Source organism: Hakea prostrata, chromosome 2, assembly GCF_041222555.1.
Source record: "Hakea prostrata isolate BN-2017 chromosome 2, UWA_Hpros_2, whole genome shotgun sequence".
Taxonomy (NCBI): domain Eukaryota; kingdom Viridiplantae; phylum Streptophyta; class Magnoliopsida; order Proteales; family Proteaceae; genus Hakea; species Hakea prostrata.
The window spans coordinates 28,178,633-28,250,721 of record NC_142601.1 but is presented as its reverse complement, the minus strand read 5'-3'; the positions used below and the strand labels follow the sequence as shown (position 1 = coordinate 28,250,721).

Below are 72,089 nucleotides of genomic sequence, written 5' to 3'. Positions count from 1 at the left end.
CGTTAAATTAATTTAATTAACTAATTAAAATTTTGAATCTTCTCACTCTCTGAGATTGACCTGTTGGCTAACACGACTCCATGCGCTTGCGGTTACTTTAAATTCACAAACACTTTTGTTGATATCTGGCTCAAGTAATATACGACCATCTTGTGCCAACTAACTCCCCCCTTTGAATCCATTAACACTGATATTTTAAACTTCAAAGAGACTCCTTTTCTAGGTGGCATCATGACAGGACGTGAGGTTAGGTAGGCCTTGATTGCATCAAAAGCCACTTGATGCTCAAAATCAAATTCATTGTCTGGCACCAACAAACTCCCAATTGAATCCACTAATGCTGATATGTACAACTACAAAGGGACTCCTTTTCTACGTGGCATCAAAATAGGAGGTGAGGTTAGGTAGGCCTTGATTGCATCAAATTGCCAGAAATGCTATTCTTGAGTTTCTACCATTTAGCTGTCCCCATACAAGTACACTAACATTCATCAACTAGCCTTCACAACCTTAGCGATCCAAATGAGAAGTTTGCCCTGTTCTAACATTTTCTAATAACAACTTGACCTCATGGATCAGCTTGACTTGAAGTACATCCTCATTTTATTGTCTTGTGGTGCGACGAGAAATGTGGGACCTAGGCATTTTCATGTGAAGGCTTTTGGTGAAGAACTTCTATTTTGTGATCTTTAGGTGTTCTTGAGAGATTACCATTGTACTTTTTCTTACCATCATATAATGAAACATCTTTAGCTGCACCCATGGATGTAACAAATCAAATTGGTGCCCGAAGTATGAAACTGATACGGAAAGATAAGCACCAAACGGGTATAACCCGAATAATACGCATCGTCATATTAATCGGGTTACACCCGATCCTATCAGGATGAAACGTGATCGAGCCCTGGCTGAATGGGGCTCCACATTACGGTTAATCGGGAAGGATGCCGATCTTCTACAACCAAAAGCGTAACATACGCCACATATATAGCAATCATCCTTGTTATAGAAGGTCAACTCAGCAGCTGATTGAATGGGACCAACGACAAGGGAGCATGATCCGAGGAGAAACAATAGCCCTTGTCTGGCTAACTTACCAAATACATAAAAGGTAACACCCACACTATAAATGCACAGATCTACCCCTCCGGTAAGCAACCAATACACTTTGAGCATAATCTTGTGTAGCTTTTGCACGAGACCTCATTCGGTTCATCATCTAACTTTGCCATCGGAGGCGGCTGCCCAGCACACAAGCCGGCCCGCATCTAACCTTTCTTGCAGGACTCATCCTCCCGGATTCGAGAGGAGGCTCAGTCAGATCCAGAAGCATAATTGATCCGCATCAGTTTGGCGCCGTCTGTGGGAACGACAAAATCTTCAAGTTATGGTACGACGAACTAATGGACGTTCCCGACAAGAAAGCACGGGGGATGATCGAGTAATTCCCGAAGAAACAATTAATCCGTCGGTTCACGAAGAACAAGAGGTACTTCCGGACAACATGGTTCTGGACGATCCAAATGAAGAAGGGACATCCCGAGGACCCCGGGATCAAGCCATTATGGCAGATATGGACGAACTACGTAAAGGCATGCTCGAAATGCAAGGGGTATTACGTGGTTTAGTACATCAAATTGGGGTCGAACAAGGACCAAGGCGTAATACCCAGTCGGGAAGGCTAGTGAAAGCCTTCAGGACGGTGCGAGGAGCCCGACATCCAAGGCGCATCCCGAGAACAAGAATTACTCGGGAACAAAGGGAAATTCAACCTGATCGTAGCAAGCGCCAAACCACGCCTAATGGGACAAGGATCAGTGCTTTAGAACGCATTTCATTGCCGCCTAAAACAGGATCATTGCCCCCCAGGTATAGTCGGGAACAGGTCGATGAGATCGTAGAGAAGGAGGAAGAAGGGGAAAGCCAACCCCAACCTTCAAGGTCGAGGATTTCGACCTCTCGGGCACCATCCCAAAGGAAGGAGACAACAAACCCTCGCTCAAAAAAGGAACGTGTCGAATCCGATGAGGAGGGTACAAGGCAGAACCGGTTGCGAAGGCGAGTGGCCGAGGTCGAGCGAAAATTGGAAGATCGGGATCATGACGAGGATCTTGACGTAGTGGATCGGGAGCCGTTCTCAGACGAAATCATGAACATGCCTCTACCAAGGAATTTTATCATGCCGACCTTCACCCCTTTTGAAGGGAAGACAAATCCAAAGGAGCATATCAGTTACTTTAAATCGGTAATGACGGTGCTAGGTCGGGAGGATGAATTGCTCTGCAGAACTTTTCCAGCATCACTTAAGGGCCCGGCTATTAAATGGTTTAGTAGTCTACGACCGGCATCAATAAATAATTTCCGGGAGTTGGCCCAAAAATTCATAGCTCGGTTCCGAAGCGCAATCGGGAGTAAAAAGACGTCCGACAGTCTCTTTGGCATACGACAAGGCCGAAATGAGTCCATACGGGATTATCTGAAAAGGTTTGATGAAGTTGCTATCGAGATCGAGGAGCTTGATGATCAAGTAGCATACAGTGCGCTTTGGAGTGGCATTACTCACCAAAGGCTTCTGGAGGTCTTGCTTACGGACAAGCCAAGAACGTACGGCATGCTTTACGCAGTGTCAAAAGCAAGCCGGTGTCTATGAAGTGATAGACGCTCGGGTTAAAGCGGATCGGGACGGGGAGATCGGACCGGGACGAAGATCAGATCGTGAGGAAAAGCCATCCCCAAGTGACAAGCACCAAAGGCCAAAAAGTAACTGGAAGCGTGAACAAGTAAACTATACTCCTTTAAACTCGAAGCCGTCAGAGATTCGATGAATATCCGGGATAAAAAGGAGTTGAAATGGCCCGGAAGATACGTGCACCTCCGGAGGATCGGGATATGACAAAATATTGCCGATTTCACCAAGATTACGGACACCATACGGATGCTTGTCGGAATCTGAAGTTTGAAATAGAGAAATTGATTCAACAAGGAAAGTTGGGTCAATATGTAAGGCAGTCGGGGAAGAGCCAAGCATATTCACCGGCGCCAAAGAAAAGAGGTCGATCCCCAAGTCCAAAAGAGCTTGACAAAAAAGCGGACAAAGGAAAAGAGAAGGTCGATCGGGAGGAAACACCTGTGTACGTCATTATGGGGGGACCAACTGTGGAGTCGATCAGAAAGGCAAAACAAAAGGCTCGGTTCGTGGGGGCTGTTCATTTGCCTAAGAAAAGGCAAAATCCAGTATGTCCCGAGCCTATAACCTTTACGGACGCTGACCTGGATGGTGTCACGTCACCACATGATGACGCGATTATCATCAAAGTCAAAATAGCAAACCGGGAGGTTCACCGAGTTCTGGTGGACACGGGATCCTCTGTCGACCTCATCTCGTATGATGCCTTCAGAAGATTAAAGTTGGCTGATGATTTGTTAACACCATCATCAACGCCACTGTATGGTTTCGCAGGATCATCCACAGTGGCAGAAGGAACGATCCATCTGGATCTTAAAGTGGGAGTGTCACCCCGAGATACTTTGGTTCGGGTAAACTTCATGGTGGTCCGGGAACTGTCGGCGTATAACGTCATTCTAGGACGACCAACATTGAACGCACTTGAAGCAGTGGTGTCCCCCAGGCATATGAAGTTAAAGTTCCCGACCGAATCCGGAGTCGGGGAATGTTGCTCAGATCAATCGGCTTCCCGACAATGTTATACAAACTATCTGAAGGAAAAGCGTAAGCCAGAAAGTTCGGGAACGGCCATGAACGTCGAGGTTCGGGATGATCGTGATGAAGAAAGCATGCAGCGGGCGGAACCCGTGGAAAAGATGGAAAGGATCCAACTTAGTCAATCCTTTCCTGACCGAGGAACGTTTATTGGCTCAGAGCAGCCAGACGATTTCAAGAAGGAACTTACCCGGTTCTTGTGTGATAATGCGGATATCTTCGCATGGTCAGCAAATGATATGCCCGGGATAGACAGACGAGTAGCAGAGCACAAACTCTGGATACAGAAGGATGCTACCCCGGTCATCCAAAGACGAAGAAATTTTGCGATTGAAAAGCATGAGGCAATCAGGGTCGAAGTAGAAAAATTGGAGAGGTCGGGTTTCATAGAACCAATCGAATGCCCAACCTGGCTTGCCAATGTAGTTATGGTGAAGAAAGCGAATGGGAAATGGAGAATGTGTACCGACTATACTGACCTGAACAAAGCCTGCCCTAAGGATTGCTACCCTCTCCCGAGGATTGATCTTCTGATCGATGCCACTGCTGGTCATGAGGTCCTTAGTTTCATGGACGCATACTCGGGATATAACCAGATCTTAATGAGTCGGGAGGACGAGAAACACACTTCCTTTATGACTGATCGGGAGAGTTATTACTACCGAGTAATGCCGTTCGGGTTAAAAAATGCAGGGGCAACTTATTAGAGAGCTGTCAATAGGATTTTTCAAAGGCAAATCGGGCGGAACATGGAGGTATATGTAGACGACATGCTTGTAAAAAGCTTGGTTCGGGCAGGACATTTGGCTGACTTAGAAGAGACATTCGATGTTCTTAGGACATACCGAATGCGCCTGAACCCTGAAAAATGCGCCTTCGGGGTTTCCTCGGGAAAGTTTCTTGGGTTCATGGTTTCCCAGAGAGGAATCGAGGCTAATCCAGAAAAGATTCAAGCACTGATCAAAATGACACCACCAGTTACCATAAAAGAAATCCAGTGTTTAACCGGGAGGGTGGCCGCTTTGAATCGGTTTATATCCCGGGCTGGGGAAAAGTGTAACACGTTCTTCAAAGCCTTGAAGACCACGTCAAGTTCGGGAACAGTCGCTTGGACACCAGAGTGTCAACAGGCCTTCGATCATCTTGTAACATATCTCGGGACAACACCTGTTTTGGCCCGACCTCTGTCTGGGGAAGCTCTTACGATTTATCTGGCAATCTCGCCAACGGCGATCAGTGCAGTTTTGGTTCGGGGTGATACCGTTTAGAACCCAATCTACTATGTGAGCCATGTGCTTATAGATGCTGAAAAACGGTACCCGGACATTGATAAGCAGGCGTTGGCACTTCTCGTGGCATCACGAAAACTAAGGCCCTACTTCCAGTCGCACCCGATAATAGTCCCGACCAACTTCCCATTAAAGAAAATACTCCAAAGGCCTGATGTAGCAGGGAGGATGGTCGGGTGGTCTGTGGAACTTAGCGAGTACCAGATTGAGTTCAGGCCGAGGACAGCCATAAAAGCCCAGGTGTTGGCCGACTTTGTTGTCGAAAGCACTATACCACAGAAAAATGACCAAATGCCGACGGATGGAGAATCCGAGTTGTGGATTCTACATGTTGATGGTTCGAGCAGTGTTTCAGGATCGGGAGCAGGCTTGACCCTCTGTAGTCCTGAGAACTTTACTATCAGCTATGCAATAAGATTCAAATTCCCAGCCTCAAACTGTAAAACCCAGCCCTAACCTTGACCCGGAAACCTTGTTATTTGTAGGTCCGATGACCCGAAGTAAAGTAAGAAGTCAGCTTTGGGCCATCCCAGTAGAGGACTTGGTGTCTGGCTTTGAATCCATGAAAGTTGATGATGAGGTTCTATTTATGGAAACTGAATCCTGATGAAGATCTGATAAGTTGATGGACTTGGAGTGCTCTCTATCTTGGTTTGAAGGCATTTCTACCTATTAGGTAAGTCACTTGACTTGTGTGCAAAACCCCTTTAGGATTGGATTTGATCCGGACCTTCAATTCCCTGTTTTGGTCTTCTTGTCGGCATTGGTCGGTGATTGGTCGATTGGACCAGTCGACCAATCCACTCGACCAATGAGTGCTGTCTTTGGCAATTAGGTTGTTCTTGCTCTATTTAAGTCCAATCTCGAGTCCACTTCGTATTTGCTGCCTCCAAACTCTGGAGCGGACCAAAGACCTCGCAAGTCATCTCTCTTGCATCCTTGGTGTTTTCTTGACGGATCTTCGTCGAAACTCTTCTTTTGCATAAAAGGTATGTCTACTCTCTCTTCTTCTCCTCCATCTTTGTTTTTCTTTCCTTTTTGAGTTGAGACAGTAGAAGAGATGCTGCATTCTCTGTTGCAAACATCTCCGAACATGTTCTCATGATCATCCTAAGGATTTGAGGCTAGAACAATGATCTTAACCATGATCATTGCAAGCTTTTGAAGGAATCATGATCAAACCATGATCTAATCTTTGTTAAACTTCTAATCTGAATTCTGATCTCTTTGGATCTTCTATGTGATCATGTTAGTAGTTAATTACTGTGTTTTCCTTCCATGATCCATAATCTATAGATCTCTAGTGTTCTCTTCTACCTTACTATGTGTTCTTCATGATGCATGGTAGTTACATATATGGTAGGTTTTATTTCCTTATTTAGATTTATGCTTCTAAGCCTTATTCCATGAAGATCTAAGTATGTTTTCATGATACCCTTACCTGAAGCAAAGATCTATCCTCCTATTGTTCTTGTCTTTGTTTTCTATTTCAAATTCATCAAGATCCATGGTTGATTTAATTATGGTAACTTTTTGTTTCCTAATTTGGATCTTGATATCTTGATTGGATTAGTGTTTTGAGGTCCCCTATATGTTAGAATACTACTGATGTAGTCTACCCCTTGATTAGTACCCTTTTGAACCACCAAATTCGGATTTCATATCTTAAAACTCTGTTTTTTTTAGGCTCTTTCTGCGCATCGGTCGATGATTGGTCGACTGGACCAGTCGACCAATCCACTCGACCAATGAGTACAGCAACTCCGAATTGGTCTATGTTGGATGTTTTGGTATCTTTTCCGGTAGGGATCTTTCCTAATATGTTGTATATACTTGTTTAGGACCTTCTTCTCAAGTTTGCCGAGATCTTACTTGATTTCTTAGGATTCCTTTGTGAGTTATAAAAGGTAAGGATGGTTATTTCCTTAATTACATAGATAGCATGAATCTAGTTTCTATATTTGAATATCATAGATATGATTCCTAAATTAGATTCTTACAATGATATACTACTGTTGCATAACTTTGATTACGGTAGCATTACTTATTCATATTAAATTGATTCATGTATGATTTACTTACCAATGTTATAAAAGTGATTGTAATTATTGATTTCTTTCCATATATGAAGTTACCATATATGTGATGATATGAATTGATGCATGTGTATGCTTAAGTATGGTTTGGAAAGGAGAGGTGTCCTTTTGACACTACGTTCTTGGACTACTACGGGAATATTATGGAATGTTTCCGGAGATGCCCTCTGGACACCTTCCTAAAGCTGTTGGATGACATATCTAGGATTGTCTAGTAGTGTTTGGCTAGGATGTCCTGTTATGTCGACCCCTAATCGGAGGGGGTATTGAGACCGAACGACCCGTGGTAGCAATGGGGATTCATGGGCGCTCAAGACCGGTAACCAACCCGTGAGAGGACAGGAATCACATTGTGGGGGCCATTTATTGGTAGGGTTGCATATGGTTAGACTTGGGCTCACGGGCGCTTAAGACCGGTAACCAACCCGTGAGAGGACGTGAGAGCTTCCCGTTTACCATATGTGGATGATCAATAGGGTTGATGAGTCCGTAGTCGGGGACTATGAGGACTCTAGTGTGAAGGATACCGGAAAGGATCGTCGGGGACGAGGAATGGACGTATCCGGATCGACTTGATGTAACTAAGTAGAAGACTTGCATTTGGCTAGGTTTTACCCGACATGCGCCGGTACTTATACCAAATGGTTGTGAGAGAGTGTGTTGACTTAACCCCCTGCCATGGTTAGTCTCGAGGGATGAAGGACCCATTACCAATCGGCTGCTCAAGACCGGTGAAATGATCCGTGAGAGAATCCAAGATATCTTAAATGGTTGAGGATGTGAGTGGACTTTCCTAAAGAAGTACGGTGCTATGACTTAAAGCATGTGCGCTAATAGAGACCAGCATACATAGAGTTAGATTCATTCATTCATTGCTTGTCTCATATCATATTGCATTCATGATTGTTCGGAATCCTGCCATTTATGTTATTATGGATTTTTAAGCGCCTTCTTGAGTTTCTTTGAAACTCATTCCTTTATTGTACAATGTTGTTAGACTATCCTGCAGTGCTTGAGTACTATGACGGTCCCTATGAAGAAGCGCAAGGCGAAGAGGCATATCTCCGGGAAGGTGATTGCGGTTACCACAATTACTCGAAGATCCCGCAGTGGTTATGCTCCGTACGATGCTTAGTCCGACCATTGAGTGGAAGCATCCTTGTGCCATTTATGAGATTTACACTTACAAGGATGTTGTCTATAAAGTGGAGAACAATTTAGTTACCCAATGTACTAGCTACTGGGATTAGATTTTATTTAGTTTATTCTCTTTAGAGCTTTTTTTTTTTTTTTTTTTTTTATTTTTTTTTTTCCCCTCTTTTCTTTTCTTTTTTTTCTTTTTTTTTTTTTTTTTTTTCCATTTTTTTTTTTTTTATTTTTTTTTTTTTTGTTTTTTTTTTTTTCTTCCGCACTCTTGTTATGATTGTTCATGATTATGTTATTGTTTATGTGGGAGGTTGATCACTCGATACCTGATCTTCGGGCTGTGGATGACACTCTCGGGTATGCCAGATAGGGTACCGGCTGGGAGGGCGTGACACAAACAATGAAGCAGAGTATGAGGCTGTCCTAGCAGGCTTGCGAGTGGCCCGAGCCCTCAGGGTTCGGGAACTGGAAGTAAGAAGTGATTCTCAATTGGTTGTCAACCAAATCAGGGGGGAGTATGAAGCAAAGGATGAAAGAATGGCTAAATACTTGGTCAAGGTTGGACAGTTTCAAACCTTCTTTGAACGGGTAACATACCGACAGATACCAAGAAAGGAGAATGAAAATGCAGACGAACTCTCCCGACTGTCAATGGCAAGTTACAAAAACTTGGACTCGGCGGTTTACATTGAAGAATTAAATAGCCCGAGTATCCAAGAATTGGAAACCTTTGAGATCAGCAAGGAACCAGACTGGACCACACCTCTGATTACGTATATTCGGGATGACATTCTCCCGACTGATCCAAAAGAAGCAAAAAGAGTTCGGAATCAAGCCGCTCGGTTCACCATGGTTGGGGAACACCTGTATAGGAGGTCCTTCACGAATCCCCTCTTAAGATGTGTTGGGCCATCCCGAGCGAGTTACGCCCTAGCTGAAATCCACGAAGGCATATGTGGTGCACATATGGGCGGGAAGGCGTTGGCACAAAAAGTATTAAGATCGGGAATATTCTGGCCTACAATACAAAAAGACGCGATTGAATATGTCCGTAAGTGCGAACGATGCCAGAAACACGCTAATGTCCCAAAGTTACCAGCGGTCCCCATGATATCCGTCTCCAACCCGACGCCATTTGTGATGTGGGGAATGGACCTAGTCGGGAAACTACCGAAAGCTCCTAAGAATCGGGAGTACATGGTGGTTGCAATAGATTACTTCACAAAGTGGGTCGAGGCTGAGCCATTATCTTCCATCACGGAGAAACAGATGGAAAAGTTTTTTCAAGAGAAGATAATATATAGGTTCGGGATACCCCGGATATTAGTGACGGACAATGGCAAACAATTTGAAGGCGCCGGGTTCAAATCCTTTTGTATGAGGTACCATATAGAGCATCGATTCGCTTCGGTTGCCTACCCCCAGAGCAATGGGCAAGTTGAGGTCACCAACAGGACACTTCTTGATGGGATCAAAAAAAGGTTGGAAGATAATCGGGCAATGTGGGTCGAGGAACTCCCGAGCGTCCTCTGGTCATACAGAACTACGGTGCGAACCCCAACTGGTGAAACCCCTTTTTGTTTAGCTTATGGGACTGAAGCCCTAGCTCCCGTGGAAGTATTGGCTGGATCATTGCGTTATGATACGTTTAATGAACAACAAAATGATCAAGGGCTCAGGGAGAATTTAGATCTTTTGCAGGAATCCCGGACAAAAGCACAACAGAAGAATCTATTGTATCAAAGGAGAGCGGCACAACACTACAACTCTCGGGTTAATAACCAAAGATATAGATCGGGAGATCTGGTTTTAAGACGAACAGGGGCTTCAGACCCAAGAAATCAAGGAAAGCTAGCTCCAACATGGGAAGGGCCTTACCTGGTGGAAAAAGAAACAAGACCGGGATCATATCGACTGAAGAGAATGGAAGACGGAAGCCCAATTGATCGTTCATGGCATTCCACAAATTTGAAGAAGTTCTACCAATAACCACTATAGACATTGGGTCAATTCCGTTTGTGACTTCACATTTTATCAGATCAAATCTTTCTAAGGAAGATACAATAAATTCGGGTTCATTCCCGCCTGATCAACTTTGGTTCAAGGAACATGCATCTTTTCTTAAAGATACCATTCATTCGGGTTCATTCCCGTTTGATTAATTACTCCCTTTTTGGGGAAAATTGCATCTTTTCTGAAAGATACCATTCACTCGGGTTTATTCCCGTTTGATTAATTACTCCTTTTTTAAGGGAAATTGCATATTTTCTGAAAGATACCATTCACTCGGGTTTATTCCCGTTTGATTAATTACTCCTTTTTTAAGGGAAATTGCATCTTTTCTGAAAGATACCATTCATTCGGGTTCATTCCCGTTTGATTAATTACTCCTTTTTTAAGGGAAATTGCATCTTTTCTGAAAGATACCATTCATTCGGGTTCATTCCCGTTTGATTAATTACTCCCTTTTTGGGGAAAATTGCATCTTTTCTGAAAGATACCATTCACTCGGGTTCATTCCCGTTTGATTAATTACTCCTTTTTTAAGGGAAATTGCATCTTTTCTGAAAGATACCATTCATTCGGGTTCATTCCCGTTTGATTAATTACTCCCTTTTTGGGAAAAATTGCATCTTTTCTGAAAGATACCATTCACTCGGGTTCATTCCCGTTTGATTAATTACTCCTTTTTTTTTTTTTTTTTTTTTTATTGCATCTTTCCTTAAAAATACCATTCACTTGGGCTTATCTCGATAATCCCCAGGGGGAAATTGTTTGGTAGCTTATGCAAAAATGGAGAAAAACTTGATTCATTCATAAAAGGATTACAATATTTAGCATTAAGACTTAATCAATTTTAACTGAAGGACTCCCGGGAAGGTCTTCTCCAACAGCTGGTTCAGTCGCGCCCTCTAGGGACTCCAGCATGCCTACAGTATTGGCAGGTGAACCTTGGATCTCCTCCTCGCCCCGATCATGCTCCTCCGGCAGCTCACTATCTCCTTCCCGAGCTATTGTCTCTTCATCTTCACCTTCCTCTCTTACCTCGTCTTCAGGGGAGGGTTGGGGAAGAGGATCAATATAGTCCATAGCATCGGGAAAAGGGAAATCCTCAAGCTCGGGAAGGCCTTCGGGACGAGGGCGTTTGAGCTCATCGTAAATCAGAGGGTCCAGCAGCTTCTCCAGCTCTCGGGGACGAGGAAGATCAGTTTGCTCCAGAGCCTTCTTAAAGGCAACTCGCATACCTCTCCTAAAGGAGGGAGTAGCAACCGCCAGAACGAGACTCTTGAACTCTGGAGTCGTGAAATATTCCTCCAGCACACCTCGCCTTGAAGCTCCTGTACCCGAGGACTCCAGCTCTTTCAGTTTGTCTCTCAGCTGGGCATTCTCATTCTTCTCCGCCAATAAGAGGGCTTCAGATGCCTCAGATCTTCGGACACCTTCCCGACTTTCTCTTCCAAGTCACTGACCTTCCCTTTGTACTTGCTTTTGCTTTTGGAAAGGACATCCCTTTCCTTCTTTAGCTTCGCCGCTTTCTCTTCGGCGTCCTTCAATTTCTTCTCCGCATCTTCCTTGGCAGTAATAGCAGTGCGGGCCCGAACGTTCGACTCCCCGTGGAGCTGTTCGGCCAGCGCTAACTGCTTGGCTTGGTCCCGAGCCCTACGAAGAGACTCAGAAAAAATGTGCACAGCACCAGCAACATATCTGAAAAAAGATTACCCGGGTAAGAAGATTGATAATAGTGATTCGGGAGAAAAAGGAAGAAGGACAGGTACCTGAATCCTTCATTAAAAAACTCCCTATTCGGGAGGTTGCACAGATATGTTGCATCCGCATCATTAGTGGCCTCATTTAGCCACTGTTCGGCATACTCTGAGTCACTGAAAACGGAGTTAAAACCAAGGTCACCACCCGAAGAAGAGGGGGCAACCTCCCGAGCTGGTTCGTCGATACGAACCCTTTTCGAGAGACGAGGAACGCCGTCTCCTTTACGCTTCTCAGCTCCCGAGGAAGGAGCCTTCTTCTTTAGACCCTTGTCCGGAGATGGCCTAGGAGGAGGGGCTATCGCTTTGACAGCCGCAGGAACTTTAGCGGGGGCTTTTTTGAGTACTCCCGAAGGAGTCTTGCTTGTAGGCACAAGTTTCCGTCTCCTTGCCTCGTCCATGTTCCCGAGCGCCATTGCCAGAAGATCATCTTCAGAGATATTTTGGCTCACTTGAAAAAACGAAGAATACGTATCAGTCGGCACAACATAGATGACACAAAAACAATAAAAAGAGACTTACTCGGGGAGAAACCCCATAGCTGAAGAACTGACTCGTACTCCATGGAGTACCCATGGACTGCGAGCTCGTCATCGTCAACCGAGTTTATTATATCAATATAGTTTTCCTCCTCGGGATGAAGGGCAACAGGGATATTCAGACGATCGATCTTCCCCTTGGGGACTTCTTGGAACTGAGTACGGAAAGGCTCGGGAGAAGGTGGTTTAAAGAAAAGGTAAAACTCCCGCCATTTCTTGGTGGTAGACGGGAGGAATCCTTTAAGATAAAGTTCCCTTGAGACGGGGAAATTCTCTTGGATAGGAAAAACCAACCGCGTTGGGCGTGAGGATGCGAGGGAGTAGTAATGGTGGAATAAGCCGAAAGTCGGGAAGACTCCTATTGACTTACAAAAACCGACAAACCCGATCATGATCCTCCAACTGTTGGGGCTCAGGTTAGAAGGGCTGAGTTTATAATGGTCAAGCACGTCTATGAAAAGATCATGCAACGGGAGACGTAACCCCCGATAAAGGCATCGTAATACAAGGGATAGAACCCCTCGGGAGGTCTGTTCACTCTTTGGCTACTCTGTGGCCCCTATCGCGTCGGGAAAGGTTAAAAGTAACCTGGTATCCCTCAGGAATACTAAAACTACCCAAGAATCTATCCAGATCCTCGGGAAACAGGGAGCAGAGATAGAATTCAGGTCCCGAGGAGTTCTGGACAAAATTAATATGCCAAGGAGTTAAGGGTTCGGCTCGAAGGATTTCTAAGGGCTGCGGAGTCGAGTTTCTTAACATCAGGTTTACGGGGAATGGCCCCCCGAAAACCGCTAGGACGTTGAAAGGGCGGTCGAGGGGGAGCTTTCGATCTGGATACCCGGGAGGTGGATGGGACATCTGTCCGAAGGAAGGCTTGGGAAGTTACGGCAGGGGGATCCCGGGAAGTGCCCGTAGACTCAGGTCTTAGGGCACTCTGGGCAGAAGGAGTGGCAGAATCAGAAACAGGGGCAGGGTTCGAATTGAAACTTTGATCGGGACCCTCCCGGGAATCTACGCTTGGAATGGTTTCAACCTCGGCCTCTTCCTCGGCCTCTCCTCGCCCACCCCGGTCTCTACTTCCCCTTCCACTTCATCGGGTACAAGGGACGAAGTCAAGGCTTGCATTGCCCTCTCTCTTTTGTCCTTACGGAACATCTCTTGGATCTCATCATAGAGTCGGGGATCGTCGTCCTGGGTTGAGCAGCTATTAGATTTGGTTTTCTCCTCATCAGAAGATTGCTCGTGGAGTTCTTTCAGGCGATCCCCGGTCAGATTGTACTTTTTCGTTTGATCGCTATCACCCTCACTGGTATAACCCTCGGCCCGACGACGTCTATCACGGTAGATGGGAACGGGAACCTTGTTCTGATACCTAAACCCTCTCAAGCTTACTTTTGGCTTCTTCGGGGCCTTATATCTCCTCGGGGCCATAAGGAAAAGGAAACTTACTGATTGAAAGCGGGGAAGGCTTGAGAAGCTTCAGAAGTCAGTCGGGAGCGTCGCTAAGTCGAGAGCGAAGAAAACAGTGGGAAGAAAATGAAGGGAAAGGCCCCTATTTATATTACCGGAAGAGGCGTTACACTTCTTGATCAGACGGTTACGACTCTTGACGATCAACGGTTACAAAGCGAAGACGGTTCGCCTCCCCCGAGGCTCTCATTATGAGCCTACGCCTAGCCACCTGACGTGTCAATCCCAGGTTGGGCGAAGTCCTGAGGACAGCCGTTACAAAAAACGGCTGGTCACTTTAGTGCGCAGGCATTTAATGCGCCCATTAAAGGGTATTCCTGGAATGTCCTGAGGAAAAGGAGCTCGTGGAACCTCCCGAGGCACAACTCATTCCAACCACTTAACTATCCCGAACCCCGCAAGCAACGATCGGGATAGGGGGCTTATGATACGGAAAGATAAGCACCAAACGGGTATAACCCGAATAATAACACCTCGTCATATTAATCGGGTTACACCCGATCCTATCGAGATGAAACGTGATCGAGCCCATGGCTGAATGGGGCTCCACATTACGGTTAATCGGGAAGGATGCCGATCTTCTACAACCAAAAGCGTAACATACGCCACATATATAGCAATCATCCTTGTTATAGAAGGTCAACTCAGCAGCTGATTGAATGGGACCAACGACAAGGGAGCATGATCCGAGGAGAAACAATAGCCCTTGTCTGGCTAACTTACCAAATACATAAAAGGTAACACCCACACTATAAATGCACAGATCTACCCCTCCGGTAAGCAACCAATACACTTTGAGCATAATCTTGTGTAGCTTTTGCACGAGACCTCATTCGGTTCATCATCTAACTTTGCCATCGGAGGCGGCTGCCCGGCACACAAGCCGGCCCGCATCTAACCTTTCTTGCAGGACTCATCGTCCCGGATTCGAGAGGAGGCTCAGTCAGATCCAGAAGCATAATTGATCCGCAAAAAAAAAAAAAAAAATAATATTTTAATGTTGTGTTTTTTTTTTTATTTTTTTTTGGTGGAGAAGAGCGTATGGGGGTGTATAAAAACAAAAAAGTGCAACAATTCTCGGACATGCTGGAATATAGTGTGATCAGAGTAAAGGAAATGCTTCCCCGAGGAAATGCTTCCCCGTCACAAGTGGTGAAGAACATAAAAAATAATGCGCTTGATCACCAGAGTTTCACCAGTAAGGACTGTAAAGATCAGTCAGTAACCCTTCAATCTTTCATGACTCAAAGTTATATTCCTCGATAGGCATGTCATCGATGTGCATACGAAGTGCAGCCAGGGGAGATAAATGCAGAACAGGACAATATGAAAGTAAAACTAGAAGCAGGCAACGCACCCCAGGGCAAAACAAGTAATAATCAACTCAGACATACCAAAGGTAGTATAATGGAAGGTAGTCTAATGGATTGACGGTAATACCCACACGTCCAAGCCATGACAACTCTTTCACTTCTATTTCATACCTTTTCTTCCCGGCACATGTAATCTTCTGTACTCGATTTCAGAAGTCATGGAAGAATGTCAGGTTCAGTTCTCACAAAATTAAAAGGTCCAACCTCAAGTATATGCTCTGTGAGAAGCATGGAACGAAAGTTCGCTCGGTTCGCCGGGTTCGCTACCCGGCGAACCGGGCGAACTGGCGAGATTTCGCCGATATTTACCTGAATTATATAATAATATGTTATAAAACAACATGATTGATGAGTGATGGCTCGCATGCGTTTAAAGTTTTGAAGTTCAAAAAATTAATAAACTAATATAAATATCCTTGTTATTCTGTAAAAGCGTCAGTAGGTTCAGCCTCATGTTTATCTTTAATATATATATTTTAATTTTTTTAATAACTCCATTGTTCTCCATCAACCACGTGTGCATGCGGATCAAATTCACAACTTATAATCTCAGAAAAATCAGAATTCAATCTTCATCACTTCGTCTTCCTCACTTCTCTATCCGGCGACTCAGCAATCACTTCGTCTTCCTCAGTCCTCGTCTTCCTCACTTCTCTGTCCGGCGACTCAGCAGTTACAATCAAGGTGCAGCAGACTCTTTCTAATGGCTGGCTTTGCTGAAATCTATTTTCTTTTTTAACCAAAATCACATAGCAATACCAGAAGACAAAGGCGATGCTTGAATTGATTGAGGAAGACGCGGACTCCTTTGCACAACGAGTGGAAATATACTACAAGGAGCGACCGGAGTTGATATCCATGGTTGAAGATTTCTACCTTGCCCACTGTTCTTTGGCTGAGCAGTTTGATCTTCTAAAATCAGGCAATGGAAACTGACTGTTGGGTTCTCCTCTTCACTGATTACAGTTTGAAGAAATATCGCCGACGTTCGGCGAGATATCGCCAGTTCGGCAAGAAAAGGCGAGATATCGCCGATTTTCGCTCCCTTGTTTCGTTTCGCCCCCTGGCAAAGCCGAAATTTCTTTCCATGGTGAGAAGTATAAAAAAAATGAATAGAATCCACTTCAAACAAACAAAAGCAAGAGGAAGAGAAGCCAACACAAATTTCTTGGACATTCAATATTGATAAATGGAATTGGTTCTACAAATTTACTTGGGCATTTCAAGATCAATTAAAAAATCAGATAAAAGAAAGAATGAAAAAAAAAAAAAAATGGAAGAGGATGTAAAGTACAACATCAAAGAGAGGAAGCTCCGTCAAAATATCTAGAAACTGGAGGCCAGATAAATGATGATAACTTACAATCCAGATGAACCTCAGATCAGAGCCTCTCAGTCAACCTGATAATGAAAGAATTAACAGAAACCGCATCCAAAACTATCCAAGAAGATTCAAACAACTCATGAAAGAACTTGGCTCCAGCCTGCTCAGCTGCAGCTCTAAAAGCAACACCAAATGCATTCCCTTGGACTGCCCCAAGACGTGGCTTTCCATACACTGCAACAATTAAAACTTTGTCGGGTTCTTGAGATAAGCAAGCACATATCAAAGGCTTCATCTTTGCACCCTTTTCCCGCAAAGCATCCATCGCAAAGTAGCAGAATTTGGTCAGTGCCTGAGGATAGCTGATGAACACATTTATGTGTGAAATCTTAGGGCATAAAGCATGCATTTTATACACTTAGAATGGAGTTACCTTGGGTTTTATGTTGTTTTTGCAGATTTTAGGACTTTTCAAGATTTAAGCAAATATTTGGTGTTTTGGGCTTGAATCATGCTATTTTACACGTCAAGAAGTCCATTCAGATTCTCAAATGCGAAAATGGGCCTGATCTGGAGCATGATGGGCTAGAGATGTGTGATTACGGGCCAACTCCGAAATATTGAAGAGATAAAGAAGGCAAATTTGATCTACGGCTGAGATTTTAAATCAAATCTACAGAGATATTATTGAGAGAGTCCAGATGGAAAAGAGTCCTTGCATACCTCAATATCTTATTTTCTATTTGGGATTTGATTAAAGAAAGAAAAAGAGAGGAAAAAGAATTATATTCAGATAAGGATGAAGCAAAAATCCCGTTTTTGAATGCCTCTGTCCAGTTTCGATCAAACCCTTCATCGAACGGTCATCCGATGTCCGATCGTGCTGATTTTTGGAGGAGAGCTTCACGACTACTTAAATCTCAAATCCAACGGTGAGATTATGCATCTGATCTCTCTAAGTAGGCGCGATTAGTACGTCAAAACCCTAATTGGATGAGTCAGATAGAAACCCTGAGTTTTATTCAAATTCAGCCGTGCTTCATATCTCATGTAAACTCTATAAAAGGAGAGCCTACTCCATCAAAAGGGAACGTGTTCTAGAGCTTAGTAGAAGCATTCTTTCTTCTCTCTTCAGTTTATTTAAGTTTTCTTTAGTTTTCTTTGCTTGCATTAGTGAGATTTAAATTTCTAGATTAAATGTTTAGGTTTAATTTTTTTATGTAATGCAATTCAAGTTCAAGCTTCAAGTTCAAGTTCAAGTTTCAATTTTTTTTAGATTCGTTTTTCTCTGAGTCTAGCAATTGCAGATTTAGATCATTCTAGATCTAGATCTGGTTGTTAGGGTTGGTTGAGATTCGAATCGTTTGTTCAATTCGCAAGTAAGTAACCTTCTTTATTAATCTTCTCTCCTCCCTCCATTCCCGCTTCTATCTACCCCTCCATATTCTTAATTTAGGATTTACTTTCAGCATTATTTATTGTTCTGCCTATTCGTTCATAATCTCGGACCACATAACCGGAGCAAGCCTACGATCGTGCCTCTCCGCCCGGTGACGGGTGGTGTTGCATCTGCATTTTAGTTATTTCCTTTTCCTTTTATTGCTTTGTTTATTGCTTTGTTATTTACTTTCTGTTATTTACTTTTTGTTATTTACTTTCTGCCTATTCATTCATAATCTCGGACCACATAACCGGAGCAAGCCTATAGTCGTGCCTCTTGGTGACGGGTGGTGTTGCATCTGCATTTTCCTGTCTTTTATTTATGCATTGATTGTGTTTAATTTATTGTTCGTTTCAATTCGATTGCATTAGACGTATAGATTAGGATCGTTTAGTTTAGTTAATTAGTTAACAAAAATTGAATCATTCCACTCTCGCATTACTATTAAGAAGTTGAATTATAAGTGGCATATCTCCTTGAGATCGACCCGTTAGCTACACGATACCGTGCGCTTGCGGTTACTTTTAAAATTTCACAGACAAGTTTTTGGTGCCGTTGCCGGGGAGGTATTAGTCCACTTTGTTTTTCTAATTCTTAGGTAAATCGAAGTGATTTAAAAATAAAAAAATAAAATTCAAAGATATTACTCTTAACTTGAGTAGAAACAAAAACGTATAGTAGTCCCGACTCTACTGCAGAATCCCCAGGATTCGATTGTAGGTGGCTCCGAAGACTATACGGATTCCCTTGCTGTCAAACCTATAAGCGCTCAGCTATACGGCAACCTTACAGCTTTGGAATCATTGTTTCAATCTTTGTGGTCGGAAATTCATTACTTTCCCTTTGTTTTTGTTATTTTCTTTTCTTTTATTCTTTAGTACTTTATTTATTTTTTTATTTAAAAAAATAAATCTCATTCTTTCATAAGAGCCATTAATTGCATTAAGTGGTTAGTGCATGTGTGTCTGGACTCATGATTCTACAAATAGAATTGTCCGAGTGTCTACTTTGACCATGGAAGGTCTACCTCCATCACCTCCACCTAAGAGTCTTAGGGATAGATTTTATCCTACTCGATCTGCACAACCTTCCTGTATACGTTTACCTGAAGTGAGGGGTAATAATTTTGAGCTCAAATCTCATTATCTATCTATGTTACCCCAATTTCATGGGCTACCTGATCAAGATGCATATTTGTTCCTTAGGGAGTTTGAGGAGGTTTGTGTCCTTATGAAGGTACAACAACTTACTGATGATGCCGTAAGACTACGGTTTATTACCTTTCCATTAAAGGACCAAGCTAAAAAGTGACTTTATAGCTTACCTAGGGATAGCATTATCACATGGGAACAATTTACTGTGCTCTTCTTGAAAAAATTCTTTCCTTTCTCTAAGACGAATAAAATAAGAAATGATATTCTTCAATTTCGTCAGAAACCCAATGAGTCCTTTGCTAAGGTAATGGAGAGGTTTCAAAGCCTTCTCCAAGAATGCCCTCACCATGGTATAGAATTATGGCATTTATGCCAAATAATTTATGAGGGTATCGATTACCAAACAAAGCAACTTTTGGAATCAATGTGCCCCACAGGATTTACATCATTCACTGATGATTCCGAAGCTTGGAATTTTCTTTTAGACCTAGCAGATAGAACTAGAGAATGGGAGTCAACCCAAGAGTCTGAAAGGAGTAGTAGGGGATATTTTGTTGATAGCCAAGTTCATAAGGAAGTACAAATAGATAACCTTTTGAAAAAGTTAGAGACTTTGGTAGTTAAAGCTGCACCACCAAGTCAAGCACATTTTATTGACAAATCTATTGCTATGTGTGCATGTTGTCAGTCTCCTACACATGTAATTGAGGAATGCCCTAGCTATTCTGGAGGCCAACATGAAAATGTCAGTGCGATGTTTCCAAACCCGTACAGTAACACGTACAATCCTGGGTGGAAGAATCATCCTAACTTTTCATGGTCTCAAGGGCAAAACCAAAATGGATTAAACAATTATTCCACACAAAATCAATTTGGTGCCCCTCAAAAGCAAAATGCCCAGTTTTCTCATTATCCAAATGTCCAGTTCCCTCAAGCCCCAAATTTCCAGAATGCCAATTTAGCTAGACCTATTAATCCACCTATTGTGCCTCATATGCCTCACATTGCACAAAATCAATCATCACCTGGTTTCAACAGAGGTAACAATCCAGAGTTTTCTCGTCTCTCTTCCTTAGAGAAGAATATGGAAGTACTTTCCAGCACCTTCATGACTTCTATGCATAATATGGAAAAACAAATTTCCACTCTTGCAAGTGCTTTGTCTGAGCGAGAAAAAGGTAAAATGCCTAGCCAACCTGAGTTAAATCCTAGGATTCAGATTCATCAAAGACCACCAAATCAAGTCAACCAAGTTGAATCCTCCCATTCTTCTTTAGCTTCAATTAATTCTGTGTCTGCATTGAGAAGTGGGAAAGGGTATTTAACAGGTGAGTCACATATTAATGAAAAGAGCGAGATTAGTGACCACTGTGATGAGGAGAATGTTCAAGTATCTCCTAATGAGGGTTTGTCTGAGAAACCCATAGAAGTTGAGGATGAGCCAGTTGCTTTAGCAGTACCTAAGTTTGGAGAACCACTATCAGAAACTATGAGAAAAGAGCAAATTTCAAATGAGAGTTCTTATGTTCCTAAGGCTCCTTATCCTAGTCGTCTAGTGAATAAGAAGAAGACTGCAACTATGGAGAAAACTTTTGATGTCTTCAAAAAGATAGAAGTGAATATCCCTCTTTTGGATGCCATATCCCAGATCCCCGCCTATGCAGAAGTGTTGAAAGATTTATGCACTCATAAAAGAATCACTAGCATTCCCAAAAAGGCGTTCTTGGCAGGTAACATTAGTTCCATAATTACTCAACCTATAGCAGCCAAGTATAAGGATCCAGGGAGCCCCACCATAGCTTGTGTCATAGGCAATACACACATTGAACATGCTTTACTTGATCTTGGTGCAAGTGTGAATCTTTTGCCTTACCATGTTTATAAGCAACTAGGATTGGGAGAATTGAAAGCAACTAGAACTACTCTTCAGTTGGCAGATAGGTCAGTTAAGATTCCTAAAGGGATGGTTGAAGATGTTTTACTGAAAGTGGGAGAATTTATATTTCTAGTTGATTTCATTGTGCTAGATACTAAACCTTTTTCAATCAAAGATGAAATCCCAATAATTCTAGGAATACCATTTTTGGCTACCAGTAATGCATTAATCAATTGTCGAAATGGCCTCTTACGATTATCTTTTGGAAATCAAACTGTAGAGTTTAATATGTTCAGGATAGGGAAACAAACACAAATAAAAGAAGAGATCAATATGATTGATGAATCTTTTGATTTTCCTAATGTTGTGATTACCAACTTTGAGATTCATTTTGATTCTGAATTCCAAGAATGTATGGATATGTTGGATGATGATAGTGAAACTTTATTTTCTGAAGTCTTAAATTTTCACACACCTTTGGAGCCTATTAAATCTCTATCCATCTCCATCTTCATTCCCAAGCCCTCAATAATTGAACCCCCCAAGCTAGAATTGAAAGAGTTGCCTTCTAATGTGCAGTATGCTTTCTTGGGACTAGATAATTCTCTTCCTGTCATTGTTGTCTCTGATTTAACTTTTGACAAAGCAGAAGAGTTGATCACACTACTGAATGATAATAGAGAAGCATTGAGTTGGTCTATCACTAATGTCAAAGGTCTAAGCTCTTCCATTGAATAACATTATATTCATCTTATGAAATATGCAAAACCTTCTAGAGAACCTCAACGTATGATGAGAATTTTCTTTAACATTGTGAATGTTTTTCTTGAGATCTTTAGAGATGATTTTTCGATTCACGGTTTTTCTTATTTGGAGTGCCTTCCCCATCATACATTGATATTGAAGATAAGACTAAAGCTTCCCATGATAAGCACATCTTGACTGAAAGGTATACCCCTCACTTGTCTTCCTTGTTTAGCATGCATGCATTGAGGACATTGCATTACTTAAGTGTGTGTGTGGGGGGGGGGGGGGGTAGCTGCGTTGTAGATTTTAACTTTGACTTTTGGTTATTACACATATTCTTTCAATTGCTATGATGTGTGAAATGAGAGTGATTTTGGTACCCATCATGAACACATAAAAACCCTGTTGAGAGGAAGGTAACTTGTATATATGTTGAGATGAGACTTTCCTTAGAAAAATAAAAGGCCCTTAACTTAAGGCGTCGAACCATCTATGAGTTTTGTGGGTCCTTGTTTCTTTGGCTAGAAGTTGAGATCAATTTTGTGTAGGGCATGACAAAAGAAAAAAAAAAAAAAAAAAAGAAAGAAAAAAAAAAAGAGTAGAAAGTAAAAGTTGAATTCCTTGGAACTAGACAGGGCACTCCGACTCAGGAATCGAGGTGACTTGATCGAAACTCTTAGGAAGGAGATTATTGAAAAGAACTCTCGCATCACTGTCTATGTGGGCATATGCAAAGCAAAGCTACAAAGTAACTTGGGTTTCTGGTGTCTGCTCCACCATGTTATTCAAGCCAACCGTAGTGGAGTAATGTAGAGTTCACTACTCAAAAGAAAAAAAAGAGAAATAAATACAAGTGTCATCAATGCCTTGGTAAAATTGTTTGGTCAAAAATACTTCAAAACCTTAGTACTTGGTCCCCTTACTTTATGAGTGGTTTTGCTTAAAGGAGAGGTGTACTTGAAAGATATAAGGTGAATATTTGATTGAGATATATGCTAAGTCTCAAGAATCAATATGGGGTAATAAAGTTCAAGTGTGGGGGATCTTAAATCAATGGTGAGAAAAAAATTGTCATAGCTATTGATCCTGTATGAGTACTTACCAATTGTTAGAGTTGGAATTTGCAATGTTTTATTTTGAGCTAAAATTGGAATTTTGGATGTACATTCACTGCAAACATCCACGAGACAAAACGTCATCTAGGGGTAACCTAGTGGTTTAAAGGCCTGTTGCACATGCTAAGTGTAACCGTGATTCCTACGAAAGTGAGTTAGGATTTATTTTGTTGCACTAGTTTCTTACCTGCATTTGTATTTTTCTTTAATTTTTGCTTGAGGACAAGCTTAATCTAAGTGTGGGGGAATCTGATGAACACATTTATGTGTGAAATCTTAGGGCATAAAGCATGCATTTTATACACTTAGAATGGAGTTACCTTGGGTTTTATGTTGTTTTTGCAGATTTTAGGACTTTTCAAGATTTAAGCAAATATTTGGAGTTTTGGGCTTAAATCATGCTATTTTACACGTCAAGAAGTCCATTCAAATTCTCAAATGCGAAAATGGGCCTGATCTGGAGCATGATGGGCTAGAGATGTGTGATTATGGGCCAACTCCGAAATATTGAAGAGATAAAGAAGGCAAATTTGATCTACGGCTGAGATTTTAAATCAAATCTACAGAGATATTATTGAGAGAGTCCAGATGGAAAAGAGTCCTTGCATACCTCAATATCTTATTTTCTATTTGGGATTTGATTAAAGAAAGAAAAAGAGGAAAAAGAATTATATTCAGATAAGGATGAAGCAAAAATCCCGTTTTTGAATGCCTCTGTCCAGTTTCGATCAAACCCTTCATCGAACGGTCATCCGATGTCCGATCGTGCTGATTTTTGGAGGAGAGCTTCACGACTACTTAAATCTCAAATCCAACGGTGAGATTATGCATCTGATCTCTCTAAGTAGGCGCGATTAGTACGTCAAAACCCTAATTGGATGAGTCAGATAGAAACCCTGAGTTTTATTCAAATTCAGCCGTGCTTCATATCTCATGTAAACTCTATAAAAGGAGAGCCTACTCCATCGAAAGGGAATGTGTTCTAGAGCTTAGTAGAAGCATTCTTTCTTCTCTCTTCAGTTTATTTAAGTTTTCTTTAGTTTTCTTTGCTTGCATTAGTGAGATTTAAATTTCTAGATTAAATGTTTAGGTTTAATTTTTTTATGTAATGCAATTCAAGTTCAAGCTTCAAGTTCAAGTTCAAGTTTCAATTTTTTTTAGATTCGTTTTTCTCTGGGTCTAGCAATTGCAGATTTAGATCATTCTAGATCTAGATCTGGTTGTTAGGGTTGGTTGAGATTCGAATCGTTTGTTCAATTCGCAAGTAAGTAACCTTCTTTATTAATCTTCTCTCCTCCCTCCATTCCCGCTTCTATCTACCCCTCCATATTCTTAATTTAGGATTTACTTTCAGCATTATTTATTGTTCTGCCTATTCGTTCATAATCTCGGACCACATAACCGGAGCAAGCCTACAGTCGTGCCTCTGCTTCTGGTGACGGGTGGTGTTGCATCTGCATTTTAGTTATTTCCTTTTCCTTTTATTGCTTTGTTTATTGCTTTGTTATTTACTTTCTGTTATTTACTTTTTGTTATTTACTTTCTGCCTATTCATTCATAATCTCGGACCACATAACCGGAGCAAGCCTATAGTGGTGCCTCTGCTTCTGGTGACGGGTGGTGTTGCATCTGCATTTTCCTGTCTTTTATTTATGCATTGATTGTGTTTAATTTATTGTTCGTTTCAATGATTGCATTAGACGTATAGATTAGGATCGTTTAGTTTAGTTAATTAGTTAACAAAAATTAAATCATTCCACTCTCGCATTACTATTAAGAAGTTGAATTATAAGTGGCATATCTCCTTGAGATCGACCCGTTAGCTACACGATACCGTGCGCTTGCGGTTACTTTTAAAATTTTACAGACAATAGCCAAGCAATTTTGTGTCTGCAGGATCTTCGAGCTTCATCCACCTGAATTTTCTTCCACTTCTGATGGATCCACTCTTAGTTATGGCTACACTTCCTTGCCTTACAATGGCCCTTTGTATCTTTATTGCATTCTGCATTCCCTTCCTCAACTTGTCAATGTTATTCAAGGACAATGCATCATAGGCTACCCCAAATTGTTGAGAAGCACAAGAACCATCAGATTCTACAAAAGACTCAAGTAATGTGGTAACCCCGTACACTACATCAGCAGCAGATACCTTCGAGCTATACCCATGAAGCTGTAAGAAGCTTCGGTAATAGAACTCAGTAAGCCCATACTCAGGGAGAAACCTTTCAAACTCATCTTTCATTTTCTGTTTCACTTCGAGGTTCATGTACTGGAACTTCTGCTGGCAGTCTGCAAGTGCAAACCCCATTCGGGCTAGGAGAAGCTTTAGCTTCTTTAAGCCATTATCACTCCAGGTCTTCAACTTGGTCGCAATGTAGGAAGAACACAACATTGAATCAAACAAGTTCCATTCCCTCAATAACATGAGCCGTTGTTCATCTTCATATGCAATTCTAGAGGCATCAGGTGCTTGTATCTTTGTCCCATCTTTGAGGGTTATTGAAGTTATAGCATCCAAATTCCCAGAACTGTTAATGTGCTGTTCCAACTCCATCACACCAGCTAGGTATCTCTCATTGGTAATTCTCTCATGAACAAATTGATCAGTCAAAGAAACACAAGCTAACCAAAGTAATTCATTTGTATTCTTTCCAAGGCAATGTGAAAGATCGAACATAAGAAACCCTGAAGGCTTTCCATGGAAGGTACCCAAGTTGTAATACTCCTTTTTCAGCTTCCTGTAGAGTTTTAACGGATCTAGTTCCTTTTCTTCATCAACTCTTCTCCGCTTCCGTGACCCTGAACCATCTTCCTCCTCACTTTCACACTCACTGTCATCTTCGATATCAAAAATCTCACTAAGCTCATCGTCACTATCCAAGACCGTTGCATTTGCCACAGTGGAAACATCAAAGTCATATGTTAAATCAGCTTGATGCTCATCATCCTAAGTGTAAAGAACAACCACCTTATCATTCTGATCACTTAGATTGTGGAGATGAATAGGTCGGTGGCTGTCAACTACAAAAACACGAGCACCTGGCCCTAAATCAAAGAACCCGCCGTAGGTCCCTGTGACATCCCCAGTTTATGAGGAGGAGAGACATTGGTTGATTGGAGGAGCATACGCTAGAGCCCGCATATCTGTGGATTTCCTCAAATGAAGAAACAGGGTAACAAGCATGTTTGATAGAATCAGATTCAAGGACTTTGAAGATGATCTTGAGGGCACAAAGGGAGTCAACATCAGATGTGGATGGAAATATCAGCAAAGGGGAAGAAGATGAAGCAGAAGCTGCCACCTGTAAACATTCATAGTGTTGGTAATACTTCAAAAATAGTTCAATTCAATTAATTGATGGGGGAAAGATTCCTTAAATGGATTCGCTTTCCCTTTTATGAAGTATTCGCAGCGGAAGTCTAGATCCACGTTCTCGTTCCACCACCAAAGCTTTACCGGGGAGATTCCACAATCACTGGGAAAGGGAATAATATCCACAACCCAAATGCCGTGGATTAATGGAATGAAGATCAAAAACTAGGAAAGGAAAAATTTCCAAGCCTGCGATTCTAAGACAGAGGGAGAGAGAGATGGAGCCGCCGTTTCTCAGAGATAAATCTCGTGCGAATGAATCACTCAGTTACTCACTAATGCGGTGGTTACCAAAATATACAACCCTATTTTGTAACCACCCTAATAGTGAGTTTCCAATATTGCCCTTGGGCTTTTAATTTATTAATCATATTAATAAATTCCAACAGCTCCCACTTGCACAAGGGCAAGTGTTAATCTTTCAATGTGTCCCAGACACACTTGTATATCCTAGATATACACATTCAATCTCTCTGCTATGTATCCCAGATACATAGACCTCTTGTGTCCCAGACACACATGTATATCCCAGATATACATATATATATATATATATATATATATATATATATATATATATATATATATATATATATATATATATATATATATATTGATCTCTTCACTATGTATCCCGGATACATAGACCACCCGTGTCCCGGACACTAATATCCACAATCATACCGGCAAAATGGGTTGTGCGACCGGTGATATACACGCACGCGTGAGCCCCAAACTAGAAACCTTCCCAGAAGGCCAGAATGACACATCACTCATAGAAACAAATCAAATAAGCATTAGTATAACACAGTGTCCTAGGTTTATTCAAACTCACCAGACTAAAGGTATCTCGATCCCTCTGAGAGATCACCTTTTAGTCCTTAAAATATTCACTACTGTAACACATACAGTTGGCACCAGCAAACACTTTTTAGGGTGCAGTTGAATCAAACCTTTCCTTTCGCCCCAGACCATCACTACACTTAGGATTGACTCCTTTCCCGGTAGTGCCCCTTTAGGTCGAATCTATCATGACCATAGGTAACACCCCAAAGTAGCCACATCAACCCTTCGTTTCATGATGTCGTCGAAAGTCACTAAGAACACTAATGGACCATAAGGTCCAGGACTCACACAATGAGAGGAGCAAGGATCCATCCTCTCATTTCCAATGATCGCTAAGCACAGATAGTATGATATATGTGCTATGGTGGAGCATTCTATATACAATAGAACGTATGTCCATCTCAACACCATACAGGTTTTAGTCTAGTCGCAACCTCTTGCGCCTAACCCGAGTTTCTTTATTGTCGCCACCCTAGCGCCACATAAAGTACTCGCACCTGGCTCCTATAGGCAACATGAATAGTGGGAACATTCATGTCGATTCTCTTTACAATAGAGAAACTCATCTTGATTCCAAATCAAGGCGACATCATGATTATGAATTGACCTACACAAAGTCATTCACAATCTGTCTCATCTCTGCTCGCCTCTAAGGCGCCAGAGGCGAATGCTCGTGTGAGTGAGCCATTCTCTTGCCTATTGACATATCTTGTTTTATGCTAGAAGAAACACAATCACACAGAAAGTGAATAAGAAATGCTGGAATGAACTCATATTACTCATTAATAAGAAAGTCTCAGTACAAAAATAAGTCACAATCTACGCAAGCCCAAGGATTTTACATGAGAAATAAAAACATCCTTGGCTATAGGTTTGGTAAGAGGGTCAGCTACCATCAAACTAGTAGATATGTGCTTAAGTACAACTTTCTTCCTTGATGTAATGTCTCTAACAAAGTGATATCTCAACTGTATATGTTTGGTCTTCCCATGATACTTGGGGTCCTTGACATAGCTAAGAGCTGCCGTACTATCACAGTAGACAAGGGCAGCCTCTTTAGATGTCATCACAATCCCAGTATGTCGAAGGAATCTCCTCAACCAAATAGCCTCTTGAACTGCAGCTGAGCATGCCACATGTAAAACCCAGCCCTAACCTTGACCCGGAAACCTTGTTATTTGTAGGTCCGATGACCCGGAGTAAAGTAAGAAGTCAGCTTTGGGCCATCCCAGTGGAGGACTTGGTGTCTGGCTTTGAATCCATGAAAGTTGATGATGAAGTTCTATTTATGGAAACTGAATCTTGATGAAGATCGGATTAGTTGATGGACTTGGAGTGCTCTCTATCTTGGTTTGAAGGCATTTCTACCTATTAGGTAAGTCACTTGACTTGTGTGCAAAACCCCTTTAGGATTGGATTTGATCTGGGCCTTCAATTCCCTGTTTTGGACTTGTCAGTCGGCATTGGTCGACCCGGTGGCCGACCCAATCCACTCGACCAATGAGTGCTGTCTTTGGCAATTAGGTTTTTCTTGCTCTATTTAAGTCCAATCTCGAGTCCACTTCGTATTTGCTGCCTCCAAACTCTTTGGAACGAACCAAAGACCTCTGCAAGTCATCTCCCTTGCATCCTTGGTGTTTTCTTGACGGATCTTCGTCGAAACTCTTCCTTTTGCATCAAAAGGTATGTCTACTCTCTCTTCTTCTCCTCCATCTTTGTTTTTCTTTCCTTTTTGAGTTGAGACAGTAGAAGAGATGCTGCATTCTCTGTTGCAAACATCTCTGAACTTGTTCTCATGATCATCCTAAGGATTTGAGGCTAGAACGATGATCTTAACCATGATCATTGCAAGCTTTTGAAGGAATCATGATCAAACCATGATCTAATCTTGTTAAACTTCTGATTTGAATTCCGATCTCTTTGGATCTTCTATATTGATCATGTTAGTAGTTAATTACTGTGTTTTCTTTCCATGATCCATAATCTATCAATCTCTAGTTGTTCTCTTCTACCATACTATGTGTTCTTCATGAAGCATGGTAGTTACATATATGGTAGGTTTTATTTCCTTATTTAGATTTATGCTTCTCAGCCTTTTTCCTTGAAGATCTAAGTATGTTTTCATGATACCTTTACCTGAAGCAATGATCCATCCTCCTATTGTTCTTGTCTTTGATTTCTATTTCGAATTCATCAAGATCCATGGTTGATCTAATTATGGTAACTTTTTGTTTCCTAATTTGGATCTTGATGTCTTGATTTGATTGGTGTTTTGAGGTCCCCTATATGTTAGAATACTACTGATGTAGTTTACCCCTTGATTAGTACCCTTTTGAACCACCAAATTCGGATTTCATATCTTAAAACTCTGTTTTTTTTAGGCTATCGTCTCGCATTGGTCGATTGATTGGTCGATCGGGGCCAGTCGACCAATCCACTCGACCAATGAGTACAGCAACTCCAGAATTGGTCTGTGTTGGATGTTTTGGTATCTTTTCTGTTAGGGATCTTTCCTAATATGTTGTATATATTTGTTTAGGACCTTCTTCTCAAGTTTGCCAAGATCTTACTTGATTTCTTAGGATTCCTTCGCAAGTTATAAAAGGTAAGGATGGTTATTTCCTTAATTACATAGATAGCATGAATCTAGTTTCTATATTTGAATATCATTGACATGTTTCCTAAATTAGATTCTTACAATGATATACTACTATTGTATAACTTTGATTACAGTAGCATTACTTGTTTATGGTTAATTGATTCATGAATGATTTATTTACCAATTATATACAAGTTGATTGTACTTATTGATTTCTTTCCATATATGAAGTTACCATATATGTGATGATATGAATTGATGCATGTGTATGCTTAAGTATGGTTTGGAAAGGAGAGGTGTCCTTTTGACACTTCTGTCCTTGGACTACTACGGGAATATTATGGGATGTTTCCGGAGATGCCCTCTAGACACCTTCCTAAACTGTTGGATGACATATCTAGGATTGTCTAGTAGTGTTTGGCTAGGATGTCCTGTTATGTCAGACCCTAATCGGAGGGGTATTGAGACCGAACGACCCGTGGTAGCAATGGGGATTCATGGGCGCTCAAGACCGGTAACCAACCCGTGAGAGGACAAGAATCACATTGTGGGGGCCATTTATTGGTAGGGTTGCATATGGTTAGACTTGGGCTCACGGGCGCTTAAGACCGGTAACCAACCCGTGAGAGGACGTGAGAGCTTCCCGTTTACCATATGTGGATGATCAATAGGGTTGATGAGTCCGTAGTCAGGGACTATGAGGACTCTAGTGTGAAGGATACCGGAAAGGATCGTCAGGGACAAGGAATGGACGTATCTGGATCTGACTTGATGTAACTAAGTAGAAGACTTGCATTTGGCTAGGTTTTACCCTGACATGCGCCAGTACTTATACCAAATGGTTGTGAGAGAGTGTGTTGACTTAACCCCCTGCCATGGTTTGTCTCGAGGGATGAAGGACCCATTACCAATCGGCTGCTCAAGACCGGTGAAATGATCCGTGAGAGAATCCAAGATATCTTAAATGGTTGAGGATGTGAGTGGACTTTCCTAAAGAAGTACGGTGCTATGACTTAAAGCATGTCTGCCAATAGAGACCAGCATACATAGAGTTAGATTCATTCATTCATTGCTTGTCTCATATCATATTGCATTTATGTTTGTTACGGAATCCCGCCATTTATGTTATTATGGATTTTAACTGCCTTACTGAGTTTCTTTGAAACTCATTCCTTTATTGTACAATGTTTGTTAGACTATCCTGTAGGTACTGAATACTATGACGGTCCCTATGAAGAAGCGCAAGGCGAGGAGACATATCTCCAGGAAGGTGATTGCGGTTACCACAATTACACTGAAGATCCCGCGAGTGGTTATGCTCCGTACGATGCTTAGTCCGACCATTGAGTGGAAGCGTCCTTGTGCCAGTTATGAGATTTACACTTATAAGGATGTTGTCTATAAAGTGGAGAACAATTTAGTTACCCAATGTACTTGCTACTGGGATTAGATTTTGTCTAGTTTATTCCTTTTAGAGCTACTTTTCCGCTGGTTGTAGAGTGGGATTTTTGCCTCACTTTACTCATCTGTTTGATACTCTGATTATATCTATCATTCTGATTTATTTATGATTCATTCTTTCCTTATTGGATCTATGGTTTATCTTCCGCACTTTTATTATGATTGTTCATGATTATGTTATTGTTTATGTGGGAGGTTGATCACTCGATACCTGATCTTCGGGCTGTGGATCACACTCTCGGGTATGCCAGATAGGGTACCGGCTGGGAGGATGTGACACCACATACTCTGCTTCCACGGTCGAGAGGGATATACAAGCCTGCTTCTTGCTACACCACGAAATGGCCTCGCCATTCAGCAAGAAAGCATATCCATGATTTGCGCTCATCGATGTCTCCAGCCCAGTCGGCATCACTATAGCCAACTAACCGCAAATCTGATCCTTGGTAACACAACATGTAGTTACTCGTTCCTCTGAGATATCTCAATATCCTCTTGACTGCTTTCCAGTGCTCTATGCCTGGGTTTGATTGGTACCGACTAACCAAACCCACTGCATAACAAATATCCGGCCTAGTACACATCATAGCGTACATAAGGCTACCCACTGCACTGGAATATGGAACTCTTTCCATCTTGGTTTTCTCCTCTAGAGTCTTAGGACCCATATCAAGGCTCAAATGCAAACCCTTCTCCACTGGAGTATCAATTGGTTTGCAGTTGTGCATCTGATATCTCGTCAAGACATTGTCAATATAGGTCTCTTGAGATAAATCCAGTAATCTCTTTTGCCTATTTCTGACAATCTTGACACCAAGCACATAGCTTGCTTCACCCATGTCCTTCATATCAAATACGGAGGATAGCCATTTCTTAATGGTTTCCAATAGCTCCTTGCTATTGCTAGCCATAAGTATGTCATCTACGTACAGTGTCAGAATGACATAATTATTATCAGATCTCTTGGTGTAAACACAGTGGTCTTCCTCAAGCATGGAAAAACCATTTTCCATCATAGCTTGGTGGAAGCGCACATTCCACTGTCTAGATGCTTGCTTTAAGCCATATATGGACTTCTTAAGCTTGCACACTTTGCGCTCAAGTCCATGTGCTTCAAAGCCTTGAGGTTGATCCATATAGATCTCTTCCTCAAGTTCTCCATAGAGAAAAGCAGTTTTTACATCCATCTGATAAAGCTCCAAGTCCAACTGAGCAACAATGGCTAGTATGAGGCGAATTGAGGCAAACCTAACCACAGGGGAAAAGGTTTCCTCATAATCAACGCCCTCTCGTTGGGTGTAGCCCTTAGCCACTAAACGAGCCTTGAATCTCTCAATAGATCTATCCGCCTTTCTTTTGATCTTGAGAACCCACTTGTTCTCAATTGCCTTTCAGCCTGGCGGCAAGTCAACCAAGTCCCAGACATGATTAACTTTCATCGACTCCAACTCTTCCTTTATTGCTTTTAACCATTCCTTTGAGCTTGACCCCGCACGAGCTTCCTGCACTCTCTTTGGTTCATGCTCATCGACTGAAATCATCTCACAGTCGATCTCTTCAGGAGTTACCATGTAGGCTTCATCCTCTATGTTGAAACGTCGACGAGGAACTAGCCCGCGCCCACTACGGCGCAAGTGCATGTCAGATTGCTCACCGTCTAAGGTAGCTATCACATCTGCACTCCCACTCCCACTAGGATCTTCTGGATGAACCCCAGGTTCATTATCCAGAATCTGAATCCTTGGAGTGACAAGACCACTATCTTGTATCTCAAAGAATTTCGATGATTCTTTGTTAACTCCTGAAAGAGATGGAAAATCATTCTCCAAGAATGTTGCATCCCTAGACTCAAGTTCCGTTCTCCTCTCACTCTCATCTAGTCCAATGAAGACATGGCCCTTTGAGGGTTCAGAATATCTCACAAAGATACACTTTCTTCCTCTGGGTCCAAGCTTTCCATATTGGTGAGAAGTAGAGTGAACATATGCTGCACATCCCCATGCGCGCAAGTAACTCAAATTTGGCTTCCTTCCGGTGTCACGCCCTCCCAGCCGGTACCCTATCTGGCATACCCGAGAGTGTGATCCACAGCCCGAAGATCAGGTATCGAGTGATCAACCTCCCACATAAACAATAACATAATCATGAACAATCATAATAAAAGTGCGGAAGATAAACCATAGATCCAATAAAGAAAGAATGAATCATAAATGAATCAGAATAATAGATATAATCAGAGTGTCAAACAGATAAGTAAAGTGAGGCAAAAATCCCACTTTACAACCAGCGGAAAAGTAGCTCTAAAAGAATAAACTAGACAAAATCTAATCCCAAGAGCAAGTACATTGGGTAACTAAATTGTTCTCCACTTTATACACCCCAAAACCCCATAATATTTAAATTAAAAAAAAACCAAAACCCCCCCCCCCCCCCCCCCCCCCAAAAAACCCCCCCCCCCCCCAAACCCCCCCCCCCCCCCTTAATTTTTTTTTGACCACCCCCCCCCCCCCCCCGGATTTCCCCCCCCCCCCCCCCCCTCTTCATAGGGACCGTCATAGTACTCGCACTGCAGGATAGTCTAACAAACATTGTACAATAAAGGAATGAGTTTCAAAGAAACTCAGGTAAGGCGATTAAAATCCATAATAACATAAATGGCAGGATTCCGAACAATCATAAATGCAATATGATACGAGAGAAGCAATGAATGAATGAATCTAACTCTATGTATGCTGCTCTCTATTGGCAGACATGCTTTAAGTCATAGCACCGTACTTCTTTAGGAAGGTCCACTCACATCCTCAACCATTTAAGATATCTTGGATTCTCTCACGGATCATTTCACCGGTCTTGAGCAGCCGATTGGTAATGGGTCCTTCATCCCTCAGGACAAACCTTGGCAGGGGTTAAGTCAACACACTCTCTCACAACCTTTTGGTATAAGTACTTGGCGCATGTCGTGGTAAAACCTAGCCAAATGCAAGTCTTCTACTTAGTTACATCAAGTCAGATCCGGATACTTCCATTCCTCGTCCCCGACGATCCTTTCCGGTATCCTTCACACTAGAGTCCTCATAGTCCCTGACTACGGACTCATCAACCCTATTGATCATCCACATATGGTAAACGGGAAGCTCTCACGTCCTCTCACGGGTTGGTTACCGGTCTTAAGCGCCCGTGAGCCCAAGTCTAACCATATGCAACCCTACCAATAAATGGCCCCCACAATGTGATTCCTGTCCTCTCACGGGTTGGTTACCGGTCTTGAGCGCCCATGAATCCCCACTGCTACCACGGGTCGTTCGGTCTCAATACCCCTCCGATTAGGGTCTGACATAACAGGACATCCTAGCCAAACACTACTAGACAATCCTAGATATGTCATCCAACAGTTTAGGAAGGTGTCCAGAGGGCATCTCCGGAAACATCCCATAATATTCCCGTAGTAGTCCAAGGACAGAAGTGTCAAAAGGACACCTCTCCTTTCCAAACCATACTTAAGCATACACATGCATCAATTCATATCATCACATGTATGGTAACTTCATATATGGAAAGAAATCAATAATTACAATCACTTGTATAACATTGGTAAGTAAATCATACATGAATCAATTCAATATGAATAAGTAATGCTACTGTAATCAAAGTTATGCAACAGTCGTATATCATTGTAAGAATCTAATTTAGGAATCATATCTATGATATTCAAATATAGAAACTAGATTCATGCTATCTATGTAATTAAGGAAATAACCATCCTTACCTTTTATAACTCGCAAAGGAATCCTAAGAAATCAAGTAAGATCTTTGCAAACTTGAGAAGAAGGTCCTAAACAAGTATATACAACATATTAGGAAAGATCCCTAACAGAAAAGATACCAAAACATCCAACACAGACCAATTCTGGAGTTGCTGTACTCATTGGTCGAGTGGATTGGTCGATCGGTCCAACGACCAATCAATCGACCAATGCAGACAGTAGCCTAAAAAAAACAGAGTTTTAAGATATGAAATCCGAATTTGGTGGTTCAAAAGGGTACTAATCAAGGGGTAAACTACATCAGCAGTATTCTAACATATAGGGGACCTCAAAACACCAATCAAATCAAGATATCAAGATCCAAATTAGGAAACAAAAAGTTACCATAATTAGATCAACCATGGATCTTGATGAATTCGAAATAGAAATCAAAGACAAGAACAATAGGAGGATGGATCATTGCTTCAGGTAATGGTATCATGAAAACATACTTAGATCTTCAAGGAACAAGGCTTAGAAGCATAAATCTAAATAAGGAAATAAAACCTACCATATATGTAACTATCATGCATCATGAAGAACACATAGTATGGTAGAAGAGAACAACTAGAAATTGATAGATTATGGATCATGGAAGGAAAACACAATAATTAACTACTAACATGATCAATCATAGAAGATCCAAAGAGATCAGAATTCAAATCAGATGTTTAACAAGATTAGAACATGGTTTGATCATGATTCCTTCAAAAGCTTGCAATGATCATGGTTAAGATCATTGTTCTAGTCTCAAATCCTTAGGATGATCATGAGAACATGTTCAGAGATGTTTGCAACAGAGAATGCAGCATCTCTTCTACTGTCTCAACTCAGAAAGGAAAGAAAAACAAAGATGGAGGAGAAGAAGAGAGAGTAGACATACCTTTTGATGCAAAAAGAAGAGTTTCGACGAAGATCCGTCAAGAAAACACCAAGGATGCAAGGGAGATGACTTGCAGAGGTCTTTGGTTCGTTCCAGAGAGTTTGGAGGTAGCAAATACGAAGTGGACTCGAGATTGGACTTAAATAGAGCAAGAACAACCTAATTGCCAAAGACAACACTCATTGGTCGAGTGGATTGGTCGATTGGCCCAGTCGACCAATCAGTCGACCAATGCTGACAGCAAGACCAAAACAGGGAATTGAAGGCCCAGATCAAATCCAATCCTAAAGGGGTTTTGCACACAAGTCAAGTGACTTACCTAATAGGTAGAAATGCCTTCAAACCAAGATAGAGAGCACTCCAACTCCATCAACTAATCAGATCTTCATCAAGATTCAGTTTCCATAAATAGAACTTCACCATCAACTTTCATGGATTCAAAGCCAGACACCAAGTCCTCTACTGGGATGGCCCAACGCTGACTTCTTACTTTGCTTCGGGTCACTGGACCTACAAATAACAAGGTTCCCGGGTCAAGGTTAGGGCTGGGTTTTACATCCGGTCCACAACTCATATGGTGTGGAAGGAACCGATTTGGTTGGAACTCTATTGAGGATATAGGCCGCAGTCAGCAAAGCATCTCCCCAATAAGAGATGGGTAGATTTGCCTGCGCCATCATGGATCTCACCATGTCTAGCAAGGTTCTATTCCTCCTCTCAGCAACCCCATTTTGCTGTAGAGTCCCTGGAATAGTAAGTTGTCTAGATATCCCCTTTTCATCACATAACCCTTTGAACATATCGGAGAGATACTCTCTACCTCTATCCGTTCTAAGAGTTTTAATCCTTTTATCTAACTGATTCTCAACCAAGCTCATGAATTTCTTAAAACATTCCAGAGGTTCTGACTTATGAGAAATTAGATAAATGTGACCATACCTTGTATAGTCATCTATGAATGTGATGAAATACAACTGTCCTTTTCTAGTATGCACATTCATGGGTCCACACACATCTGAATGGATAAGTTCTAAAGGAAGAGAGGCTCTCAAAGCCTTTTTAAATGATTTTCTAGTTGCTTTTCCTGCTAGACATGACTCACAGGTTGGCAAATCAGATAGTGAACCTTGGCCTAAGAGACCTTCTCTTGCCAACCTGTTCATCCTATCTAAGCCAATATGTCCTAGTCTAGCATGCCACAAATTAGAATCAATACACACAGTATTTTGGCAAACAAAAGCACTACTAGAATTAAATGAATAATCAATTGTATCCAATACAATGAAACCATTATCAAGAAAACCATAACCATAAACTGTATCACCCAGATACAAAACCAAAGAATTGTTTTCAAATACAACTCTAAAACCATGTCTTAAAAGATAAATAACAGAAACAAGATTTCGCCGAATGTCTGGAGCATATAGCACATCATGGAGTAACAGCGTCTGGCCACCTCGCAAAACTAATTTGCATGTGCCTATGCCATGAACCTTCAAGCTTGAGCTGTTCCCCATCGTTATTCTTTTGCTTCCTCTTGGAATAGGACGGTATTCCACGAAGCTCGAGCGTTCCCTTGTTATGTGTTCTGTCGCACCTGAATCAACAATCCACACAAGATTTAATTCAGCAAGCATAGTAGAACTTGTTACATAACAAGATGAGGTATAACACACAGTACATACCTCTTGCTCAGTGCAATCACGAGCAAAATGACTAGGCTTTCGGCACTTGAAGCAAATCAAAGCTGATTTCTTCTTGCCAGCACTAGTCCCCCTTGAACGCTTGGGGCCACTCTTGTTTTTGTTCCCACCCTGGTTACTTTGCTTGGACCGCTGAGGTTGAGCTTTCTCTCTCTTGCGCTTGAAGCCTGCACCCTTACTAGTGCTAGCTTCAGCAGCAAATACATCAGTTTGAGGGGCATCGGCCAACATCCAATCCTCATCAAGCTCAAGGTGCTTGGTAGCTTGATCGAAAGTCTTGACCTCATCAGCATGAGTCAAGAAGATCTTCATATGCTCCCAAGTCTTTGGCAATGACCTGATGACTGCAGAGACTTGCTCCTCATCAGTCTTCTGGCGCCCACATGCGCTCAACTCACTAATCATGTTAGACATGATGGTTATATGCTGCCTCATGGTGTGACCCTGGCGCATCTTATAACCGTCAAAGGTGAGTCCGAGCTGGCGGCCTCTTGTGGTGGAAGTCCCTCCATACTGGAACTTCACAGCCTCCCACAAAGACTTTGCAGTCCTATGCTTCTCATAACGAAGCATCAGGTCATCCCTCATGGAGCTCAGGATTGTTATCCTGGCTACCCGGTCTTTCCTCTTCCAAGCATTGTATGTATCAAGGTCCCTGCGATGCTGTGTAGTGGTACCTTCCTCAGGTGGGTTCATGGTCTGGTTTATGGTCTCCAGCATATCCTGCTCTTCTAGGAGATATTGCACCTTTCGGTGCCAGAGGTCATAATTCCTCTCATTCAGCTTATCTCCTTTAGTGAGGTCAGCAACAATGCTCTTGGTAGCAGCCATATTTTCTAGAGATATTACATACAAGAATGAGTTCAATAAATCTAGCATAAAACACAACTCATGCAACAACAAATCACACTAGCATAGTCAACCTATGGGATAAGCACTTAAACCAAAAGAGATGCTAAAAAACATTCAATCAAATTCTCATGCAAACCCACATAGACTTATACACTAGCTTCATTCTGTGCAAGAAACATGATTGATAGACCCATAAATAAAAAATAGTTTTATTAAAATAAAACATGCAATCATGTTCAAGCTATGAGGTGGTTCACACAGAACACTTCTACCACATTAGCTCCCACTAGGCCCCATTAGGCCCTCAATGCCCAAACACCACACAGATTGTCGGGCCATTGGTGTCCAGTAAGTTAGAAACACATTCTGAGCTGGACAAACCAATATCCAAAAAAATCCATCTCCCAGACAGACTGCCGTCTGCCCAGACGGAATTCCGTCTGCCTTTTATGCCCAGACGGATGACCGTCTGGCATTTTGTGACTAGACGAACGACCGTCTGGGTCACTGTGACTAGTCTGATAATAGACGGACGATCGTGTAGTCAGACGGTCGTCCGTCTGGTCCACAGTGACCAAAAAACGGCGATTTTTCAATTTTTCTTGAACGAATTTTTTTTTCAAAAAAAAAAACGGAAAACACGTTTTTTCACCCAAAAAATCATCCAAAAAAAATACATGAAAAAAATCCAGCATTAATTATTAAACAAAAATAATTATCATCATGGATTATCAATTCATGCAAATCTTCATTAGGGAAATTCACAGGGATCCTCCCACTCGGATCCGAATCAAAATTAAGGGTTTCCAAAAACCCTATCAATTCTCCCATGGGTTTCGTATTAAACCCTTGATCCTCCCATTGGATCCATACAATAAAATTAAACAATGGGGAGGAACAAAAAAACGTGGGAACCAATGGCTTTGATGCCAATGTTGGTAATACTTCAAAAATAGTTCAATTCAATTAATTGATGGGGGAAAGATTCCTTACCTGGATTCGCTTTCCCTTTTATGAAGTATTCGCAGCGGAAGTCTAGATCCACGTTCTCGTTCCACCACCAAAGCTTTACCGGGGAGATTCCACAATCACTGGGAAAGGGAATAATATCCACAACCCAAATGCCGTGGATTAATGGAATGAAGATCAAAAACTAGGAAAGGAAAAATTTCCAAGCCTGCGATTCTAAGACAGAGGGAGAGAGAGATGGAGCCGCCGTTTCTCAGAGATAAATCTCGTGCGAATGAATCACTCAGTTACTCACTAATGTGGTGGTTACCAAAATATATAACCCTATTTTGTAACCGCCCTAATAGTGAGTTTCCAATATTGCCCTTGGGCATTTAATTTATTAATCATATTAATAAATTCCAACATATAGAAACATTCAACTCTCTGCTCTCTCACCATATTCCTCAATTGAGCTTCAGTTATGTGAAAAGATAAGGTTTTTCTACAAAAGGGCAATACATATTTTAGCTGAAACTCTCTGAAATCTTCAAAGATGTGGGCTTGATTTTCGGATTACATACAGACTGGGAAGGCTAGATAGTGTCACAATCCGATATAGGTGAGAGGAGAGCGGATTTAGATAAAAAGCAGCGAAGCTTAAAACAAGCAGATCCAAACAAGATGCAAACCTATAAAAGTAATTATATTCAAGCTACTTGAACAAACCACTTTGCACAGATTGAAGTGAACACAAACAATCTGAAGCTAAAATATTAAGAAATCATTTATCCAGGGAAACGTACTGATACAAGACGGCGAGAACCTGGAGATGCGATGAAGCAAGAACAGGCTTCCTTTGGTTAGTTTCCAAACTACCCACCATAGAAGATCTGGGGAGGTTCGATCGGCGATTCGAGACGCACAAATGAACAAAGAAGTCTTCAACATCGGTTTTGAACTTCAAAATTTCAAATGTCATCTTTTCTGCAATTTCTAGCAAGATTAAAAATTTTAAGTTTTTGACCGCCAAATTTTCGCGGCTGACAAACCCAAAAACAACGATGAAATATCAAATACCTGCCTCGACGTAAGGTTTGATGGAGTATTTTCTTTTACCCAAAAACAAAAAAATGGAGTATTTTCTTTACAATTGTGTTATTTATATATAGGAGATAGACATTATATAAACCAGTCACATCTTCAGTAAAGAGGTCTAGACAATATCAATTCAACAATGGTAAATTTGATGGAGTCACTTACCAAAAAAAAAAAAAAGTTTGATTGAGTTAAATTATACTACACTGACAATTTTGCATGTCGAGATAGCATGACCAAAGAGGTATTGGGTTCAAATATCTATGAATTCTATACCTCAACCACCTCATATATAATACGGACTACTATCCTATCCATTTATGACAAGTTCTTTGTAGATGTGTGACATGTGTCCCAACATTACATCAAAATGTTGATATTCATTTATATCTCGCATTACTATTTTTTTTTTTAATATAATCACAAGTCTTTGATATGACTTATAAATGGAATTCAACCATTTGATAAGATGTTGCGACAAATATCATACATCTACAAGGAAATGGATGGTCAATTTCTTGGATTGGATAAATTTCCTACATAATCTTTACAAGCCAACTCATTGATAAGGAGCTGACCCATAATTCATTACATTCCTTTGTTGGATTTGTTTTCTTATTTTTATAACTCTTTTTTAGTAAAAGAAAATTTGTGAAATCCAACCCTAACCTTGACCCGGAAACCCGGTTGTTTTGAGGTCCGAAGACCTGAAGTGAAGGAAGAAGGCAACTATGGACTATCTTAGTGGAAGACATAGTGTTTGACCCAGAATCCATGGAGATTGATGATGGTGTTCCATACTTGAAATCTTCGGTAGTGTTTGAGAAGAAACTGCACTTTGATGAAGGAGAGCTTAGTTGATGGACTTAAAGCCTAGTTGGACATGGTTTGAAGGCATTCCTCTATGCTAGGTGAGTCATTTGTTGAGTTGGGAGAAGCCCACTTGAATTTGAAGAGGATTGGACATTGATTTTCCTGTTTGGGCCTTGCTGTCAAGCTTGGTTGACTGCTTGGTCGACTAGTCAGTCAACCAGCCAATTGACCAGTTACTGACAGAATCAGTGAAGATCTTCTGTTTAGGGTTTTTGAAGCTCTATTTAATAAAACTTCGTGTTTCTTAGCCTCTTTTGTTTCTAAAACCTCTAGAGAATGTGGGAAGCCTCTCCTTGGTGTTGTTGAAGGACTCTTGCAAGATCTCAAGTTCTTCATCTCTTGTTCATCTTCATGGTTAGTAATCTCTTAACTTTCTTTCGATTTACTCTTGTATTGATCTAATCCTATTGCTGTGATTATGAAGATGATATTGCAACATTGCAAACACCTCTTCTACAATCTCTAAAGTTGAAAATAAATCCCCATTCATTCCAATGATGCTATGATCTTCATAGTTGAATTTTAGAAGAGATCATAATATTCTTCATGAAAGCATGATTTAATCTTATTGTTTTGAATTCTCTAGCATGCTAGATCCATTCTCATGTTAGTATTCATCTCTGATCTACTGTTGATATTCATCTAGAGTGAATCCTTGTTCTCTCTAGTTTCTCTTTTGGATTCATGGTTTGTTTTCATTGAAAACTATGTTTTTTTTTTATCAATTAGTAAGTATTGTTTTTGGTCGTTGTTGGTGTCTAATCTATGTTTGATATTCTTAGATTACTATTCCTAATGTTTCCTTGAAATTTCGGAGTGTTTTGAATCCCAGAAGATGAGTTCAGATCAAAATTCTTAATTTGGCTGTGTACTGTTCACCTGGTTGACTGGACAAAGCTACTAGGCATGACAGTAATGGATTTCTTCGTCTGATTTGATCCGTTTGACCTCCAATCTTCTAGGGCTTTTTGTGAAATCCAGCCCTAGCCTAACCCTAACCTTGACCCAGAAACCCAATTTGATTGTAGGTCCGAAAACCCGTAGTGGAGGAAGAAGCCAACTGTGGGCCCTCTCAGTGGAAGACATGGTGTTTGACCCCAAACCCATGGAGATTGATGATGGTGCTCCATACTTGGAAGCTTTGTCAGTGTTTGATAAGAAACTGCACCTTGAAGAAAGGGAGTTTAGTTGATGGACCTAATGCACTCCTTGAATTGAAGGTAATTTTCTGACCTAGACTAGTCATTTGAGATGTAGGAAGAAGCCCATTTGATTTTGAGTTGATCTTGACTTCCAATTCCCTATTTTGAGTTGCTGTCCTAGCCTGTCGACTGCCCAGTCGACCAAGTCAGTCAGCCAGCTGCTTATTAAATTCGAGAATCTTTGGTTTTTAGGTCATTTTAGGCTCTACTTAAGTGGACTTCGTAGTTATAACCCTATTCTATTGCTAGAACTCTCTGAGAACATGGGAAGACTCCTCTTAGGCCTCTCCTTGGTATTGGTGAAGTGCTCTTGCAATATTCTTAGTTTCTCTTCTCTAAGTTCATCTCCAAGGTATATATTCCCTCATTTTCTCTCTAATCTACTCTTGTCTAATCTTATTCTTACTGTTGGAACTATGAAGAAGGTGCTGCAATCTTGCAACCACCTCTTTTATTGCCTATTTGCATTTGTATAAACCCCCTTTCATTCCATCAATGCTATACATCTTATATTAATTCTTAACGTTGTTTTTCTTATGATTTTCTTTCATGACAACATGATTCTTTCATAAACTAATTCCTCTAGCATATTAGGTCTGATTATATGTTAGTAATTATCTCTAATCTATTGCTCATTAGCCTATTGATTGAATTTCTGATTTCTCTTTGATTGATACCATTGAAGAGCACGGTTTTATCAAATTGGGAAGTTTTGATTTGATCCTTGTTTAATGTTAAATCTTCATTAGATAGTCTTAGTCTACTGTTCCTAACATTCCTTTCAAATTTTAGAGTGATCCGAGTCCCGAAAGCTAGGTTTTGGATCAGATTTTCTGTTTTGGCCCTATTACTGTTCATCTGGTCGACTGAGTTAGTCGACCAAGCCAATCAGCCAGCTGAATACAGCAATTGTATTTTCGTCTTAGTCGATCCGTTTGACCTCCGATTTTCTTGATTTTTCTTCTGATATTGCATTTATGATTGTCTAGGGTTCAAGCACTAACTTTGGGACCATTCTATTTGATCTCCAGACTATCTTTGATTTGAATTAAGGCAAGGACGGTTGTCACCATGATTACATAGATTGCGTGAATCTTGTTTCTACTTTGGGAACTCTTTAGATTCACTTTCATTATTGTATTTCTTAATGTTGTATTATTGTTGTAAGTACTTCAAGTACAGTAGTACCATGTTTATGTATTCTTTGTTATTATGAATATTTATTCTTGTCATTACATATGTGATTGATCATGTTATTTGTATGTTTCTATATGTTGAAATATCGGTTGTGTATGATATGATTGAATTGGGGATGTGATTGATTAAGTATGATTTGGGATTGGGGAATGTCCTTTTGACATTTCTGTCCTTAGACATCAGTGGGAATAGAATGGGATATTTCCGATAGTGCCCTTTGATGCTTTCTCGAATTATTGGATGTCATGCCTAGGGCTTGTCTAGCGGTGTTGGCTAGGATGTCCTTGTTGTATCAGACCCGATTCAGAAGGGTATTGAAACCAAAATACCCGTGGTAGCAATGTGGATTTGTGGGCGCTCGAGACCGGTGTGTTATATCTGTGAGAAGTCATAGATCACATTGTGGATACTCGTGAGAGCCATTTATTGGTAGGGTTGCAAATAGTAGACTTGGGCTCGTGGGCGCTCGAGACCGGTGAGTTATATTCGTGAGAGGACATGAGAGCTTCCCATCTATAATTTTTGGATGAGCAATAGGGTTGATGAGTCCGTATTCCGAGTTGGCTGTAGCCATAGGATACACTGACTTTAGTGTGAAGGATACAGGAAAGGATCCCGAGAGGGGAGGAATGAAAGTATCTGGATCTGAGTTGATATGACTAAGTAGATGAATTGCATTTGGCTAGGCTTTACCTTGACATGCGCCAATATTTAGACCAAACGGTGATGTGAGAGAGCGGTGACCTAAACCCCAACCATGGATTTTTCCGAGAGGGATGCATAACCCATTACCAACCGATGATGAGTGATTGAGACTTTTTCCAAAGAAGTATGATGCTACTTAAAGCATGTCTGCCATAGAGACCATCATACATAGAGTTAGATTCATACATGCATTGTCTGTTTCATATCATATTGCATCATGCTATGTTTTGTATCGTATTATTTATGTTATTATGGAATAACTGCCTTACTGAGTTCTTTTGAACTCACTCCTTTTTGTGTAAATATCTTTGTTAGATTATCCTGTAGGAATGGAAGAACATGATGGCCCATACTACGAGACGCCCATTGATGAAGCATACTACCCTCAAGATTCTTGCGATCACGAAGATTACACTGAAGATCCCTCGATGGATTATGCTACATACTAGGATTAGTCCCACCCTAGAGCGGAGGCGGTTTATGTTTATGAGGATATACTCTATAAGACTGAAGAGACATTAGTTTAGTTGTTTATCCCTTTCTTTTCCTTCTTTTGGGAATTGGATTGTAACCTTAATTGTATTCGAACTACTTTTCAGTTGCGTTTGGGGAGTGATTTCTCCACATACTCTCTACTTGTGATTTTTCATATACTGGTATCATTTATTTCCACACTCTGATTAATTGTCTCTCTTCTTCTTATCTTGATCTCATTATTATATGATATTACATTGATTACATTGTTCATGATTATGTTATTGTATATGTGGGAGGTTGGTTTTCTCGATACTTGATCCTCGGGGCTGTGGATCACACACCCGGGTATGCCAGGTAGGGTATTGTCTGGTTGGATGTGACAGAGTGGTATCAGAGCCCCAAGTTCAAGGAAACCCTAACCACATAAAATAATAACAGATCATTCCTGAGTCATAGATCCAAGAGTGACTCAAGTATTCTTAGATGAGAATAATAGAACACTTGGACTAGAAACTAATTAATGAAGCATAATATGTTTGTTGGATAATACACAATAATTATGACTTAACAAACATCACTTAATGCAATAAAAGGAAAGTGCATAATGTACAATAATAAAGTGAAACAAAGTGAACTTCATTAAAATTAAAAAAAGTTGTACAACGAGTTACATCTGATAAGCATAAAATGAAATCCTAGTACAATCTATCTAGGAGACCTTCTCTAATCTCTGAGTGTCCTAACATCATTTGCAATCTATGTCAACTGAGACTCCATTTGCTCTTGTCTCGACTCCATCTGGCACTGCCTGACCTCCATCCTCTCCAGAGTGGAAGTCATGGAAAGCATCTGAGCATACAAATCCGGTGTCTCAGGAGCTGCACGTGATGGACCTCCGACCTCAAAATGTGATGATGCGGGAATCCCATGATCATCTGGACCAGCCTCGTGCATCTCCATGTCATCTCCAGCCTGGTCATCTGTATCTGGACCAGTGTATCCCTCATCCACTGGGACATCCTCATCCTCATACTTTGACTCATCATCCTCCTCTAGACCTGGACATCTAGCTGCATCAACCCGATGGTCCTAGCTTCGATGGGATAGCCCATATCTATCTCTAGTAGTAGTCACCTCTGTGTCATCTAATCGCACCCCAAAGTGCCTAAAGATGAGCATCAATAGTCGCCCAAAGCAAATACTATCTAAGAAGGTCTAAGCATCAAAACATGGTAAAAAAGTAGAATCCTAATTGAACCATAGGATTAGGGTGTTATTGTATATAGTCCATGGGTATCATGGAAAGATTAGGGAGAATAATTCACCCTAGGTCAAGAAAATAGGAATTTATAATCAAGAAAGGTGTTGGGGAGAATCCAACAAATTAAAAGAGGATTAGGGTTCTCCAATTTGGATACCTTCTCATGAGGGTTACCTAAGGGTTTCCTCCCAAAATCAACCACTTTGGATTCCCAAGGTAAAAGGGGGAAACAAGAGCCTCCCAACAATTTTGGGGATAGAAGGAAAGATTGTAACACTAGTGTGAGACCTTTCCCACAATCACCAAGATAGGTAGAAAAATAGTAAGGGAGTAATCAAGATCTCAGGTAAGATCAATTTCAAGAAACAACACCATATGGTTTCAAGAACTTCAAAACATATAGTGAATTGGGGAATTCACTAGGCTAAGAGAATCAAAGAAAAGGCCATTACAGTAATATAATACCTTTCTCATAATCAAGAGATCAGAAGAATAGAAAAGAGAATAGATCAAAGAAGAAACAATTCGGTTATTAACCTTTGTAGAAGAAGAACCGATGAATAAACTCGAACAGATGCTTGGGGATCTTCCTTGGCTTTGAAGAGGAGGTCCTAGGGTTCTTTTCATGTTCTCCAGAGGTTTAGAATTGATTATGAGTGAAAAACACGAAATTCCCCTTTAAATAGAACAAAAACCGTTAAAAAAGTTATAGTTTTTACCAATTTGTCCTTATCATTGTTGGTCGATTGGTTGGTCGACCAACCATGTCAGCAACTCCAAAATAGGGAATTAATGGTCCAAACCTTAATATCTTTGGATGGGCTTCTCACAACTCATCAAACAACTTACCTAGTATGGAGGGATGCCTTCAAACCATGTCCAAATAGGCTTTAGGTCCAATAACCAAGCTCTCCTTCATCAATGTGCAGTTTCTTCTCCAACTCAGACAAGATTTCTAAGTATGGAACACCATCATCAATTTCCATGGATTCTGGGTGAAACACCATGTCTTCCATTGAGATGGCCCATAGTTGTCTTCTTCCAACACTTTGGTTCTTGGACCTACAGACAATAGGGTTTCAGGGTTAGGGTTAGGGCTGGATTTCACATTCCCCCCCCCCCCCTTAAAAGAAATTTCATCCTTGAAATTGAAAGCATACTTGGGCTTCCAAAAAGATGAGGAAACTTCTCCTTCATGTCTTCTTCCTTCTCCCAAGAAGCTTCTTCAGGGGTATGATTCTTCCAGCAAATCTTTACCAAAGGGATGGTACAATTCTGCAACTGTTTGTCCTTCTTGTCAAGGATTTCAGTTGGCTCTTCATCGTAAGAAAGATCCGCACTAAGTCCTTCAGGTTCCTGTTGTAGTATGTGTTTTGGATTCTCTATGTATTGTCAAAGCATCGATACATGAAATACATTATGAATTCCAGCAAGAGAAGGAGGTAAGGCTAAACAGTATGCGACGGTTCCAACCTTCTCAAGAATTTCATATGGTCCGATGAATCGAGGGCTAAGCTATCCTTTCACATTAAATCTCATTACACCTTTCATAGGTGATGCTTTTAGGAAAACTTTCTCCCCAACTTGAAATTCTAAGTCGGTTCTTCTCTTATCCGCATAAGATTTCTGTCTTGACTGAGCATACTTGATCCTTTCTCTTATCATATCCACCATTGCACTTGTAGCTTCAATCATCTTTGGACCTAAGACTTTTCTTTCACCAATCTCAATCCAATACAAGGGTGTCCTATAAGTGTTTCCATAAAAAGCCTTGAATGGAGCCATGCCTATTGTTGTTTGATGACTGTTGTTATAGGCAAACTCAACCAAAGCTAAGTGTTCATCCCAATTTCTACCCATATCCACAATACAAGACCTAAGCATATCTTCCAAAATATGAATTGTCTGCTTAGATTGTCCATCTGACTCTGGATGATGAGTAATGCTCAAATTTAACTGGGTTCCCAAGGCTTTCTGTAGACTATTCCAAAACCTTGAGGTGAACCTAGGATCTCTATCAGAGACAATACTCATAGGCACTCCGTGCAGACAAACCACATTGTCCACATAAAGTCTGGCTACCTTATCCATAGTATGAGTGATCTTCATAGGGATAAAATGGGCTGGTTTGGTCAATTTATCAATGATTACCCATACTGTATCATTACCTTTACTTGTCCAAGGCAAGCTAGTCACGAAGTCCATCGTAATGTCTTCCCACTTCCAAATAGGAACAAGAAGGGGGGAAACTCTCTTGTTTGTAGGTCCGAAGACCCGAAGTAGAAGTGGAAGTCAACTATAGGCCATATCAGTGGAAGACATGGTGTTCGACTCCAAACCCATGGACATTGACGATGATGCCCCATACTTGGAGACCTTGATAGAATTGGAAAAGAGACTACACCTTGATGAAGAGAAGTTTGGTTAATGACCTTAGAGCTTGGTTGGACAGGATTTGAAGGCATTCCTCCATGCTAGGTGAGTTATAGTTTATGTTGTGAGAAGCACATGTGATTTCGATAAGAGTTAGTGTCACATCCACCCAGCCGGTACCCTATCTGGCATACCCGAGTGTGTGATCCACAGTTCACAAGATCTAGTAGTTAGTGAAATCATCCTCCCAAATTCACAACAATATAATCAAGAACAAGACTAAATCAATGTTATCAGCGTTATTCAAATGAATCAAAGATAAGTAACGAGATAATCATCAGAGTGCGGAAAAGATACCAATAGATATATAAATCAAAAGTAGAGTGAGGCGGAATCTCACTCCACGAGTACAACGGAATGTAGTTCGAAAATCAAATGGGATTACAACTGATTCTAAAGACAAGAAAAAAAATATATAATCTAATTAAACTAGAGTCTTTTCTACTTAATAAAGGATGTCCTCATAAACATAAACTTCATCGATTATGCTCAGACGCTCCCACTCCACGTTAGGGCTAATCCTGGTAACAAGAGAGACCACTCGAGGGATCCTCACAGTAATCTTTGTAATCGCCAACACTTTGCGTATGGTACGCTTCTTCATATTGCGCTTCATAGCCATCAAAACCTGTAGAATAGTCTAACAAAAGATATTGTACAAAAAGGAGTGAGTTTCAAAAGAAACTCAGCAAGGCAAGTTATTCCATAATAGCATAAATAACATAGTATCACAAACAAAGCATAAAGTGATATGATATGAGACAACAATGCATGTATGAGTCTAACTCTATGTATGCTGGTCTCTATAGGCAGACATGCTTTAAGTTGTAGCACCATACTTCTTTGGGTAGGTCTCATCTCACAACGCCGGTTGGCAAAGGGTCCATCATCCATCTAGGACAATCCATGGTTAGGGGTTAAGTCACCTCTCTCTCACATCACCGTTTGGTTTAAGTATTGGCGCATGTCTAGGTAAAGCCTAGCCCAATGCAAGTCTTCTACTTGGTCATATCAACTCAGATCCAGATACGTCCATTCCTCGCCCCTGGCGATCCTTTCCGGTATCCTTCACACTAGAGTCAGCGTATCCTATGGCTACAACCAACTCGGACTACGGACTCATCAACCCTATAGGTCATCCACATATAGTAAACGGGAAGCTCTCATGTCTTCTCACGGGTTGGTTACCGGTCTTGAACGCCCATGAGCCCAAGTCTATCCATATACAACTCTACCCATAAATGGTCCCCACAATGTGATTCATGTCCCCTCACAGATATAACTCACCGGTCTTGAGCACCCATGAATCCCCATTGCTACCACGGGTCGCTCGGTCTCAATACCCTTCTGAATCGGGTCTGATATAACAAGGGTGTAACCTAGCCAAACACTGCTAGACAAGTCCTAGGTATGAAAGCCAATAATCCGGGAAAGTGTCAAAGGGCAACATTGGAAATTTCCCATACTACTCCCAATGAGGTTCAAGGATAGAAATGTCAAAAGGACATTCCCCAATCCCAAATCATACCTAAGCAATCACAATCATAATTCAGTCATATCATCCACGACAGATATCTCATCATATGAAAGAGTATAATAAGACAAGATTAAATAAATAAGAAAACATACATGAGTAAGTATTCATACATAATCAAGTACATAAAGTAAATAAGGAAATAAGGTCCTAACGTACTTGCAGCATTCGTATCATAATAGAAACTAACATAACAGTAGCAAATCTAAGTAGTTCCCAAATTAGAAACTAAATCTATGCAAATCTATGTTAATATGGTAACAACTTCCTTACCTTAAATAGATTCGAGAATATTCCGGATGGACAAGAGGATGAATCCAAAGTTAGCAAATAAACCCTAGAATAGCATCACACAATCATTAGGAAGTAGTCCTAAAAGAATAAGCATGAATCGAATCGAATCGGACAAAGAAAACAGATTTTGTTCTTGCGGGTTGATTGGCTGGGTTGAGTGCTCCAGTCGACCCAAGCAATCTGCCCAAGAGAAAATCCGAAAATAAAAAGAGAATCTTGATCCGAAACCTATGCTACACAAACCGGAATGCGACGAAACTTGGAGGGATTGTCTAACACAGTAGTCTAAGACTAAGAAGCATAATTTAGACATCAAACCACCATTAAAACATTACTTACTAATTTAGAACCATAGTTTCTATTTTGGTACAAATCATAGTTTTCATTGGAAACATGCTATGAATGAAAGAGATGAACTAGAGATGATTAGATCTCATTCTAGTACAAGAACACAGTAGATCAAAGGTATGAATAATCATAGAGAAGCATCTATAATGCTAGAATGAATCAAAATAGGAATATTATCATAGTTTAAGAAGAAATCATAAGAATCATGTCAAGAATGAATGAGATGATCATAATACAAGAGAATGAAAAGAGATTGTAAAGATATGACTACAAGGTTGCAGCATCTTCATCATAATCTCAGTTCAGAGATGAGAGTGATCATAGAAAGAATAAATCATTAACATAAAAGATAGATTACTAACCTTTAATTGAAGAACAAGAGAGAGAGTTTGCAAGATTGCAAGATTAGGTCTTCTTCTTCACTCTTGGAGGCTTGGAGATGGTTTCCCTTTGTTCTCTAAGTGTTATGGAGGCTAGGGATACTAAAATCACGAAGTCATGGGGTATATATAGCAAGATACTCAAAACAGAAGATTTTGTTCGAGTTTAGAAACTCTGGGTCGATTGTTTGCAAGATTGCAAGATTAGGTCTTCTTCTTCACTCTTGGAGGCTTGGAGATGGTTTCCCTTCATTCTCTAAGTGTTATGGAGGCTAGGGATACTAAAATCACGAAGTCATGGGGTATATATAGCAAGATACTCAAAACAGAAGATTTTGTTCGAGTTAAGAAACTCTGGGTCGATTGGCAGGGTAGCATGGCCCAGTCGACCCAAGCACTCGACCTAGGCTGACAGGAAAGCCAAAGATAGGGATTTGAGGGTCTTCCACTACTCGGAATCAAACGAAACTGTAAACACATATTCTATAACATACCTAGCATGGAAAAATGGCTTTAAATCATATCCCACCAAGCTCTAAGGTCATCAACTAATCTTCTCTTCATCAAGGTGCAGTCTCTTCTCTATATCCAACACTGTCTTCAAGTATGGGGCATCATCTTCAATCTCCATAGGTTCGGAGTCGAACACTATATCTTCTACCAATATGGCCCATAGTTGACTTCCACTTCTACTTCGGGTCTTCGGACCTACAATCAAAGAGTATCCGGGTTAAGGTTAGGGCCGGGTTTCACAGTTAGACCCTCAATTCCCTGTTTCAGGCTTTGTTGACAACCTGAGTCGACTGGGCCAATCGACCTAGCCAATCGACCCACAAAGACAAAATCTGTGCAAGATCCTCTATTTAGGTTTATGATGCTCTATATAAGAGAACTTCGTGTTTCTTAGCCTCCTTTGGTTCTAAAACCCCTAGAGAACGTGGAGAACTCCTCTCAAAGCGTCTCCTTGGTGTTGGTGAAGAACTCTTGCAAACTCTCAAGTTTCCTCTCTTGTTCCTTCAATCAAAGGTTAGTAATCTCTCTTGTATGGTATTGATCTACTCTTACTATGATCTATTCTCTGTACTGAGATTATGAAGAAGATGCTGCATCCTTGCAATCATCTCTTCTACAATCTCCATTTATTCTTATATGCTATGATCTTCATACTTAATCTTAACCATGATTCTTATGATTTCATCATGAAACTATGATCATACTCTTGATTTGATTCCTCTAGCATTATAGATGCATCTTCATGGTTATTCATATCCTTGATTTACTGAGTTAATCTACTAGAATGAGAACTCATCATCTCTAGTTCTTCTCTTGAGTTCATAGCATGTTTTCATTGAAAATTATGATTTTATCAAATTAGAAAGTATGCTTCTAAATTAGTAGGTATTGGTTTTGATCGTTGTTCGATGTCTAATCTATGCTAGTTAGTCCTAGATTACTGTTTTAGAGATTTTGTCCAAGTTTTGTAGCATTTCGAATCTTGTAGAATAGGTTTTGGATAAAATATCAGTTTTTGGATGCGTACTGTTCATTGGGTCGACTGCCTAGGTTGACTGGACCAATCGACCCAGCCAGCCTTCCCAGCATGACAGCAAGGGATTTCTTCATCCGTCTTGATCCGTTTGATGTCTATTCTTTTAGGATTTCTTCCTAATGATTCTTTAATGCTTGTTTAGGGTTTGTTTGCTAACTTTTGATTCATTCTCTTGTTCGTCCGTAATATCTTCGAATCTATTTAAGGTAAGGACAGTTGTTTCCATATTAACATAGATTGTGTGAATCCTAGTTTCTAAATTGGGAAACACCTAGATTTTCTATTGATATTGTAGTTTCTAATTATGATATGATTGTTGTAAGTACAGTAGGATCTTAATTTTACATTTCCTTTATGTACTTGATCATGTATGGACTGCTACTCATATATGTAGCATATTCAATTGATCTTGTCTTTATGTATGATGAGATAACAGTTGTGTATGTTATGATTGAATTGGGAATGTGATTGATTAGGTATGATTTGGGATAGGGGAATATCCTTTTGACATTTCTGTCCTTGGACATCAGTGGGAATAATATGAGATATTTCCGATGGTGCCCTTTGACGCTTTCCCGAATTATTGGTTGTCATACCTAGGACTTGTCTAGCAATGTTTGGCTAGAATTCCCTATTATATCAGACCTGATTCGGAAGGGTATTGAGACCGAGTAACCCGTGGTAGCAATGGGGATTTATGGGTGCTCAAGACCAGTGAGTTATATCCGTGAGAGGACATGAATCACATTGTGGATACTCGTGAGAGGACATTCATTGGTAGGGTCACATCTAGTAGACTTGGGCTCATGGGCGCTCAAGACCGATAGCCAACCCGTGAGAGGACATGAGAGCTTCCCGTCTATTATTTGTGGATGACCAATAGGGTTAATGAGTTTGTAGTCCGAGTTGGTTGTAGCCATAGGACACGCTGACTCTAGTGTGAAGGATACCTAAAAGGATTGCTCGAGGCGAGGAATGGACGTATCTGGATCTAAGTTGATATAACCAAGTAGATGAGTTGCATTTGGCTAGGCTTTACCTTGACATGCACCAATACTTAGACCAATGGTAATGTGAGAGAGCGGTGACCTAAACCCCAGCCAAGGAACATCCGAGAGGGATGCAAGACCCAATTACCACAAGAGAACCCAAGATACTGAGATGGTTGAAGGAGAGTGATTTGAGTCCTACCCAAAGAAGTATGGTGCTATGACTTAAAGCATGTCTACCTATAGAGACCAACATACATAGAGTTAGACTTATACATGCATTGATTGTCTCATATCATTTTGCATCATGCTATGTTTCTGCTATCATGTTATTTATGTTGTTATGGAATAACTTTCCTTGCTGAGTTCTCTTGAACTCACTCCTTTCATGCAAATATTTCTTGTTAGATTATTCTACAAGTGTTGATGACCATGACGGCCAGTACGAGGAAGCGCAAGCTGATGAAGCATACTTCACTCAAGGTGTTGGCAGTTACGAAGATTTCAGTGATGATCCCTCGTGTGATCATGCTACGTATGAGGATTAGCCCTACCTTGGAGTGGAAGCGGCCGTGCTTAATCTCTGAAGTTTATGTTTATGAAGACGTTCTTTATAAAGTAGAAGAAACTTTAGTTTAGTTTGATTACTTCTTTCTTTCCTTTCTTTTGGAATCAGTTGTAATCTTCTTTTTGACTTTCGAGCTACATTTCTGCTGTAACTATGGAGTTATATTCCACCTCACTCTACCTTTTGATTATATATATATTGGTATCATTTTCCGCACTCTGATGTTATTTCGTTATATTGCTTGATTTTCTAAATAATATTGATAACCTTGATTTAATCTTGTTCTTGATTATATTATTGTGAATGTGGGAGGTTGATTTCCTCGATATTGATCTTCGAGGCTGTGGATCACACACTCGGGTATACTAGATAGGGTACCGGCTAGGTGGAAGTGACACTTGGTCACAAAATCTTCCACATCGGCCTTCAAACCATTCCACCAAAAATGTTCTCTTAGATCCCTGTACATCTTAGTACTTCCTGGGTGCACTGTATAAATTGACTGGTGTGCTTCTTTCAAAATCTCATTCTTAATTTCCTCAATAGTAGGCACACAAAGTCTTCCTTTAAATAACAAGGCACCATCCATAGATATACCAAAATCAGGGTCCAACTCAGGATTCGAAGAAATCTTCTCAATCTTCTCCTTCAATTCCTGATAAGAAGCTTGCAGAGCAACAATTCTATCTCTAAGGGTGGATCTTGCTATCATGGTCGAGAGAACAAAATTAGACCCTTATGGAATGATTTCTAATCCAAGTTTCAAAATCGATAACAGCAACGGTTGACTCAAAGCATTCAAATCCAATTCTATTCTTTTACTTTTCCTACTAAGAGCATTAGCAACCACATTCACTTTACCAGAGTGATACTTGAATGTCACATCATAGTCAGAGATCAATTCCAACCATCTTCTTTGTCTCATGTTCAACTCCTTTTGGGTAAAGAAGTACTTCAAACTTACCACTTTACCATGTTGCATCAGGACGCAACCCAAACCAATCTTCGATGCATCGGTATAGATTGTCAAACCACTGGAGTCATTAGGTATAGTCAAAACTAGGGCACTTGTCAATCTATCCCTTAGCTCTTGAAAGTTCTTTTCACAAGCGTCGGTCCAGAAAAACTTCTCATCTTTCCTAGTTAGCTTAGTCATAAGAGCAGCCAACCTAGAAAAGTTCTCAATAAATCTCTTGTAGTATCCCGCCAATCCCAAAAAACTTCTTATTTCTGTCATGGTCTTCAGTCTAGCCTAGTCGGCAACTGCTTTCACCTTCTCAGGATCAACATGAATAGCTTTAGCTGAAACCACATGGCCGAGAAATACTACCTTTGAGAGCCAAAAGTCACACTTGCTAAACTTGGCATAAAGTTTCTTTTCTCTTATTCTTTACAATGTGAAACCAAGGTGTTTTGCATGCTCATCTTCATTTTTTGAGTAAATCAAGATGTCATCAATGAAGACGATCACAAACTTATTCAGTACATCATGAAAAACTCGGTTCATAAGATCCATGAACACAGCCGGAGCATTAGTCAAACCAAAGGGCATAACTCTAAATTCATAGTGATCATATGAGAAACCAGCCCTAACCCTAACTCGAAAACCCTGTTGTTTGTAGGATCTAAAACCAAAAGTGAAAGTAGAAGGCAGCTATGGGCCATCTTAGTAGAAGACCTAGTGTTTGATCCAGAACCCATGGATATTGATGGTGTTCTATACTTAGAAACCATGTCTGAGTTAGAGAAGAAGCTGCACATTGATGAAGGAGAGCTTGGTTGTTGGACCTAAAGCTTATCTGGACATGGTTTGAAGACATCCCTCAATGCTAGGTATGCTGTTTGAGGTGTTGTATGAAGCACATGCAAAAATAATGAAATCTGGGCCATCAATTCCCAAAATTGAGTTGCTGTCTTGGTTGGTCGATTCGCCAATCGACCAACAGGGTTATAATGGTAAATTTTGGAAATCCTTGCAATTTTGGGACTTTTATGCTATTTAAAGGGGGGGGGGACTCCATTTTTTTCACTCACAATCAGTTCCAAGCCTCTAGAGAATGTGGAAAGAACCCTAGAACCTCTCCTCCAAAGCCAAGGAAGATCCTCAAGCATCCGTTCGAGTTTCTTCATCGGTTCTTCTTCTAAAAGGTTAGTAATCAATTTGTTTCTTCTTTGATTCATTCTTTCTTCTATACTTCTGATCTTCTGATCTTCTGATTATGAGAAGGGTATTATACTGCTGTAATGGCCTCTTCTTTGTTTCTCCTAGCCATAGAGTGAATGGGACCATTCAGTCTATCTTCTTGAACCATATGGTGATGTTTTTGTTTCTTGATTTTACCTGAATTCTTGATTAATCTCTTGTATTGTTTTTCTTTCAAAGTTTATGATTGTGGGGAAGGTCTCATACCATTACCATGACCTTCCCTTGTGTCCCCATGATTATTGGGTGAATCCCTTTTCTTTCCTAAATGAGAAACCATAATAGTTGAATTTGGGAGGAAACTGTTGGGTAACCCTCATGAGAGAATATCCAAATTGGGTAACCCTCATGAGAGAATATCCAATTGGGAACCCTATTATTTCTGATCCTCCCCAATGCCATTCTCAATTTTGAATTACTAAGCATATGTTTCCCTTACCCTCTGTGAACCTACCTTGGGTTATTTTGAGAACCAATCTAGGGGAACCTTCACGAGATGATATTCAATTGAGAACCCTAATCCTTTATTAATTATTGGATCATCCCCAAAGCTTTCCTTGATGTGGTTTTCGTATTCTTTATTTTCCCTAAGGTGAATCTTTATTCTCCCCGGCCTTTCCATGAGAGCCATGGTTAGTGTATGTTAAGACCCTAAATCTTTATGGCTCAATCAAGAACCTATCTTTTGACCATAACTTGATGCTTTGACCTTCTTAGATAGTCTTAATATGTTCTAGGAAGCTCCCCTTCGAATTTCAAACCAATCCAACTTCAAATGAAGAAGTTATGATCAAATTAGGGTTTATAGCCCCGTGCTATTCCATTGGTCGACTGGGCCAGTAGACCAACCAATTGACCAACACAGAGAGTAGCCTCAAATCTGCTCTATTTACTTCCGTTTGACTTCTAATCTTCTAGGTCTTATTCATTATTATATGCTTGTGTAGGTTTTAATTGCTAGTCTTGGACCTCTTCCTCATTATTCTACAAAATCCCTTAAAGATTACTTAAGGTAAGGATGGTTGATCCCTAATAACCTAATATGGATGTCTTTAGATTTGATTACATGATCATTACTAATGCTGTAATTAGTTTCTTATAATTATACTGCTGCTGTAGTTCTTCAACTACAGTAGTACTTGTTCTTATAATTCAATTGTTATTTCAATTATGATTGATCACTTACTTATGTTTTATATTTTCAGTTGTGCTTGTGAATGACTGATTGGGAATGTGATTGCCTAGGTTGTGATTGGGGATTGGGGAATGCCCTTTTGGCGTTCCTGCCTTTGGACACCAGTGGAGGTGGTATGGGATATTTTCCTATGGTGCCCCTTGGTGTTTTCCCTAATTACTGGTTGACATACCTAGGGCATGTCTAGAAGTGTTAGGCTAGGATGTCCCTATTATATCAGACCTCATCGAAAGGGAATTGAGACCGAGCAACCCATGGTAGCAATGGGGATTTGTGGGCGCTTAGGATACCAGAAAGTTACATACGTAAAGGACATGAATCACATTGTGGATACTTGTGAGAGGCCATTCGTTGGTACAGTTGCAGAAGTGGAACAAGGGCCCTTGAATCAAGACCGGTAACAACCCATGAGAGGAAATGGGAACTTCCTGTTAACTTGATGTAGTTGACCAATAGGGTTGATGAGTCCGTAGTCCGAGTTGGTTGTAGCCATAGGATACGCTGACTCTAGGGTAAAGGATACCGGAAAGGATCACCCGGGGCGAAGAATGGAAGTATCTGGATCTAAGTTGATGTAACTAAGTAGAAGACTTGCAGTTGGCTAGGCTTAACCTTGACATGCTCCAGTACTTAGACCAATGGTGATGTGAGAGAGCGGTGACCTAAACCCAAGCCATGGAATGTCCAAAAGGGATGCCTTGACCCAACTACCACCAGCAGACCCAAGATACCAAGATGCTTGAGGGGGAGTGATTGAGACTTACCCAAAGAAGTGTGGTGCTATGACTCAAAGCATGTCTACCAATAGAGACCAGCATACATAGAGTTTGAAGCATATTTGCATTGTCTGTTTCATATCATATTGCATTCTTTATGACTTGCTATCATGTGTTATTATGTTATTATGGAACTACCTTGCTGAGTTCTTTTGAACTCAGTCCTTTTTGCAATATCTTCTGTTAGACTTCTCTGCAGGTAATACTACTACTGTTGACTATGATGGTTAGTACTATGAAAGCCAGGTTGATGACCCATACAGTACTGACTATGGTGACTACGTTGGTGAAGACTATCAGTATGAGACTGATGCTTATTAGGAGTAGTTCAGCTTTAGCACTTGTGTGCCAGCGATGGAATATCATCCCATCCTCTTTTTGACTTTTATTAGATTAGTTGAGACCTTAGTTGTTTGTTCCCCTTTTTATTTTGGGAACCGGTTGTAATCTTCCTTTTTGATCTACTTTCCGTTGCATCTGTGGAGTGAGTTTCTGCCTCATTCTACTTTTTGATTTATTCTATTGGTATCATTTTTCGCACTCTGATTGTATTCTTGAACCTTATTTTTGATCTTTTGATTAATAAAGTTAACATTTTGATTTAATCTTGTTCTGATTATATGATTGTGAATGTGGGAGGATGATTTCCTTAAATACTGGATCTTCGAGACTGTGGATCACACACCCGGGTATTCCAGGATAGGGTACCAGTGGGTGGATGTGACACCATATCTCGTTCTGAAGGCTGTCTTGAAAATGTCACTAGACTTCACCTTAAGTTGGTGATAGCTAGATCTCAAGTCAATCTTCGAGAACACGACTGCACCTTTCAACTGATCAAAGAGGTCATCAATCCTGGGCAACGGATATCTATTCTTTATGGTCAGCTTGTTCAACTCCCGGTAATCAATGCATAGACCCATGCTACCGTCCTTCTTCTTCACAAATAGAACCGAAGCTCTCCAAGGTGATACACTTGGTTGTATAAAACCTCTTCCTAAGAGCTCTTTCAGTTGGTTCTGTAGTTCTTTTAATTCGGTAGGTGCCATTCTATACGGGGCTTTAGATACCGGAGCAGCTCCTGTGATTAAATCAATCAAAACTCCACTTCTCTATCAGGAGGCAATCCTGACAAATCATCGGGAAAGACATCCACAAAATCACAAACTACCTTGACTTCCTTGAGCTTCTTTTCTTCTTCGACCTTGCTTCCAAGTGAAGCACTTTCCACTAATGCATAGACTTGCATCAATGCAGTCAAAGTTTTCTCGCTAACACTTCCTTTCTCACCTTGAAATTCAAATATAGATTTTCCACCAATCTAAAATTGAATCTTCTTTGAAGAACAAAGAATCACAACTTTATGTGCTGTCAGCCAATCTATTTCCAAAATAACATCAAAGTCCTTCATATCAAGGAGAACTAAGTTGGCTTTCAAATCCTTCTCACAAACCAAGACAAGACATTCTTCTAATACTTTATCTAGTTTCACGACAAATTTTGTAGGTGTGCTAATCATTAAACAACTAGATAGGTTTTTGGGTGTCAAGTCAGTCTTTCCAACAAATGTAGATGAGATGAATGAATGAGATGCACCCGTATCAAATAATACAAAAGCAGGTATAGAAGTGACTAGCAATGTACCTGTCACAACTTCATGGTTTGCATCCAGTTTAGTAACAGTTATACTGAACACTCTTCCAGATGGAGGAGCAGGAGCACTCTTCGCTATTGGTGCAAACGAATGATTCGTCTTCTTAGGGCAATCATGAGCAAAATGTCCAGTCTGCTTACAAAAAAAGCAAACGGGTTGTTGATAAGCATGCATTTACCATTATTTATTTGATTTAATTCCCCATACTTATTTAATTAAAAAGAGCTAATTGAGTATTTTTGTATATTTTTCAGGAATAAGGTGATTTTGGTTATTAGAGATAATATGGAGTATAGTTGGCAAATAATTTAGATATTGGTGGATTTTAAATCATGGCATTCAATCTTGCTGCCCAAGAAATCATGAAAAGTGAGATCTTAGCCAAATTGGAAACAGGTGGAGGTCTAAGGAACAAAATTGGTAATAAATATGAAAATCGGGTAAACAGACCTACTTTCAGTATTTTGGATATATCTCTCTCGTATGAGCTTGGATTGCAGTGATTCAAGATGCTATGGAACAGTATTGAAAATATCTACAACTTTATAGTTTTAAGTTTTTCCAAAATCTGAAAAATAAAAGTAAAATCGACGGGTAAAGAGAGGGGATTCATTGTGTACGAGATACATAAAAGAGAAGCCAACCACATAGAGGGGGAAGACGGCGAACGCGGCTCTCATCTCTCTCATTGCTGAAGAAGAAAACCAAATCTCTCTCTCTCTCTCTCTCTCTCTCTCTCTCTCTCTCTCTCTCTCTCTCTCTCTCTCTCTCTCTCTCTCTCTCTCTTGCTCTCTCCCTATGTTTCATCTTTATTTTTCTTCTAAACTTTGTGATAATGAGTAGCTAGTTCCTTTTCTTTGGGATGTAGATGAACAATGCTTATTTCATTAATTTGATTATTCTATCTCTTCTAGTTGATTGTGTTTGAGACTGTCCAAAGATGTTTTATAGTTCAGCAAACTAAGCGTGCCAAGTTTCGGCGAAGGACAATAGTCTTGCAAAGATAGGGCATACCTAGGAAGACCATCCCTAATTTGCTTTGAAGTGTAGAGTTATATCGGTTAGGGAAAAGCATTGGGGATTCGAAATCCCAAAGATCTTCACATATTCATAATTAAAGTTTTTGCATTAATTAGTAGATTTAGTTTAAATTTAGTTTTTTTGAATTCAATCTTAGTGACTTAGCCTTTTAGTTCCCCATAGTTCGACCCCGTACTTTCTGCTTGCTAGATTAGTATAGGATTTTATTTTTGATTGGTTAGCGATACGATCAGTTGTCTTGGCACAACTGGAGGTACTGCCACTGGAGGCTTTTGAATCACCGGTCTAGGATTCACATTCACTGGCCTGTTAACTGGAACACTTACTGCTTGTCTGTTCCCACTGAACTGATTTTGCTGGCCAATCTGTGCATACTTGAATTCTGGCCTACACTCCTAGGCTGAAAAGCAGGAGTAGGATAAGGTGTAGGTCTAATGAATCTCCTTTCCAGGCGATTAACCAATCCAGGATTCCTTTGTTGCCATGGCCTCTATACACGAGCACTATCCTTTTCTGTCTCTTCTAGTTTCTTTGCATTTTGAACAATCTGGGCATAGCTTTCAATAGGGTGAACAATTAGATAAACCTAATTGTAGGTCGCAATCCCTTGAAAAACTTCTTTTCTTTTGCACAATTAGATCTCATAGATTCTGGGGCAAAGAAAAAGAGTTCCTCAAACTTCTGTTGGTAGTCAAGTACAGATAGAGGTCCTTGAGCTAGAGCCATGAACTCGGCTTCCTTAGCATCCTTTACTACTTTAGGGAAATAGTTCTTACAAAATGAATCCTTAAAAAGTTCCCAAGTAACCACACCAGCATGTAAATCTTCAAGAATCGGATGGGTGGAGGTCCACCAAGCATCGGCTTCATGCTGGAGCTTCTGTTCAGCAAACATAATCTTTTGAGCTTTAGAACACTGCAGGTGGCGAAAAGCCTTCTCTAGTTCCCGCAACCACTTGTTCAGAAACAGGGTGTCTTTAGTGACGCCAGTAAAAGTAGGCACTTGCAATTTCAAAAAACTCTCCATCAGTCGGGTATTGGGGAGTTCCTGCTAACCTTTTCGCATTTGAGACAGCAACATGAGGGTCTCCATTAGCACTAGTATTGGTCTTATTATGTAGAGTCATAAAACTCGTCATCATCTAATTAAACTGTGTAGCTTGCTGCTGCATGATATTGCCCATAATGTTGGCAATATCTGGGAAACTTCCTACCGGTGGAGCACCGGTGGTTCAAAGAGCGCTTTGACCAGTCAATGAAGTCTGCTGGTCAGGGCCACCTTCAGGTATGGTTCCGTGAGGTATGTCTTCATTCTCAATATTGCCACTACCAACACAGCAATCCCTCAAATTAACCATTCTGTAAAAACTGAAAGAAATCAAAAACACTGAAAATCGAGGATTTGTCAACATCCAATTGAATCCAATGATTGGAAAACTCAAATTAGGCTTAAAATCATCAATATAGACTTCAAACAATCATTCATAGGTCCAAAAATCAAAATTTCCAAAATCCAACAGCAATTGGGCTTTTTACCATGGTTGGTCGATTGGTTGGTCGACTGCTCAGTCGACCAATGGTTACAACACGCAAATTTCAGGGTTTTAAGCCAAGATTCCTCATTCCAAACTCATTCTAAACATTCAAGACTTGAGAGAGAGCTCTGGGGAAAAGGTTTTCTAGGGTTTCTAAGTGTTTCAAAGCTTCCAAGAGGCTTCAACAACTACTCTACATCAACTTTGATCATCATACACAAGGTAAATACTATTCAACTTTCTCATATCATGATTTTCACTTAGATTTCTTTCAAAACCAAGCAATGCTTGCTGTTCTTGGTTAGAATCATGCCTAGGGATGTTTAGAAACATGCCCCCAACAACTTTCCATTCAATTCCATGCCTTAACAACGAATTCTATTGAATTAATCTTGCTCACTTTCACTATTCCCACAACCGAAAATCCCTAATTTGAAAAACTTCAATTATTTTCAAACCGTTAAGAATTTTGACACCATATCAATTCCTTCATGCTTGGTATGATATGGTGGTTGTGTGCATGTACTTTGATTGAGCAAATTCCAAAATTTTCAAAAATCCACTTTTGACCTAAAATGCAAAATCCTCTTTTCTACTTTCTGAATTTTGGCTTTTAGACCATGAATTTGATGGATTTTTCTCAAACAAACTTTCTTAAAATGTTAATCCAAGTATTATGCAAATGCTAGTATGTTCAAATTGGAATTTCGCCAAAATAATTTTTTTTTTAAATTACGAAAATGCCTTTCTTGCTGAATTTTTTGCAAGTATACTAACATCAATCTTTTCTTTTGTCTTCTTAACAAACATTCTCATCATGCCACCACGGGGACATCTGATAGGTGGTAGGAGAGGTAGGGGCAAGGTACTACTCCAACCATGGGCTGTGGTCCTTCGAGGAGATCGATTCGTCACTCCTAAGGCGGAGTTTCTATACGAGGCCTATTTGAGTACTATCATATAGAGTATGGCCGGCTACTTCATCTAAGACAGCTTAGGACTTTTCGGAGCCGGCAGAGGTTTGATGTCATGCGGTGGACAAATCTTTTCACTATGGATCTTCCAGTATACCTTGAGTTAGTGAGGTTGTTCTTCATCAACCTATCATCATTCAGGGAGGCTAGAGGTCAAGGTTCCTTCTAGCTTATCATTGGGAGTCAGGTCCGAGAGACACATCAGATTCTCTATGAGGACACTGGCTCACATTCTTCAGGTACCGTACTATCCACATGAGTGTAGATGGATACCCACGGGTGTGGAGGTAGACTCATTTCTTCTTCCTTACGAGGTTCATGAGATTTGTGCTACTCTTTGGGATGATACGAGGTGTCACAGTCCATGGACTAGTGCTAGGATGACACCATCTACTAGGGTTATTGGTCGCATCGTGGGCCAGAACATCTTGCCTAAAGCTGGTCATCACCATCGGATTACAGTGATGGAGGCTTTAGTGATATACCGCATCTAATGGGGTTTGAGATCGACTTATCTTATATCATTTAGAACACCATGATAAATATAGTAGAGCATCCAAGTAAGCAGAACCTTTGCTTTGGACGTCTTTTGACACTCGTTTTTAGGCACTTTGAGGTGAGGTTAGAGGATACTTATGAGAATATAGGAGATGTGAAACCCGGCCCTAACCTTAACCCGGATACGCTTTGATTGTACGTCCGAAGACCCGAAGTAGAAGTGAAAGTCAACTATGGGCCATATTGGTAGAAGATATAGTTTTCGACTTCGAACCTATGGAGATTGAAGATGATGCCCCATACTTGAAGATAGTGTTGGATATAGAGAAGAGACTGCACCTTGATGAAGAGAAGATTAGTTGATGACCTTAGAGCTTGGTGGGATATGATTTAAAGCCATTTCTCCATGCAAGGTATGTTATAGAATATGTGTTTAAAGTATCGTTTGATTCCGAGTAGTGGAAGACCCTCAAATCCCTATCTTTGGCTTTGCTGTCAGCCTGGGTCGAGTGCTTGGGTCGACTGGGCCATGCTACCCAGCCAATCGACCCAGAGTTGCTGAACTCGAACAGAATCTTCTGTTTTGAGTATCTTGCTATATATACCCCATGACTTCGTGATTTTAGTATCCCTAGCCTTCATAACACTTAGAGAACGAAGGGAAACCATCTCCAAGCCTCCAAGAGTGAAGAAGAAGACCTAATCTTGCAATCTTGCAAACTCTCTCTCTTGTTCTTCAATTAAAGGTTAGTAATCTATCTTTTATGTTAATGATTTATTCTTTCCATGATCACTCTCATCTCTTGTCACATCCTCCCAGCCAGTACCCTAACTGGCATACCCGAGAGTGTGATCCACAGCCCCGAAGATCAAGTATCGAGGAAATCATCCTCCCACATATACAATAACATAATCATAAACAGGAAATAAATCAAGTTTTAATATTATAAACAAGGTTCAAAACAAATAATGAACAATCAGTATAATCAGACTGCGGAAAGATACCAAATATCCAATGATATCAAAAAGGAGTAAAGTGAGGCGGAAACTCACTTCACCAAAAATAGCGGAACGTAGTATGAAAATCAAAAGGAATTACAACTAAAACAAATGTACTAAGAAATAAACTAAGATCAAGCGTCTTCAAGTTTATAGATAACGTCTTCATAAGTATGGACTTCATCAATCCAATGAATCCGTTCTAACTCTATGCAGTTCTCAAAAGTAGTGCGCAGCTTGATCCGCCGAGGAATCATCAAAGTAATCTTGATCGTTGCCAGCACTTTGCGTGTAATACGCTTCATCAACTTGTGCTTCGCTGTACTGCTCGTCATGATAATCTATATCTGCAGGATAATCTAACAAAAAGAAATATACAAAAGGAATGAGTTTCGAAGAAACTCAGTAAGGTAGTTAATCCATAACATCATAGATAACATGTGGCAAAACATAACATGATGCAATGCATTATGAAACAGATAAAGTATGAATGCATCTAACTCTATGTATGCTGGTCTCTATGGCAGACATGCTTTAAGTCATAGCACCGTACTTCTTTGGGTAGGTCACGCATACGGCTCCTGTTGGTAGTGGGTCCGGCATCCCTCTCGGACAAACCATGGCATGGGGTTAAGTCAACACACTATCTCACAACCAATTGGCATAAGTACTGGCGCATGTCAAGGAAAAGCCTAGCCCAATGCAAGTCATCTACTTAGTTACATCAAGTCAATTCCAGATACTTCCATTCCTCCCCTCTCGGGATCCTTTCCGGTATCCTTCACACTAGAGTCATGGATATTACTCACCGGACTCATCAACCCTATTGGTTATCCACATATGGTAAACGGAAAGCTCTCATGTCCCCTCACGGATATAACTCACCGGTCTCGAGCGCCCATGAGCCCAAGTCTAGCCATATGCAACCCTCCAATAAACGGCCCCCACAATGTGATTCCCGTCCTCTCACGGATATAACTCACCGGTCTTGAGTGCCCGTGAATCCCCATTGCTACCACGGGTCGTTCGGTCTCAATACCCTCCCGAATCGGGTCTGATATAATAGGGGTGTATCCTAGCCAAACACTGCTAGACATCCCTAGGTATGACAACCATTGATTCGGGAAAGCGTCGATGGGCAACCCCGAAAACATCCCATACTATTTCCGATAATGTCCAAGGACAGAAGTGTCAAAAGGACACCTCCCAATCCCAAACCAAACTTAATCAAACATATTCTCAGATCAGTCATGACATACACAACCAGTAGTTCATCATATAAAAGAGAATGTAAAAGCGACATCAGATTAAGCAGTAATAAGTAATTCATATAACATAAATAATGAAAAAGATGATATAAACAAGTGCTACTGTTCCCACAGTAGGAGATCAGAATTAAAATACAATAACAGTAGGTAATCTCATAGTTTCATAAAGTAGAAACCAGAGAACAAGTAATCTATGCAGTTAAGGAATTAACTGTCCTTACCTTCTAACTCAAATGGAATCTTAAAGAATCAAGTATGATCTTGATTAAACCTGAGAAGACAGTCCTAAACAAGTGCACACAACATGTTAGGAAAGATGCATAAAGGAAAAGATCATAAATCAATCGAAACAGACCAAGATTGAGGTTGTTGTACTCATTGGTCGATTGATTGGTCTGCTGGACCAGTCGACCAATGCAGACAGTGGCCTGCAAGAATCCGAATTTTGAGAATCCAGAACCGAATTCGATGGTTCAAAAGGATACCAATCAGAGGGGAATTATCATGGTAGTATTCTAGGGTATAGAGGATATCAAATCATAAATCAAAACAAGTTCTCAAGTTACAACCTAGAAATCATGAGGTTAACCTAATTAGGTTGAACATAGGTTAGGAGGGAAAAATAGAAAAATTAAAGATAATGAACTAGGATATGAAAGAATTCAGATCTAGTAAAGAAAACATAATAATTGGGTTAACATGATCAACAAGGGGGTTCCTGGGTTTAATCCAAGAAAAATTAGGGTTTCACCCTTTTGGCTCCCTGAACAAATAATTGTGAGATCTGAATGAACAAAGACAAATCAAAACAGGAAAATATAGATGATTAAGTTTTAGGTTAACACAAGGTCACCCAAAAAGGATTTTCCTTTCACAAGGTAGGTTACCAAAAGTTCTCCAGACAATCACACATGTTAGGGTTTCAAAGAATTAGGGTTAGGTTTTCAAGAATTCAACAGGCAGGGTTTAAGATCATGATGATGATCATAAGTCTTAAAGAATATGGTGAGATCAGAGAATTGATGATTACAAGAATGCTTCATCATCTTTCTGATCTCAATGAAGAACAAAATAAAAGAAAGAAATCAGAGATAGAAGAGAGAGTGAGTGAATCATACCTTTGCCGAAGAGAGATGAAGAATTCTTCAAGTCTTTGCAAGAAATCACCAAAGAATGCAAGGGAATGGGTTAGATTAGGGTTCTAACTCGTTCCAGAGGCTTAGGAGGCAGAGGAGGTGGAGTATTCCCGAGATTAGACTTAAATAGAAGAGACAGGATTCAAATTTCAAAAACAGAATCAATTGGTTGATTGATTGGTCGATTGGTCCAATCGACCAATGAGTCGACCAATCAAGACAGCAACTTCAAAACAGGGATTGAAGGCTCAAATCAAGTCCAAACATCAAGGGGTTTTGCACACACCTAGAGTGACATACCTAGGAGTTAGAAATGCATTTGAATCAATACAGAGACCACTCCAAGACCATCAACTAATCCAATCTTCATCCGGGTGCAGTTTCCACCATTGGGACACTAGCATCAACACTCATGGATTCCAATCCAGCCATCAAGTCTTCAATAGAAATGGCCCAAAGATGACTTCTTGCCTTACTTCGGGTCACTGGACCTACAAATAACAAAGTTTCCGGATTAGGGTCAGGGCTGGGTTTCAAATCTCTGAACTAAGATTATGATGAAGATGCTGCAACCTTGTAGTCATATCTTTACAATCTCTTTTTGTCACATCCCGCCCTAAATCCACCCAGGGGGTACCCTATCTGGGTTACTCGGGAGTGATCCACAGCCCAACAGATCCAGTTTAGGAACGATCATATCCACTTATCACAATAATATAATCAAAAGCAAGAACAATTTATAGTATTCAAGTAATCTAATAATAAAAGTTAAGAAATGATCACAGAAGGATCACAACGAACATCAGAGTGCGGAATAATAAGTACCAAATCAAAAGACAATTGTGCGGAAGGTAGATCGAAATAAGGTAAAGGTTACAACCAAATCTCCAAGGAAGGAAAATAAAAAGGTAAGCAACTAAGTTACAGTTTCTTCTAACTTATACAATGTCTCCTCAATAACATAATCATAAGAAACTAAGCCAGGCCGGATCTACTCCTGACAAATATGAGTCTTGAATTGATAGCCTTCACCGATGTAGTCACCGTAGCCAAAGTGGTATGAGTCACCAACTTAGTCCTCAAAGTGTTGGACCGTCACAGATCAACGGTAGGAGTACCTGCAGAAAAATCTAACAAAATATGTTGCAAAAAGGAGTGAGTTCAAAAGAACTCAGCAAGGAAAGTTATTCCATAATACATAAGCCATATGATATCAATCATGAATTGATGCAGATGATATGAGACATAAGATGCAAATATGATTCTAACTCTAAGTATGCTGGTCTCCATGGTAGACATGCTTTAAGTCATAGCACCATACTTATTTAGGTAGTCTCAGTCACTCATCACCGGGGGGAAGTTGGGTCCTGCATCCCTCTCGGACAAATCCATGGTTGGGGGTTTCGGTCACCACTCTCTCACATCACCATTTGGTCTAAGTATTGGCGCATGTCCAGGTAAAGCCTAGCCCAATGCAAGTCATCTACTTAGTCATATCATGTCAGTTCCAGATACGTCCATTCCTCCCCTCTCGGGATCCTTTCCGGTATCCTTCACACTAGAGTCACGGATATTACTCACCGGACTCATCAACCCTATTGGTCATCCACAAATAGTAGACGGGAAGCTCTCACGTCCCCTCACGGATCATTTCACCGGTCTTGAGCGCCCGTGAGCCCAAGTCTAGCCATTTGCAACCCTACCAATAAATGGCCCCTTTTGGGTAACCGCAATGCAATTCATGTCCTCTCACGGAGTGGTTACCGGTCTTGAGCGCCCACAAATCCACACTACTACCACGGGTCGTTCGGTCTCAATGCCCTTCCGATTCGGGTCTGATATGACAGGGGCATCCTAGCCAGACATCTAGACAAGTCCTATGTATGTCATCCAATGATCCAGGAAAGCGTCGATGGGCATCTTTAGAGAACATCCCATACTATTCCTCTCCGATGTCCAAGGACAGAAGTACCAAAGAGGGGCACTCCCCAATCCCAAATCATACCTAAGCAATCACATGCTTATTTCCATCCATTACATATCAACAATACATTATCATATTGAAAACATGTCATAACATCTCATAATACAGTATATAAATAAATGACAAGAATAAGTAAACATGATAAATCAAGTAATTAAGCATGGTGTTACTGTCATAAGGTAACTACAGTAGTCATATGATGTCTAAAATCAATTAATAAGTTAAGTCTACTAAGTTACCAACAGCAGTGTAAAAGTCATACAGTCTATGTTATATGGCAATAACCATCCTTACCTCAAATTGTGAAGAAGATGATCCGAAGTCACAAGAGAATGGTCCAATTATAGTCTTAAAACCCTAAACAAACATATATGAAGGATTAGAGAAGAAATCAAAACAATCGGAGATCGAACGGATCAAAAACTGGGCAAAAGTTTCGACAAGAACCTTGTTGGTTGATACATTGGGTTGATGGTATCGACCAATAGTATCGACCAACGAGTCTTGGACAAAGAAATGGGATTTTTGGGTTTTGGCTCAAAATGGGTCTTCCGGGTCTCGGATCGATATGAAACTTGGAGGGATGCTTAAGAACAGTAGCAGGAGACTACGTAGAAAGAATTAACATGATCCAATGGTCAAATTGAAAACCCCCAAATTGAGGTCCTAGGTTTAAACTTGCAAGAATCATGTTCTTCAATGGAATCAACTGAAATTGCAAGAGAACTTAGGAATTTAATCAATAGAATGATGAGCAGCAGAATATAGACAATTACTAACATATAATCAGACCTATTTGCTAAAGAAAATCAGATTAAGAATATGAACTCATGTTTCCATGAAGAGGAAATCAAAATAAGAAAGCAAGAATATCAAGTATAAGAAACATAGCATGGAAGGAATGAAGAGAGGTTTAATCAACCCAAGAGAGCTTGTAGAAGAGGTGGTTGCAAGGTTGCAGCACCTTCTCCACGAACTCAGTAGCAAGAACAAGATGAGGTAGAAGTAGATTAGAGAGAGAGTGAGAGATTACATACCTTGGAGAAGAGATTAGAGAAGAGAAACAATGATTCTTGTAGAAGATCATCACCCAAGCCAAGGAGGAGGCTTAGAGGAGCTTTCCCACGTTCTCAGATGTTGAAATGAGTGAAATAATGAGTTAGGTTCGAGGTTTCACTTACAAGGACAAAGGAATATCCAAACAGCATCTTTTTCACGATTCTGGGCTTGTTTTGGTCGATACCTTTGGTTGATAGTATCGACCAATAGTATCGACCAACAGCAGTTTCAACAGAATTCTCAGGAATAGTTCAGCAACTTCAAACAGGGATTCGGAAGGCTATACAAGGTCAAATTGAGTGAGGTTTTCTCCTACAAGTCAATAAAGAAGTCTAGTTTCCAGAAATACATTTGGATCAAGCATGGGAGTTCATTAGGTCTACCAAATAAGCTCACCTTCTTCGATGCGCAAGCAGGATTTGCCAGACATAGTTCAGCAACTTCGGACAGGGATTTGGAGGGCTATATGGGGTCAAATTGGGTGGGGTTTTCTCCTACAAGTCCATCAAGAAGTCTAGTTTCGGGAAATACTTTTGGATTGTGCATAGGTGTTCATTATGTCTACCAACTAATTCACCCCTCTTCGGTGCGCAGATTCAAAACTAACACTGACAACGCTCTCAAGTGAGGGGCATCATCGTCAATGTCCATGGGCTTGGGCTCCGACACCAAATCATCAACCAAAAGGGTATACAAGGACTTTTCCCACCACCTCGGGTCATTGGATCAACAGACAATACAAATTCCGGGCCGGGTCAGGGTAAGGATAAGGCCGGATATGGCCTCCTAAGGCTTTCAAGGATAACAACATTGAAATCAAGGTCCAACTTCAAGGTCTAACATTAAACAAGTCTTTCTTTATCCCAAAACAAATAGGGTATCCCGGGCTAGGTTTGGGCTGGATGTCACATTCTCACCCCCTTAAAATAATTTCGTCCTCGAAATTGGGAGAGTACTAGGATTCTAAGGAGATGGAGGACATTGCTTTTATCTTGACTTTTCTTCTCCCAAAATCTTCGGAAAACAATTAACAATAAAACTTTTGTAAGAAAACAAGGGATAAATCTGGCATGCCTTGAAATCAAATCAAAAGTATGATAATGGCTTCATGAAGACTTCACAAGGATCATGGCAAAGACCAATATGAAGATCATAAAACCCTAAGAATGAAAGGAGATTGTCGAAGAGATGGTTGCAAGGATGCAGCATCTTCTTCTAAATCTCAATCACAAAGGGTAAAACATAGTAAAAGTAGATCAATACAATACAAGAGAGATTACTAACCTTTGATTGAGGAACAGGGGATGAAAAGCTTGAAGTCTTGAAATAAT

At 40.6% G+C, this 72,089-nt stretch overlaps 1 non-coding gene and 1 pseudogene across 1 annotated transcript; both read right to left on the bottom strand.

Annotated features, from left to right (window-relative positions):
• Positions 1-16,783: 16,783 nt before the first annotated feature.
• On the bottom strand, positions 16,784-62,032 carry LOC149024175 (uncharacterized; annotated as a pseudogene).
• Positions 19,568-19,674, bottom strand: LOC149024176 (small nucleolar RNA R71). Its single transcript, XR_016171934.1, has one exon. It is a non-coding gene; the product is annotated as a small nucleolar RNA R71 (small nucleolar RNA).
• Positions 62,033-72,089: the final 10,057 nt, after the last annotated feature.